Consider the following 72,089-nt stretch of genomic DNA (forward strand, 5'->3'; position numbering starts at 1 on the left):
TTTTATTTGTATTCGCCCCATATTTATTGTTTCTGGAGGGTTAGTGTTCATTTTTAAATTTGTTGTCCATCTTTGCATTATCTGACAGAGGTAGTTTGAGATGACAGGGTCAATCTTGTAGATATCAAATGCCTTTTGGTAGTCGATGTAAGCAACATGTAAGTTTCTTTTATTTTTTCTACAGTGTTCAGTTATTATTGAATCAATTAATATTTGTTCTCTGCATCCTTTTGAGCCTTTCCTGCATCCTTTCTGTTCTTCTGTAAGAATGTTATGTGTTTCTAAGTGACAATATATTTTAGTAGTTAGTATGGATGTCATAATTTTGTATATAGTTGGAAGGCATGTGATAGGTCTATATTGTGCTGGTTCTTGACTGGGTATTGCTGTTTTTGGTATCAAATATGTAGTTCCTTGTGTAAAGAATTCAGGAGTATTTGTTGGGTTGTGTAAGATATCAGTGGGAAGTATTGCTAGGATTTTATGTGTGGATATGAAATATTTGTAGTAGAAATTGTGAATGTTGTCTATCCCTGTACTTTTCCAATTTTGTGTTTTCCTTATAGCTTCTTTTACATCTTCTTCACTAATTGTTCTATTATACATGTTTGGTATTGAGTTAGATTTGTTTATTTCTTGTATTATCCATGGTGTACCATTTTTGTGGTTTAGACCATATTTGTTTCCAGAATTTATTGACTTCTGTGTGAGAAGGTAGTTCTGTATGTGTTCGTGGGGTTGTGTTATTTTGTTCTAATTTTCTGTAGAACTGTTTTTGATCTGTGTTGAATGTGTAGTTGTCAACTCTTCTTTGGTAGGATTCTGTGTATCTTCTTAGTCTGTTGCTTGTTACTTTAAGTTTTTGTGTTAGCAGGTCTAGTATTTCTTCAGCTGTTTTGTTCTCTTCGTTACTATTTTCTTTAATTATTATTTCTGCTTTTCTTGTTAGTTTCTTTGATGGCTTTACCTGTTTCGTGTATTGGGTTATTTTTCCAATTATTATTATTATTATGAGTTAAAAAAATGTATAGGATCTGGCTCATTTCCCAAAACCAATAGTGGATCTGGTGGCGGTACCAATGGCGTCAATTTCACTTGGCCACTTGGCGCAACATAATCATTTTTATATATAGAGATTAGCAGAACCCGCGAACTTTGTACCGCCTTTGGGAAAATTCGTTTTCTAGGATGGGAGACACGCTCAGCATTACCATAACTTTTTTTAACGACCATTTATTTTATGCTTGATCTTTTTTCCAACGATCTCGGCAAGAATAACGATTTTGTCATGCTTTGATCAAAATATGTACATGTGGCCTTGTAGTCCAGTTAAATTAGCTTTAACAGTAGTATAACCTAGATGTTGTAATTTCACTCAACGAAACCAAGCGTACCCTATGTAAAAAAAACCGCTGAATCCAAAAATCATAGTCCCCCTGGCCGGAAACGCCCGGAACATATTGGTACTAACAAAAAACGAAGAAAAAATGAGAAAATGTGTTTTTTTCGCATTTGACTTCGAATATCCCGTTAACTATTGCTCAGAGAGAAAGAATGAACAGAAATGAACTTGTTTAGAATAAAATTTTCTATAAGATACAGTTGGTCCGGAACCATTTTCAATTGTTGTTGTGAAAAACTCCGAAGCCAGCGGTGGATACGGAAGATGCCGCATCGGTGGCAGCTGTTTTATTTTGGAAAAAAGCTGACAGTAAGACGAAATCTAAACATTTTTCTCTCTATTAGCCCATCGGAATTGAAACGAATTAAAGCATGTGGAACCTCGAATGCAGTATGAATCAAGCTTGAAAGCATGTCCTGGATGTGTCAGTCAAAGTATCCTGCCCGTAACGCTACACTGTTGAAACAACGTTGCAGCAAGTTAATGAAGACGTGTGGTATGGTAATAAGCTTGAACTGAGAGAAGTCAAGATCAAGCGAAGATTTAATAACAATAGTGCTATTGTGCACTGTGCACTTCCCGCAAGCATCGAAAACTTTAAATGCGCAATTGAATCTCGAAACGAATTACCGGCTCCTGATGTTATGAAAATCAAGATCATGGAAGTTGCATCGCGCGCCGTCCAATGCGTTGTTGAGTTATCTTGGTATTTGTTCGTCAAATTGGAATCGTAAGAATATTAAGCAAAAAAAACCTACCATTAAGGATGACCGACTTTGTAGTTCAATGGTAGAGCGTTGAGCTATAAAGCCGGAGACCCAGAATCGAAAGAACTGCGAAAATATATAGATATTAAGAGTCTGAAATTCAATAAGTTGAAGAATCTAAATTTAAGTCTAAAATTGAGATGATTCAAAATGCGCTTATGAAGCTAAAGTTGCTATGGTACAAGCATTGAAATCACCAAAGGTCAACCAATATGAAGGGATGGCAAATGAAATAATGATGATTATAATGCGATATAAAAACGATACCTGCAAATTGGTCAACCGTCCTTAAGATCGTAAAATTATAAGAAGTGGTATTGTTTTGAGGAATATACCCCGCAAGGTAAATTATTGAGAAGAAAAGCGCGACTGATAGCAGAGTTTCAGCCAGCGGCTTGGCGTGGACTTCACTGAAGCTTTGGCACTGGTCGGTGGCCAGAATCGGAACGATTAGAACTGTAGCCGCTCAATTCGATATAGGTATGAGTCTATGAGAGTTGGACAGCTAGATATCACGTGTGTCGAGCCCAACGGAAAGCTAGAGGAGGACATTTTCATATTTTCATGAAAGCCCCGAAATATCTTTCACGAATTCTGGTAGTTGAACCGGAAGAGCGAAATAACGGAAAAAAGCGCGACAAATGCGTGAAAACTTCGAAAAGGGCGATAAAGTGTGTGGATTGAACGGTCACTGTGGGGACTGACGAAGTTGATAGTTACGCTTGATGATGCTTTGAGATCGTTTGGCACTACTACCAAGGGTGAGCTTTGTTCATATCGCATTGGATCAGGATCTGCATTAGTAGTTTGCGACGTGCTCGATTAATAACTATTTTACAACTTCCGGCGTACGGCCATTGCCATAGTGAGAACACTATGGTATTTCCTTCTGCGAAATTCTATACCTTCCTTAAAAAAAAATGCAAAGTTTACTCATTTAACATAATCCCTATCTTGAATAATAACAGTTACCCGTGCATGCCACTCGCTCTGAGACACTCTGTATAATATCAATTATTAGGGAACATAAAAATCATATTGAAAAGACGCCATACCAATCGATCTACCAAATACCTCTCACACTGAAATAAAATATACCAAAATTTGACAAATTTACGTGGGGTTCATTATTCTAACAAGCGTTAACGTATCAACTACGTAAGGTGGATGATAATCAGTCCATTTTGCTTGACGAATATATTCCGGAATAAAAGAAAACTTTTACCGCAATCATTAATCCATGCCAAGCTGACCTTTGTATCTAAAACGACATGTCGTTAAACAATGCTGCACCAGACAGTGGAAGAAAGAGGCGAAACAATTAAGTTAAAGCGATTTCCGAGACGGATCATAGTTTCGAAGCTTATAAAGCAAGCAACCCTTGTTAGAATTAGGATATTGTATTATAGCCTACCTACTTGATTTACAGTAAGTACCTACTCGTATTTGCCTTGGAATTATGTTTCTTTTCCAATTATCCCAGTTACATATTGCTATTTAGTTTATGAGCGCAAATACGAAATGAACGACTTTGTTTAATGACTTAATGAGTGTTCTTTTACCAGATTTGTAGAAGAATTATGATTTTTGTATAGTGAAAATATTGTTTGATTAGCAGCAACACGTTTTGTGGCGCTTCTGCACTGCAGCTAAGATTCAATGTAGAACCATTGAATATCCAACGTTCTTCCGTGCTGGATGAATTTTTTTGCACGTCAGGGGCGGATCTTTCATGGTGTTCAAATTCACCCGAAAATGTGGCTCAGTGCTAGAACGTTGGCCTACATAGCCGGAGGTCGGGTGTTCGAACCTGGGCTAAGGTAATAATTTTTTATCTCTGACAGAGATGGGATTTTCCTTAGATCAGTTTCGAGCATTCTCCCGGGTACTCCGAATTAGTTTTTCCTGCAGTTTTCCTAATTCATAAGGTAAACACCGGAGTGGTATAGAACAACTTAAGACCTATTGCAGAGGAACCTATAAAAATCGTTACGCTGGACACTCTATAATTGGGCCCATGCTTGTTGAGGGCCCAGAACAAGAGGGGCAATAAATAAATAAAAGTAAATAACATTCAACAAAAGGTCATATATTGGAGAACATTTCTCTAAGGACTTGATTTTGGAAGCTCTGGAACTGCTGTGACCGTTGACATTACAAAAAGTGAAACAAAAACACCAATAAACCACAATAATATATTACATTCGAACGCGTTTCAACACAAGGCTGTCATCATCAGTGCTACTTTGTATTAATTACAATATTCAAACACTTACTTAAACGAAGCGAGCCGTGGCCTATCAGCCTTAATTGTTCATTAGTAAGCGTTTGTTTTTACGAATCTTTAAAACTGTATAACTATCCAAGTCACTTTTACGCAGGCTTTTACTACATACTTGCTTAACCAAATCCAACAAACATTGATACTAACTGCTTTAATAATTACTTTGTTAACGTGACAGAAGAGAATTTCAAGAAAATGCCTCCAGCAGCCCATGATCCTCTCACTTTAATTAAACAAAAACATGTCCACGCTCGCTTCTCGTGGAAGGAAGTATCACCCACCCGGCAGATAAGAGACGCTATTCGAGCCATAAAAAATATTCCTACAAAGATATCTACGGAATATCCTCGAAAATTACTAAATATTGTATTGATCCGCTGGTGTTACCACTAACGAAACTGATTAACCATACAATACGCTCGGGATACTTTCCGCCGGAACTATTAACTACTGCAGTCAGCTGTACCACAAATGGTCCTAGCGTGCAAACATCTTCAGCCTATCGGCCGGCACAAGTATTACGCCAAATATTTAGGCGCGGCGCACATTGTGCACTCAATGTGCGTCGAGCCTTAATCTTGTACGCCACTCGCGCAGCTGCATAACTATGGCCCATTTGGGCATTCATTGTTAATTCAAACTTTAAAGAGCTCTATCAATAATTAATATAATTTGTACCTACCAGTAGTCTGTGATCATTTCAATTTTAAACAACTTACATATTTATATATTTATTAATAAAGTAGAATGTTAGGATGTTTTAAACGTGATTATTTAAACTGCTTGGTTTTCTATTAATGTGCAAATTGGTCATTTCTGGCAATAATTTAATTTCTACAGCATTATTATTTTTCCAAATTTGTGTTCCGATTACGGATCTCAACGCCCTTCGGGGTTTCTTTTGGGACGGTGTCCAGCACCGCCACAATTCAACCTACTCCCGAGAGACATTTAAACTGTACACCGAAAAACCTAAAAATTAAACTTAAAAAATACTTGACACGAAAAGCATATCGTATTTTGAAAGTGAACAATTTTGCATTTTTACCATTAATTCGTATTCAAAAGAATTTTTATTTCTATCATCGATCCGTTTACCGTTTAATGCTTTCATTTCGTTAATTATAAAGACGGTTTATTTTCCTTTGTTTCGTTTGACCGTAGCTAATAATTTGTGTTTCTGTTCCGCTTGGTAACAGTTTTAGTGTTTAAACTAAACTAAGAGTATGAGTAGGTAACCGATCGCCCGTCCCCTGGAATCGCCGCTTTCTCCGGCTGATTACCTTTATAGACTTCCGAAAGCGTTCCGAAATCGCCGACCTTGACCACAAGCAGGGTTTCCGAATCTTCTGGTGGCGCTCGAGTTACCGAATCTTCTGGTGGCGCTCGAGTTACCGTACTTTCCCGCCGACTGTCGCAGTGTCCACCGATTATTTTGTAAAATAAAATTTACATATGTAATGGGGGGTATTTTATATAACAATATGGAAAATCGCTAATTAAATGGGAGCTAATTGTTGGTCAGAACTCATTATTAAGATGCGACAAATCTACTGTAAACTCACCTTTCATTAGAAACGTCCTTCTGTAATCTACGCATAAGGGGTTGGCATGGCAGCATTCAGTCTGACTGGTCGTCTCCCGCGCTCAAGGGTCATGTAAACAAATATCGCGACTGCTTAACCGCAATCCTCGCCAATTAATTAAGTAACTCACCGGGGGGCGTTAGCCCCGAACTGGCACTAAGCGCTCCTGGATCTCCGAACACTCCGGCTGGCGATTGGGGTTGAATGCGTCGTTGAGGATGACTTCCTGAAGGGTTAAGATGGAGCTCATACCTATTTGGGAAAGGGTTACGCCGCGCGCACGTGTATTATTTAGGATACACATCCCGCCTTGGTCCTCTGATTAGGACCCTCGGCCAATAGACTAGTAACGTCGATCTATGTCACTCATTGCCCTACCTAGGAACGACATCCAGGTCGAGCTCACCCCCGAACTGTTTGTGTTAACATGGAGGCCTTTATGTTTCGTATTGGGTCGACAGCATCATCTACTCGAGCGAGTAGATCACTCAGCGGTAAAATCAACGGGAGCTACCCGCGGGACCGCGTCATATGCACATGCACATATTGCACTCTAAAAGCCGAGGAATATATCCGGATATCTGCCAGGGGTTTTACAACAACAAAGCACGACCAGCACGATGGCCTGCACAATACACTGACCCCCTACTCGTGGGAGATACTCACCACCTAAGCGTGAGAGACACTCACATTAAAGGGCTATTACACCAAACTCACTAATACGTCCGATGCTCTACTTAGCATCCCTTATACGATCGTGACCAGAGCGCGTACGCAACTTAACTGCCTTAACACGATCCCTTAAGACCCTTGCAGCCATATGTGCAGAATCGCGCTTACTTGACCAGTCAGCTTGCCACATCATTATCAAATAGGGGTTGCGTTGACATTTTACTTTTTCGTTATTAAGGACTACCCTAAATATGGTTCTTACACATATAATTCTATCTTTTTTTGTTTTAATACAATGACCATTTTTTTTATTTCAATTAATGCCATAGTGCCATGCATGGTGCAAAAGATGCATTAATGACCAATTATAATAGTTGGAGGTCACGTATTTCAAGCAGTGCATCTGTCATATCCAACTAGGTACATAGCAACAAGAAACAAGCAACAGGCAACACGCAAAAGCAACAAGCAACCGAAGTATGCAACGAGCAACAGGAAACAAGCAACAGATACAAGCAACAGATACAAGCAACAGCAACAAGCAACAGGAAAACAGGAAACAGCAACAAGCAACGGCAACAGGCAGAAAACAACAAGCAACAAGCAACCGGCAACCAGTAACAAGCAACAGCAACAGCAGCAACAGGCAACAAGCTACTTGTACGAAAGTTGAATATATGAAGGTAAATCAACTTCTCGTGTCATCAAATAGGAGTGTTCCCTTATTTTTTGCATTTAGTTTCATGAGAAATAAATATTTAGCAAACATTTCGGTTTAAATGATATTTTCAATTCAGATGTAGTAAGTACAAAAAACGTTTTTACTTCTTTTTGAGATTTATTGTTAGCATGAAAATACGTGTACTTATAACTTGTGAGTTGGTTCGTATTGTAAGTTTTACAAGCATAAAATCCTCTCTCGAACCCTCGTCTATCGTAAGTAATGGTACTTACTCAACTTACATGAAAGGACTGAAATTACATGCCTTAATACTATAGCGTTACATTGCTAAGATTCCCAGTAAACTTTTAAACTTAAACTGGACATTAACTTTGATAATTGCCTATTTGATTCTGACAAGTTTCGAAGTCTGACAAGTTTGTGGCTAAACTATACAATGACGTTCTCGCCTTGCACTTGGATTTGGACATTTTCTCTCAAAGCATGTACCCAACTTAATTCATTAAATATGCATAAGTGCGAGAATTTTACATTTATAAAATTTATTAGATCGCGTCTAGATCGTAACTTCAATATTTTTATTTCCCAGAGAAACTGAGAGCTATAAATTATAATGGATGGTTTGTAATAAAACCGAAATTTCAAAGATTCGTAAATTTTGCATCGTGCGATGTGAATATGGATGATTTTATGCTTTCATGGACATCGATTAATAAGACTGCTTCTTGGGGGCGGCCACTATTTTGACTGTAATTGTGTTCGTGAACTGAAGGGCCTATTTAAGGGGCATTTAAATCACAATTGAGTGTTTCGAGTGGTGCTCAAAGTATTTTTAAGTACGGAGAGCGGGTACTGAAATTAAAATAATGACTAGAATTTTATTATCTTAGTTCTTTCATACATTATAGCTCAAACAATTAACAGATATTTGCTCTTTTTGGCTGATGCGATGCGGTCCTTCAAACCTACGTTTTGTAAAATATTTTTTTCAAAGACTCCTAATTGAGATCAAATTTGTCATAGTACTGAAGTTAACAAGTTTTAATGCCTCGTGATTGATGCATATACTTTTAGCCTTGCAGATTAAAAGTACGTATCATGTGTGGGGAAATAATATACAACAAAACTTTAATTTTTTGGCCGCAAAATCCGGAATTTAGCTTCCGGTTTCATGGAAATCAAGCTCATTGGTCATGTTGCCAATAAATTCGCCTGTTTGGGGTCCCTATTTACGAAATACTTTAGAACGACTTTCCCGATTTAACTGAAACTAAATGAACCCCATGTCACATGCTCATCTAGACAAAGCTACCTAACCTGGCTAACAAAATAATACGAACACTTACTAGGTTGTGTTTTAAGAGTTGCTACAAAATATATGTTGCCTGTCAGAGTGAGGATCAAGTAAGGAATACAAATAAAACAAGCAAATGCTTTAAAAACGGAGATTTACTCAAAATTATTCGCATTGCAAGATTAAATTTAAATAATGGTAGTTCACCGAGTACAAATATGACAATATGCTGGAAAAAAGAACTGGCCAAGAAAAAAACCAGCCAGCAAATGAATATTAAACTTCATAGCAAAATTAGTCGTCTGTAATGACATAAATGCCTGTTATGATGGTTGTCAAGTAAATTAATATAATGTCGAATCACAGGCTGCACTGGGATTTCTAAAAAATTAACACACATCACATAAAAAAACAATCATTAAAGCATTACAATAAATTCACATAATAACTTTGGTTATTGGATGACCAGTCCAAATCCCAAACCGACTAGTCTTTAGTTGCTCTGGTCATGACATGTCAGTATTGTATGAAAACGCTAGAAGTTGGCCTCTCAAAAGAGCATTTTACACAGGAAGGGTACCCCAATGGATACAAAAAAACAAAGGGCACAACGGGAACACGCCGTACGCTTTTAGTAGATCCCTGCGCAAGTGCGGCCGGGACACACATCTCTAAGGAGGGCCAGTCCAACCCACTAGTTATAAAGTGCCGGGTTATAAAAGACCGAAATCCAGGCTCTCCACCATGAGTACTGACAGTAACCGATCAAAAGACACAGAAAACTCGCACGCATACATAATCACAAACAAAATTTATATAGCATTTATGTAGGCCTTGACAGTTGACATATTTGCACTGTCATAACAAAGATTGGTACAAACCCAATATTCCGAAACTACATGTCAAGAGTCGACTCAACGAATTGATTAGCAATATCGTATCGGCAAACTGGCTCTTTTCTAAAACACAAAAAAACAGTACATATTCGAAACAAGTCACCCTGCCAAATATTAATAATCACAAGTGCCCGGTTCAAATAAATAGAAGGAGCATAACGTTAAGTATCACATTAAAACAAAACAAAGGAACATGTGGCAAAACAATAGTATAAAGTAATTAATTCGCAGTGTCAAGTGCAATATGTAACAATCAAACACATAACGTACGTCAGTACGTCACTCGCCCCCATATGAAGCACCCTGTAAATAAACGGTAACATATTCATGCGAAAGAAAGATGTGCTGCAAAAAATTCAATTATACCTAATTAAAATGTAGTATCGATGTTTTCAAATGCATCACCATCCGCGCCTACTTATTATGCCGTTTAATTCTGCATACTCGTATTGAATATCATCCCTAAGGAAACATACTGTATCTAAATATAAATAAAAACACGTAAATCGGTCAGTAATTCATACTGCGGTTGGCAGGTAAAACCATCACTAGGAACAAAGGGATACAGTAAATTGAAAATCAACATATTTACGTAGAAAATAACATGGAATCTTGCATTTAATTCAAAGTACGGCCAGTATAATTATAAAAGGACAATTTGTATTTAGAATGGGAATTGGCAAATAATCTAACACGATCATACAATTACTAGATGGATACAATAAATGTAAAGATAAACACTACGTCACCTTTGTAATTGTCGAAGCTGTACGTGCACGAATTGTGAAATTCGAAACGTAAAAATTACTTCTGCCCTCAGCAAAAGCACAAATACCTCTGCCTAAATTTCTCCTTTTTAAGCAAATCCTAGACAAAAATTTTTAATATCGACCATGCTCCGAGTCGCCGGGTCGATAGGGATCATTAAGTTCCCTTGTATGGCGTTATATTTGACACTTTTATTGTAAATTATGGCCCACGGAAACGAAACAAAGTGCAATCTTGAATTCCTTCGTGGCCGCAGGAACGGCTTAGGGAATATTTAAATCGAATTTTAGCGGGCAAAGTCGGTTCCATTACAAGCCGCTATCAAATTCCTTAAATTCCAAAAGGATTACTTGAACAGCACAGACGCCTGAAATAAACTTTGAGTAAAGAACAACAAGATTAATCATAATGAAGCATTTATCTGAATCGTTCGGGTTCGAATAAACATGCGATTTACATGAATTCACACAAACAAAATTTATTTTAAACACACAAATTAAATTAATCCTAAATTATAACAATCAAAATGGGCTATATAGCAAGGGTACGTTTACACACCCCGCATAAGCGTACGATCATAAATTAAACAAATTAATAAAATTTATAAATCTAAAAAACTACTCGGAGCTTTCTGTTAAAATCCCAAAAATCCGGGGAAAAACTCTAATTGCGACAACAGAAAAGCTCACTTAACAAAGCGTATCGCACTAACTTTTTTTCTTTAACTTATCCTCTCTTCAGGTCACAGGAACGTAATATTACTCAATTTGAATTAAACTGGCTTGTCAAACACATGACAGATGAAACGATGGCTGTCCGAAAACAGTAGACGGCAATTTCAATCTTCTTAAAACCTCGGCTAACTTCATGATTATTACGTAATGAATTTTACTTCACGCACAATACGAAACTTAACGCACGACGCGCGTCTTCCAGTATTTCAACCAACAGCAGCTCAGCCTTGAAATTAGCGAAAAGAGTCCGTCTCTTATGCCGACATCAGTATTTAACGTGTCTTACCTACTTTTAACAATTCGAAAAACTTCATCCAATTAACGCAACGTAGCAACACGGCAACCATTCAAAATCCATTCATATGTGTTCTTTAAAGTTGCACGTATTACAGTTTTACGCCAAATTATCGAGGTATACGTTATCCAATAGTAAGCAGGATTTCAAAAGGGAGCGGGGCTTAAAAGAGGTAGGATGGGGATGCCCAAGGTGGCCCCTATACTACTTAACAATTTAATGGATCTGGCAAATTGTGCAAACAAGTTCAATATTACTTTTAATTGGAGCATTTACGAGTAAAACCATTATTTAGCGCAATCGTTTGCATTGAAGAAATATGAAACCTTATAAATCAAACTTACTGTTCAAAATATTACACACCAGAAAGTTTTTGAAAACACCAGGTACGAGTCAACCCATATCGCGATTATGGTTGTGGGTTGTCACCTGGACTATTTCTAAAAATGCTGTTTGTGCGCGTAAAGTAATTTTTTACCAAATTGCTCCTTTCTCTAATAGTAATTTGTAATTGAAAATTTAATTTTAATACGTAACTATTGACTATTGATAATCTCTCTGTATCTCTTGCTATTTCATATTCTGAAAATCTGTAAAAAACGCAGAATACACATTGAACTGCTTCTAATTTTACAGTAATAGTAGTAAACCTACTCTAATTTGATGAACTTACATTGCAGAAAGTTATAAAGCAGTTCAAAGATAGAAGATCACAATATTGTCCGAATAGGATAATGAGTAGCTCGGGTGTCACTCTTATCTCGTTATCTAAACAAGGCGAAAACCCCTAGGGCATCTGCCCTTAATATCCTACAAGCCTTTTAATTTACTCCTGGCAACACGCCTAAATTACTCCTGTGAATAAAGGTAGGAAAGCATGTCTCAGAAGGCACGAGTTATCCAAGCCTAATTACACATGTCCGATGAATACAAACGAGACGCTACCAATCGAGAGACAGAAATCATTCGCCGACAAGACGAAAGATGTTTAGATTGGATTTTGATTAATTTGAATATTTTACATTTGTAAAGATGTAATTTAAACTTCCGCAGTTTGTTTAAAGAGGATACGTTTAATGAAAAATAACCACGAAAAATCCACATCAGTTTTATTTGCATCCATTGCATGCATACATTTCGCTAACGAGCGCACGAGTTTAAAGTTGATTTTGGAGTACGAAAAGTTTTCAAACGTTCACGGTCGACTAAATTATAAATTTGTAGGATTATTACGTTAAATTTACATTATATGACCACCAATACTATGCACTTTTAATTTAATATATTATAAGCAATTATAACTTCGTACCTACCTAAAGCAAAACTTTGGAGTTTATTACTCGGGAAACTGTTCTGTTGCAAATTTCCTCTGAATTATATCGAAAGGAAATTCTGCTCAATTATAAATTCATATTCTTTCTCTGATCAAGACATGGACATGGAAATGCGCTAAAGTTACCTTTTTAATTGTTTTAATTTTTTGTGTATCGATGCCCCAAATTCCAAGGTGATTATTGTGATCTCGGATAGACAGATATTACGTCAGTTACCTGAATGGGAGTAAATATGCACATTTAGGGCTGAATCTAACGCTGTTTAGAAACTTAAGGATTTGTGAATATTTTCGAAGATAATCGGAAAAATTCTCTATTATTTGAAGAGATTTTTAAAAACAAATGATACTTTCTCTCGTACTTTCTCGTTGCAACTTTTTCTTCCTTAGCATGATTCCATTTCAAATGCAACGTTTCGGTTTTTTTTAGGACCATAAATCGCAATCAACGTTTTTTTAACGGAGAGTTTCCAACTTGAGGATCACTAGGGTATATTACAGAACCATCAAAGAAATGTTGTATTTTCAATATTTAATAATAAGTGTATTCGTATCAGCGGTTTTTGTTGTTGATTATAATAATTATAAAACATTGCCTTTTTTACATTTAGAAACATTCTTTTTTTAATGTTTCATAAATATCGGGCAATCCAAAATAACTGCAGACAATTTGAATTTGGCGCATTGGCAAACAGTTTTTCCTCAACAGTAATCGCCATCTATTGGTGACTATTTTTACGTGTTTTATTTTCTTGTCTCTGTACCGCGTTCCATGCGTTTTAAAGCTTATCTATCTTTATGTGCTTACTACCATTCAACGAAAAATATGCTACCTACCACGTTACGTAGCCCCAAAAAATCAATTCGCAAATGATCTAACCAAGCTGGGGGGTAAAACAATACACTCGTATTTACATTTTTAACATTAACATCTATTTGTTATTAACTGATAAGAACTTTACGGTGATCGTTTAATTAGCTTGCTTGATACTCTTTCATAATATAAAATAAAAAATTCAGGTCGGTATTTAAAAAAATAGTAATAAGACCAATACGTCGGATCTAATTATACCAGTTTATACGGGAGTAAAAGTTGCGATGAGCATCAAGAGTCATTGGTTCAAATACAGTGCCACAATAAATAATAAAGAAATCTACCTTCTCCGAAGGTATTCGAAATTGTTTCACTGTCAAAGCATCGTTAGATTAGGCCCAAAAATGCCTCCATTTAATCGACAACACCCTCGAATTTCAGACAGCCCGTACAGGGTGAGTCAACGATTGTGCGAAGTAACTTAACGCTTTGAAGATAAGATTTTTCGATGGAGTGCTCTTATATTATGATATGTTTGAATATTCTCCATATTTTAAAAATATTTTGAATTATACAGGGTCCGCTCACAAAGTAGGGCGCCAAAATGGTACCTACATTTTTTAATTTTACGTGTAATTATATGGTTAATATCCGAAAAACTAGTAGTTTTAATGACAATTCAACTCATGTATAAAAAATCACATAAGCCGCAGTGTAATTGTCACTTTGACAGCGGCAAAAGTTACCTGCAACTTTTCCAGCGACAAATGCACTAGTGGTTTTTTCACTTATTCATTTTCGAACCAATAATCGCATTATCCTTACCCATATGACTAGTTTGACGTCTGTCAATAATTGATTAGATTGGTGAATTTCTTGTTCGTTAAATTGTCCTGCCGAATTACACTCGAGGTTTGTATAAATTTGGGTTGTGGCAATTCAAATCTGTTTCCTTTTAGCAATTAGACTCGAAAAACTGTCAACCTAAAAATGCTCCACCTGCGGTGTCGCATTTTTATTAGTTGACAGTTTTTCTCGTCTAATTGCTAGGCAACAGATTTTCATTACCTAAACAACCCAAATTTACTCGGTAAAATACAAACCTCTTGTGCAATTATAAGTGACAATACGATTTGTAGGAAAAATTTACATTTACAAGCGTCAGTATATTGTCAAAACTATTACTTAAATTTTGATTCCAGGTTCTATATCTTTTATCCTGGGTAACACATACCATTGCACACAGAAATATATTAGTAAAGAACTCATAATAATGCGAAAGTCTGAAGTAGTGGAGTGTGTACAAAAGTGGCGTTACAAAATCCTACAGTACAGCATCCAAAGATTCATATCTCTGAAGCCTTGAAGCGGATGGTAGTCCTAATATGAATCATGAATCTATATAATGTGGGCACATGGTTACACACAAAAAACCATGATCCTATTCCACTGGTAAGGAATCGGGTCACTTACAATAATGTGAATTTTTAACGACAATCGTTAAATTTGATATCCTAACCAACTTTGTTTGAAATCAATTTTAAAAATTTAATTTCAAATATCTAACATTTAAATACGAAAACATTATAGTAACATAAAGACGCCATCGCAGCGCATTTAGCAACGAACGGAATGATTGAGAAAATCTTATCTATAGGTACCTATGTTATTTTCGTAAAACACGAAATGTTGTAGAAGAATTCGAATACTAAAACAACTAATCGCTGATTAATGGACTGATAGTCTCATTTATTTTGATAATTAGTACCCCTGAAATTTTGAACTATTGTGTGGGTCATACCACATATTTAGAGTGTTTAAATCTGTGGTCATACCAAGCAACCACGTGAAGTAAGTTTTTCAGCTCTAACGATTATACAACTCGAATCACATCCATCCACCGACCTGGAAAGAAGGTAGTTACCTACTACTACTAAATGCTCATTTTCCGATTTTTAAATAGTTTGAGATTGCATTATAAGTATAACCATTGAATAAAAACAGTGTTTTTATTCAATGGTATAACCAACCGATAGTGAACAAAATCGTTTCTCATTACAATCTAAATTGCAAATTTTATATTCTGGCAATACTAATAATTTAATTTAATAACCCCTAGTATTGGATTGTTAGAATCTCATCGTACAAAAAAGTGTTCGCCTTCATTTGCATAATATGTATGGAAATTATAATCCAAATTCCCATAACGCATTTAAAATTCATGGCTTTATGCCGTATACAATTTCCTATTTGCATGAGAAGAACATTTGATACTTTCCTTAATATGATACTATCTATGTGACGCGCGGAAGCACTGCATAGTATACGTTACTTTGTTTTTATGCAACATGTTTTGATCTAAATTTAGTAGAAGTTTCATTTTATTAACCCGTATAAAAGCCAGGCACTACAAATTTCGACGGCAAAGTTTAGACAGTATACAAAAGAATATGTAACTTTTTCAGATTGCATTATTTATTATTCGATGCAGGTGCAAGGGTCACTCTGCATATTGTGTCCCTCGTTTGCAATCCCTTCTGCAAAATAGATGTCTTGAAGTGGTTGATCTTTCAGGTCACGTGGACCTCAATTTGGTGTTGTTTGACTGACTATCGATAAAGGGTGAGCTTTTTCGTGACATTATTAAGTTTTCCTTGGAATTTTGATGAATTAGCCTGTGAATGTTAAACTGTCATTGATGACAGGGCATAAATTGCGCTGTACATGGTTATTTCGAATATTAATGTCTATTTAACCAGTCACAGTGTCACACGATATTGTCAATAATTACATTAAAACATAACACGTAAATATGTAAAATATATGAGAAGTTCTCCATTGCATGTTGATCTTAACTTTAGAGCATCATAATTCATGACATAAATAAACCACCTTTTGTTTATGCAATCCCATGATTATGACTTATGAGTGATATTACACAAAGACAAATATGTTGTGATCACTCTTCTGGTTTCGTCGACCGATATTTATCCCTTCTTATCTCTACACTAAACCTTTGAATCCTAATTTTATATTCAAAGACTAAACATAATTGAAGAGAAAAGTATAATTATATACACCTACTGCTATAGTTGTTAACCTACGGGGTCATTGGTCATTTTCAATAGACAAAGTTTCAACCGAATCGGTCCAAGCGTTTGTTAGTTATCGTGTTCACAGACAGACAGACATCATCGACTACTCTAAAAACCTTGCATCGCTTTGCTCTGCGCCTCAACATAATAGAATACTTTCTTTTCAAAACGAAACACGGATTGTAATTGGTATTTTACTAGGTAGGGGCCTATCCGCATATGCATTTCCTCTATGGTAGGGGGGAAGTCTAATAAAAAGTTTATTTTAGTCTTGGCATTTACCCCTGAAACTCCGCTACCCTTACTTAATTTGAAATAAGTAAACGATAACAGATGAGAGGCTACGTCCAAGTGGAACTGGCCGCCCCATCTATATGCTTTTTTAAGAGTGGCGCTCAAAAATCGAAATTACTTGTAAATGAAAGCTCTTAAATAGCTCCTAATTCCATTACAAAATTTATTTTGAAAAAAGTAATTCGAATTAGTGGGGGGGGGGGGGCAAAATCCAAGTAGACCCCATAAGAAATTTTAGATTCCTAGTGATTTAAGCGAGCTCTAAAATTTTAAGCTTGCGATATAAAAAGCTCCTAAATAACTCATAAATTGGATACCATTCTTAAATTGACGAGTAAATTGATTCACAATAGTGAGGGGGGGGGCTAGGTCCATCGGGGTTGTTGTTAATGCACAAGTCTCAGTAGGAGGTTCAAGTCGCAATCGAAAATGTCACGGAAATGTGTTGCTTCAGGTCTAATCGTAGTGTTGTCGCAGAAGAAAAAGAGAAATGAAAGGGTGATAAAAAAAATTTACAGATTTCGCAATCCATGCAACCATGGGAAACATTGGAAATGATAACCGTATAAGGTATAACGCCATATGTAAAACACAAATAAGCCTTATTCACCCGGAAGCGTAGGTATTACGGGGTGTCCCGTTACGACTGTAATATACTATTCATAGTTAAGTAGAAAAATGACTTGTTTTCTAAAATATACCCAACAAACATGCATGAAAAATACATGCATAGCAATCTTGTATCAATTTGGCATCATAGCATAGCTTATAAAATATGAGGAGTGTGGGAAGGGGAACTTCTCTTTAAGGAATTGAATGTAACTTCGGATTAGGGTAACAGATGTTAACATAATAGGTCTTGTTGGAAAGAGCTCTCTTTGTGGAATCAGATTTTACATGAATAGTCTTTTTAGTAAATGTGATGAGCGATAGAGGGCGCGATGCTCGGCGCGATGAGACATTAACATAAATTTTGCAGGTTTTTTTTGAAAATTTAAAATGGAACGATTTAATTATTATATGATATGTAATGCGGGGGTATTTTATATTGCAACAAGGGAAATCGCTAATTAAATTGAATCTAATTGTTGGTTAGAACTCATTATTAAGATGCGACAAATCTACTGTAAACTCACCTTTCATTAGAAACGTCCCTCTGTAATCTACGCATAAGGGGTTGGCTTGGCAGCATTCAGTCTGACTGGTCGTCTCCCGCGCTCAAGGGTCATGTAAACAAACATCGCGACTGCTTAACCGCGATCCTCGCCAATTAATTAAGTAACTCACCGGGAGGCGTTGGCCCCGAACTGGCACTAAGCTCTCCTGGATCTCCGAACACTCCGGTTGGCGATTGGGGTTGAATGCGTCGTTGAGGATGACTTCCTGAAGGGTTAAGATGGAGCTCATACCTATTTGGGAAAGTGTTACGCCGCGCGCACGTGTATTATTTAGGATACACATCCCGCCTCGGTCCTCTGATCAGGACCCTCGGCCAATAGATCAGTAACGTCGATCTATATCGCTCATTGCCCTACCTGGGAACGACATCCAGGTCAAGCTCACCCCCGAACTCTTTTTGTTAACAATGAGGCCTTTATGTTTCGTATTGGGTCGACACCATGATCTACTCGAGCGACTAGATCACTCAGCGGTATAATCGACGGGAGCTACCCGCGGGACCGCGTCATAGGCACTTGCACATAATGCACTTTTAAAAGCCTAGGCATATATCCGGATATCTGCGAGGGGTTTTACCTAAGCCCAACAACAAAGCACGACCAGCACGATGGCCTACACAATACACTCACCACCTACACGTGGGAGACACTCACATTAAAGGGCTATTACACCAAACTCACTAATAGTCCGATGCTCTACTTAGCATCCCTTATACGATCGTAACCAGAGCGCGTACGCAACTTAACTGCCTTAACACGATCCCTTAAGACCCTTGCACCCATATGTGCAGGATCGCGCATACTTGACCAGTCAGCTTGCCACATTTATCAAATAGGGGTTGCGTTGACATTTTACTTTTTCGTTATTAAGGATTACCCTAAAATATGGTTCTTACAGATATTATCAAATAAGATGAAAAAGTGAGAATATCGGTGAAAACCGCATTTTGAAATCTGTTTTCTAAGCAGAGATATTGCAAAAATACGAACATTCACAAATTTTAATTGCAATATTGATGCTCATTCAAGTTGGCTCTGAAACAAAAGAATCACAATACCACGTAAAAAACTGTCAAAATTTATCACAGTCTGTAGCATCCTTTCATTTTCGTGCGAATTATCACCACGATGGGTGCCCATGACCATTCGACCTAACTTGCTTAGACTTGTATTTGTTGGAAAGGACAAAAGACGTAGTCCTTTAAAAAAAGGCCAAATACAAGAGACGATATGGTGGCGAGAATTAGAAATATAATTCATAGCCAAAGCTGAAGTTAAAGCAAACTGTTCTCTCTACACAGCAGAGACTCGTCTTTGTATCGAAAATGATGGCAGCCATTGAGCATTTACGTTAATTAGAATTATTATTTCTTTTATTATTTACTTAATTCATATTTCTCTGATTTAAAGTTTGAATAAATTTTTGTTGTTCATAATTTCAAAGCTTAGATAGAATGTTAATTTTGAACTGCCATCGCCTCATTCACTTTGACCAGACTTTGACATAATTATCGGTTGCTATGTGTTCATTTGTTTCAAATCCAACTTGAATGAATATAAATATTGCAGTTAAAATTTGTGAATGATCGTATTTTCGCCATATCTCTGCTTAGAAAACAGATATTAAAATGCGGTTTTCACCGATATTCTCACTTTTTCATCTTATTTGATAATATCATATAATAATTATATGGTTCCATTTGAAATTTTCAAAAAAACCGGCAAAGTTTATGTTAATGTCACATCGCGCCTTCTACCACTTATCACATTTACTAAAAAGGACTCTCTATTCATGTAGAATGTGATTTCACGAAGAGAGGTCTTTCCAACAAGACCTAGTCTGTGAAAATCTGTTAACCTAATCCGAAGTTAGATACAATTCCTTAAAGAGATGTTCCCCTTCCCCCACCCTTCTTATTTTATGAGCTGTGAAAAATTGATATGATTGCGATGCATGTATTTTTTATGCATCTTTGTTGGGCATATTTTAGGAAAAAAGTCATTTTTCTACTTAACCATCAATCGTACGCCCTAGCGACAAAGCTAGAAACTTGAAAATAATTTCCAGCGATTTCTCTTGGCCCCTTTTGTTAACAAACACTCTCAAAGAAATTGATCGGAGGATCGGAGCTTTCATTAAAATTTCTTACTAAACGAAATTTAAATGAATTGTAGACGGAGCATCACTGGTAGTAACAGTCAGTCAGTGGCCCTATTATGCAGTATAATATACTATATTATGTCATTTCATTTTATTTAGTATCTGTTGCCAGTACGTTCGGTAAATATGTATATACAGTGTGTTCGAGATCGCGTGGGATTGCATGGGTAACTTTGTTCTTATTAAAGATAGAGAATTGGTTAAATGGACAATGTTTTGCAGTTTTAGATACTTATTTAAAATTTCCTTGTAAAAATTCAAAATGTCGAATAGGTTCGACGTAAATTCAAACAACCTAAAATTGGTCCTTACCTTGAAAGTTTTATATCATCGAGAGTATAACTACTAGCATTGAATAAGTAATCATAGGTACTTATTCATTGCTACTAGTTAATCAGTAACTTGGCGTACTTCGAACAACGACAGCACGTGAAGGGTAAAAATTGTACTCATGCAATGCTCGCGCGTATTACTGTCATGCAAAGCTCGAAGCGGAGCGCGTCCGTGAAGAGCGGCCTTATTATTTGTACAACTAGTTTTGAAAGTGATATATTTTTTCATGAATTTGCAGTTTGATTAATGAGGGCGACTGAGAACTGAGCCCAAAAGTTTCGTTACCCTGCAAGTTCGCGAGCAAGCTTGGCTCGGAGCATCCCTACACATTCATGCCTGGACTGAACCGAGTGAAAACTGACAAATAGCTGAGTGTCTAGGGGAACGTTAGTATTCCCGGCATGAGTTTATATTGCATAGGTAATTCCCTTTATAAGGTTTTGATCATGATACTACGCAGTTGTAGTATATCATGGGTGTTGATAGCTACTTATACAATGGTTACGTTTGCTAGGTATTAATTACCGTCACTCAGGAGATATTAAAGTATGAAATCATATAGAAAAGTGAATACAAATTAACACGAACACATTCTCACGGAGTTAGGTCAATTGTCTTATTGAGAATTGGTACAAGTCAATTGAGCCTTGCGACAAAGTTTTGACGAGCAATCCTGTTTACAACCACAAATGATATCTATAGCAGCCTCCGGAATTGATTCTAACGTTGTGAGAATGAGAATGAGCCATTTTCAACTTTCCCCAGGATATCAAGGACATATATGGTCTGGGCCGTCTGGGCAACATTTCAGATCTTAAGATCTACCTAATGAGAATTACTCCTCATATGCAGCAATAGCAATGATGGAAATGGATAAAATGCTAAAGAATGGAATTCAGAATTGTTAGAATAAAGCTTCGCAGCTCCCGAAACCTGGCAATCAGAGGCGGCTTATGGGCTTTCTATTTGGAGAGGTACTGAGTAAAACTTTGTCATTTATAAAGAACAACAGTTTATTTTTACATGATGCTTACGATTTTGTCACTTTTTAAAATAAAATTCCTCTGCACATCATGAACAACAACAAAGACGCTCTTCTTGAAGTACCGGTAATCAACCAAACTTCGCTTGCCAGTTTTTTTCTCTAAGTGATGAAGACGCAACGGGAATACATCTGTATATGTAGCAGACAGGACAATTTGCTGTGCATTACTGGATAATGCTTTTAGAATGATCCTTAGTATCCGCTTCATCGTAAAAACTTATAGGGAGGATATCTGTATCGTCGAGCGGTTACAGAAAACTTTTCTTTTATCACCGAAGCCTCCAGCAATCACCAGTGCGCCATCTAAGGTAATGCGACAAGAACTCAAATCAAATTTGTTTTGTTTTCCTCTAAAGTCTAAAGAAGGGAAATTCTTCCAAATTTGAGGTAATGGAACATCGCGGTTATCTATCACACGACGCACAAGAACCAAAATGCTTGCCAAAACATATACATAACTACACGATGTGAACGAATAAAAACAGTAGTTATAGCAGTATGAAGCACTTAATAAAAAAGGTTTCCACTTTTACGAAGTTTGACGTTAGAAAAACTATGAAATAATTGTTCAAACATTTGTTCACGATTATTATCCTGCCGTACCCTGTACGTACGTAGAAATAACGTTATAAATGGTTTTCAGATTAGATCGAAAAAATCGTTCGCAAAAGTGTATTTCCAGAAATTGGCCGCCATGTTGGATTCTGAGCTCCGGGTCCAGATTTTCAGATGGCAACATCGATATTCGTGTTTGGATTTGCATAATATTTTCCCATTGCCTTACTACTCTTATTCATATATAATATAATCAATCAGTAAAATTCCCTGAGAGTCCCACTGCATCGGCTCTTGTTTCGATTCAAAAAAACCTGCGTAGCTCAGATGAGTTTACGTTAGTAGCTCTAGCTCTGGCTACAAGGGTCCTGGGTTCGAATCCCAGGTAAGGCATGGCTGTTTGTGATTGTATAGTGGGTTGAGTGGGGAGAATAGCTAATAAGCTAACACTCCGCCCACTATAAAATAAAGGCAATAAAAAAAAAATCATAATGATGAACCCAGGTCTCGTCTCCATTGACAAGTCCATTGATAGTTCAATCTGATTCACCTCCATCGCGCCAAGAAACAAGAATTATTCACAGGTCCCTGCGCGGACACGTATTTGATGGAAGGGTTTCGCGAAATCCATTTTGCATGGTTTCTGAATCCCCTCGCGAAGCTGCTAATTGTCGCTTCTTTAGTCTTTTAATCTTGCATCCTCCAGTACCGAACCCTTGTTTTTTTCAACAACATCTCAAGTGATCATATTAGTTTATTTTTTGATTTGCACGATAATTACTAACCTAAATGTAATGCTATTTGGTATGGTTGGAAAGCATTTTTTCAGAGCTTTCCAACGACGTATCACACATGGAGGGTAACTATTTAAGATTTAAAAGTTGGGGTGACTGGGGCGCAGGGGGTTGGAGTGGGTGCATCGCCAACTATGTCATTGTGATTCCCCCTCCGAATTACCGAAACGGATTTTGATTTTTTTAAATATCTCGTTTATTTACTAAGACATGGGGGGTGGTAAGTTTTCAAATTGCCACCCTGTATGTATCATTTTAAATGGACCGCGTCAAAGCATTATTAGAGAATTTAGACCACTGAAAAAAATTTTATTTAATGTTAAACGTTAACAAATGCTAAAATGTCTTTGCCTTTCCGTTTTTTCATACATTCGCAACTCCCTGTATTTGATTATTTCGCCTTTAGCGTATTTCCCAAAAGGCAAATAAATGCTATTGTCCGTCTGTCCGTTTGTACCACTATTAGTCCTCCAGTTTAAGCTTATTCGTGGTGATTTCTTTCTTATACGGTACATTAACATCTAACGATCCCTCAAATACCGGGATCGAAATATTGCTGCGGGATTGCATTCCCTACCTCCAACGCATCGGCATTTTATATCAAAACCTACTTAATTTTTGGTTTGTGTTTAATAACTTCATTTATTATTAAACCATTTGTATTGTGTGCAATTCCACTATTACAATAAGTACCAAAATTTAAAAATGTTGAGTGAGATTGGTCCGTAACTATTTACGTTCCCTAAAATTTGATCTAAATCTTGTGTCCGTAGAGAAATTGTACGTACTTGTTTCAAAAGAATCTCTTCGCATATGGTACAATGAGTTTACTTTGATTTAGCAGTTTACATTGCAATAGGTGACTCTTACGGTCTACCATTTTTGATGTGTGGTCTAGTAGTTGCGAAACAGTTGCCAAATCCTGCCCTCTACCAGAGAGTAAGTAATAACTATTCTTGTTTCATTTATTCACACTATGCTTGTAAAAGGGAATATTTTGTGGGTGGTATATGACAGACACCAGTACATCCATTTCATTGTTTATTTATAGTTAAAGGACCATAGTCAAAGGTATACCCACATAAGTATGATAGGTTGCCGAGCCTGCTCCCATGCGAATTCCACTGGAAATTTATCTGTAGAATTTGAGACAAGCAAAATAGATTCTTCATCATTTATGGCAGATTTCTAATGTTACAGTTTATCGTACAGTCTCCATGTGTCATTTACTTAAGTTTTAACTTGCACATGAAAAACAAACTCTCAGTCAATAAACCCGTTTCCAGGCATATATCATTACAAAAAGTAGCTACTTACCTCAGGCCTCATAGCTCTACCATGTCTACAGCGTATTTTCCTTTATTTTAAAAAGACTTACCTGTGTAAGTTACAGATATTACCATTAATAAATCACAAGGTATTCTGGAATGTTAAATAAAATGAGTAGTATTATAATGATTATATTTATTATGCTCTTAAAAATCTTTATTTCCAGTATTACTTTTACATATAAAAAGCCGTCAAAAGCTCGATCATTTTATCATAGATACTATAATGATATTAATTTTGCACGCGTATTCAATATAAACATCTTCACTCACTCTATGCCTCGCAGAGCATTGCATTTTCAGCACGTACTTATAGTTAATTTTTTTATAATATATAAATCTTACAGCTAAACAATAAAGGAAAAACCATTATGGTTCATTATAAATAAATAACATTTTCCTAGTGTAATTTCGACTCATACAATTTATAAAGCTCGACATTCTGTTACAGTAGCTCGTGGTGACCTCACAATGCCCTTCAATGCTTGAATTTGTGTAATAAATTAACAGTAAGTATCATTAAATATGAGGTTATTTGCCGAATTTTTATCTACTTCTCCAGCAACATCCAAATAGGTACTCTAGTAGTAGTTACACAATAAATGATTTAACAACAGTTTTTAGTTTGCGATGCGTGCCGAATAAAGGAAACTTGACATTAATAATGAAACATTTGAATTTAAGCAACTATCCTAATTTGGTCAAATTTGTACATTCGGTAAATAAATCAAATGATATATTTTGCAGGTACTCACTCACATATAAATATTCTACTTACTTGTAATATTTTTCTATTAAATTTTTTTAAATACATATAATAATAAATATGTAGCCCTTAAATTCAAAGGTTTCCCAGTTGAAACGTAAACACCGGTAGTTTTAGGGAATCAAAGACTAGTTCTGAATAGAATTAATTTAAACTTTTAACAATACAATATAATCTAACTAAATTAAAAAATTAACTAAATTTTCCATTTGCTAATAAGTTTTTGTTTGCTATTAGTGCTACTAAACTTACTTTTTTTCCTAAACTATCCATACTTTTAAAGTAGAAATTATAAGGGAACTAGTCCAAATCCTCTAAGCAATGTAAAGTGTCCTTTATTGTGAATTCAACAACACACGCATATTTCAAGTAAAACATAACAAATGTTTATATAAAAGGAAATAAGCAAAAGTAGGTAAAACATTTTCAAAATTTGATATTGCTTGCTTAAACCTTTGATAAAAAGTGTAATAATAATAATAAAATAAGTGGAGCGAGCAAGTTGGGCCAGCATCTTTTGTACTCATTCAGTTATCACTAGTAATATTGTTTGTAAAACTAAAAGTTATTGCGCCACTTGTACTCTGAAAATGAAGCCAACTTGACTTTTTTGTATGCTCGTAGTGAAACAAAAATCGTTGAAGATAGCGCAATTTCGTTACCCGGGATTGTTTATATCAATGTAACAATGCGGCACCAACAACCATTTTCAAAGACAAATCTCGCTGGACCTACTCTAAAAAAATCGCCATTCGTGCCAGCTGCCCCATACTTGCACTCTACTACAGTGTACACTATAAACAGACATAAACTACCCTCTCAACTCTCAACACTTTCCAATATTATAATATATGTGTAATTGAAAACAGCAAGGGCGCCATTCCACGATTAGCTATTTTAAGACCAATGTCACCATTCGAACGGCACCCAACAAACTACAACACCAAACGTTGTTTACTCAGCTTTATTAGGTAAATTTGTACTTCGACAAGGGAGTAAACGAAGGACGGCGCTACGCGTTAATGATAACAATAACGTCGTCAGGTGAGCCCTTCGTAAACGCAAAAGCAGGGGACCCCACACATCCATGAGCCAACATAAAGACGATATACGAATTTCTTAGTCGACTAATACATACTAAAGTACTATTTTGCAGTATAAAACATAGTTATCGATCATTTTTTTGCAAATTTTATTCTATTCTAATCGTATCACTCGAAATTTTTATTACTATTATAAAATCACACTTGACATGGAACAAATTTTCATAAGCGCCCATGTTTACCATGAAAGACAATTTTGTGCAATTTTCTTGCATTAGGCCCTCGGCGAGTTGGTTTTTTTACCCTACGATAATGCAGGTTAGGTGTGAATCAAATTAATTCGTTTTATCCAAAATACACATAAGTGCAGATCCTCCTCCCCCCTCCACTCACACTCAGAATCATGGAATGTGAAGTACATAAAGCTAACTAATGAAATTACAGGAATGACACGCATTAAAACGGAACTTATCTTATGTTTTTATCTTCAGTAATATGAAAAATTTCGTTCCAGTTACCTAGTCATGTGACCGTAACATTCTCAGATTCTGAGTACATCAAGAATTTAAAATTTGGTGACAAGTATTAGAAAGTAAAAAAGAATGGACGCTTATGTACTTCAATGGCTAAGCCTCGAATCGGCGAAGAACTCTTATGCCAGTTCCACAACTATTATTAGACGTAACTTTAAAATGCCGATCGTATAAAAATATATACTCCAAAAATAGGGGTTTTCCAATAATGCACTTTGCACGAATATGGGCCAATAATGCGTAAATGTAGCCAATAGTTATCGCGTAAATCCTACACCTAAAAATGCTCATGGTGAGTGGAGAAACACTAACACAACTAGCGACATAAGCAGACACATAGTAAGATGACATAAATATGATCTCTACTTGGAACAAAAGCTATATAGAGGGATTACAACAGTGGTGCTTTACATTACGACCCTTACCCTGATTGCGCCAACGTGAAATATTGTGCAACGACAGCCTTATCAACATGTTGAACACAGCCAACGGTCGGATTTTTTTAAATCTTTGGATTAACTTCGTCTACGGATCCACACATACAAAAGGTGCAATGGTACTCACAATCGAGAAATTGGTGGCAATCGATGAGGACAAGGAACGTATAGGAACTGTCGTATTTACCCAAAATTGTCAAGGCTAAATAGGAACCGGTTGCCTGTCTGGACACATTGGCGAAGAAATTTCCGAACCGTGCTGTGTTAAAAAAAATAGAGGACGCTGCGCTCACCGCGACTTGCGGAGTAATTTTGGGTTATGACTTTTGTTTTTCAAATAAACGAGTCGAGCTCTGGCAGCCACCTATTGGTCCTCGCACCAGCTGGGGTGCCCGCGCCTCCTCAATGACTACCTACACTTAAATTCGTATTTTAGAATTATATCAAACGACTACAACTAGACTTAGGTATACAAGTAATCGACATAGATAATACCAATTTTAGAAAAATTTCGAATTCGATTATGTACAAGTTTTTGGAGTATAAAAACATATCAATCGACACGGAGATTGACGAAACGTTAGACCGCGTGAATTTTGCCCTCGTTAACAATAAACAAAACGGGAAGACCTACCGATTTCTTCACTAAGCGGTTTCATGCATTGCTAAACTACTGTTTTACAGCTACGTTAAAGATTAAAAGGATGCTGGGATACGCTCACGCACGTAAATCAAGTCGGTCGCTGTTATCCAAGTAACCAAATCGAATTCATATAAACAGCATCAGTTAGTACCTTTATTGCAACAGTATTGTTTAAATCTATTTTATAAAATTTGTAAAAGTAACGAACGGTTTGTACTCAAATCAATTTCAACTAGTATTTGAATTCATTCAATATCGCCAACTACTGCTTCTTCGCCGCGTTATCTGTTTCTGAATTTTTGAAAAAGTGCAAGTGTAGTGAAGTGGCAGTGTTTATCTTTGAGAGACCGACCGTCCCCAAATTCTATTCATCACTTATGACACATGCTCCACTTATAATCCATGGGACTCTAAATCACCTTGTTCGTGGCCCCGAATCATTTACGCCTATTACTATTATTATTGGGACACAGCAATATTACTTAATCTGTACTTAAGTAAGCGATTTGTATCAAAAAGGCAACTGCCATTAGACAGAAGCCGTTTACATTAATCCTACATATAAAATATCCCGATTGCTTTTTAACATTTGCAATTACTCACTGTTTTGCAGTTCTATTTATTCCACAAAACTTTAAAGGGCGATTCATCACTCGCTAGGTATTGTACTAAATCACAAACTTTTCTAACTAATAAAACATTTAAGTAAACACTAAACACTAACAAAAACATAATGGATTTATAGAACAGTTAACTAAAAAAACCTATTTTCCCGCGTTCCGTTACTCAAAATGTTACTTAAACAACAAATTCAAGTTAAGGGGATGAGCGGAAGCGGTAAAATACAAAAAACATAAACATTTTAAATGCGATATAAAATGCATAACAACGTAACAAATAAAAAGAACTAAGAAACGTCTATCGTGCGCGGGTGAGCTGCAAACGGCAAAACTCATCCAAACGCAGACCGGCCAATTCTCGCCACAGCAGGCCCAAGTCCAAGGACGAATCTCTTGAAGAAGGCGGTGTCGGAGAACGATGGCCGGTCTTGCGGCGGGCCGCGGGCTATGGCCACATTTGAAGGGATTGCGCCACCTGGTGGCGTGCGTAACAGTATATGAGAGGTTTTACGAAATGAGTGTCTAAAGTGCGACAATGAGGGCACGGTACCATGTGGCTGTAATCGCTGAAGAAATTTAGGCGTTGTGTTGGATGTAACACCGGTTTAAAGCATGCGTTACACTGTAACAAAATCACATGTTATGTTATTGCTGTTCTAGGTTAGTTTATAGATGAGAGTACCTAGTCTAGGTGAGGAGTAGTCAACTATTTTAAACCAAATCTTTTTATTTCACTCTCTCAACTTGTCATAATCACTTTTAAAACTTCTGGGACACCTTAAAAAGTGACAAATCTTCGACATTTTAATGTCATAAATACATCACAGGTTCCATTTAATCACAATACGATTCATTTATTCACAAATTTCGCTGAAATAATCAAAACACACTATCTCGTTCTCGACCACCCTTTGGATCATGTCGAGAGAGTGAAGTTTCTTAAAATACTTCATGGCACTCTATTGAAAACGCTATCAATGAAATTTTCTATCGGCCTATCGTGCCGAAAACTGAGTGAAGAACGTGATCACAAAGAAAAAAATGGAAGAAGATACACAGTGTGCTATTATTGAATTCTTTTGACAGAGCAAGGAAGAGTAGTAATACACATTATCGTACAGAATATTATAGCCAAGAATGATTGGTACGTCATAAATTTATGAAGCTGGCTATGCAAAATTTATCGCAATTTTTATACTGCCCTTTCACTTTTCAGAAAATTAAATGAGGATAGTAAAAGGTGCAGTCAACAGAATCGAAGTGTGGTATTGAATGGGGTAATATAGTAACAAGAGAAAAGCAATACATAATAAACTAACTCTTGCAATTCGATTTTTAAAGAGAAATACTGTAACACAACATGACATGAAGTTTTCCTATGTTACATCGAAATCGAAGATATAAGTCGAATATTAAGAGTTGTGTTGTTATGGCACAGAAAATACAAGCAACATATTTTTGATCTTATGTGAGAGAAACCAAAACCTTTCCAAGTTCTTTTAGACTTTCTTTTTAAATCTTGATCATTTGTGAAACTTATTTCATCGAAATTATGTTCTGGAAGAGTACACATCCCTGAAATCTTTAAATACAAATAATCAAAAAACACAGCAACTCTCTTCACGTTCTGACATCATTCGACAAATGCAAATTGGAAGATCAATTTCGTTCTCATTTAGGTACGTACCTACTCAAATTTCGAGTATTCATTTGAATCGAAAAAAAGATCATTTTGCGAATATTAGTTGACTACCCCTCAATATGGAAAAGTCTGAAGGTTAGTCCGAATGACACCGGTGTTGCTTTATATTATGTACTTAGTAATTTTTATACATCACGAATACTGACCTTAATTCTCTCTGTACAACATGGCATGGCAGCGAAGATATCATAAGAATACATAGTTCCCAACACTAATGACGAACCATCCCATAGTTGCCTACAGAATCGACATCGTATTCCACGACCAGGCGCACCCTCCAAACAAGCCATACAAACTGCTGTTAAAAATTGTGTTCGCCCTTCCACTTTAACCTCTATGCAGCTTTTCGCATGTTGGCGTGGACTTAAGAAGAAGGTGCCATCCACTAGAGGATATCTATCGAACACGAGCATTTGGTCTTCGCATAAAACACAGTGTACTTTGGAACGTCCCTGAGATGCTAACGTTGAAAGAATGAAGCAGCGAGTGTCATCGTTCCCGTGATTGCCCTCGTCTTCCGTCTGAAAAGAAAACGCTCATTTAGGTAAATGCCATATAGCACACTATGTACATAGTACGTACATTATTCGTACATTTTACGTACGTTCGTCCATGTACAAAACATGTACGTACTGCGTACGTACAGTAACGGACGAAAATTGAGAAGTTAGCAAGTACGTACATAGTACGAACAATGTACAAACATGTTTGCAGTTACACCTGAACGTGCGCATTACTGGTTTTAGTGCGCATGCACTACATGCAGCTGTGTGAATAGTGAATGATTTGTTAATGGCGTCTTTTATTTGGTTTGCATAAACATTTGTTATCTTGGTTAAAGTTAAAAGTGTTATTCAGTGTTGGTGTTGTGACTTGGGATAGTTTTATTGGTGCGTATATCTTAAAATCATTTGTGTATACAAGTGGTAAATTCTTCATTTTCTGTTTTAAATACACATACAAAAGGCAGATTATAACCTATAATTGTGCATGTGGAATCATCTGCGTTCCCCTCTTTTATTATAGTAGGTAGTTAACAATTTGCTTAAAATTGCAAGTGTAGAAAAATGCCTAAATATAAATTATCCCGTACACATTACAGACATGCTCAACAATTGTCGAATGATACAATTGAACTCATAAACCGAACTGTAATTGAAACTGTACCAACTTCGGTAGCGACAAGTAATGAAACAACCGAATCTGCACAATCTACACCTATAATTGGAGATGATACGGTTAGTGAGTATGAATCAGAATCAGATTCTATTGACGATTTAGATGTCGACGATGAGTTTCGTAGTACAACCCCCAGTAGAGATGAGAATCCAGTTAATTCCACCGAAGGTTTAAATCCGAGTAATTATTCTTCACAAACAACTTTTGCTTCGTTACTTGCAGACTGGGGTGTCACATATCATATTGAACATATTGCTTTAAATAGTTTGTTACGCTTGCTTCGTCAACATTTCGATAACAATCTACCTGCTGATGCACGAACGCTATTAAAAACTCCTAGAAGGACTGATTTACAAGAAATTTTTCCTGGTAAATTTTTCTATTTTGGTCTCGATTCTGCAGTCAATAAAATTCTTGACAAATATGAACTTAGCGATAATATAGATGTAATTAAAATTGGTGTCAATGTAGATGGACTTCCATTAAGCAAAAGTTCCGGTAGTCAGTTGTACCCCATCATATGTAATCTATGGGAGAATCCCTCCGTCGTCGAAATGATCGGTTTATATCATGGATACGAAAAGCCCTCTGATCCAAACATTTTCATGCAAGATTTTATAAATGATGCGGTTTTGTTTACGAATAACGGTTTTATGTATAAGAATCGTACTATTCCATTTAGGGTAAATGCTATCATCTGTGATGTTCCAGCAAAATCGTTTATAACGTTTACAAAAGGACATAGTGGGTATAATTCTTGCTCAAAATGTCACATAGAGGGAGAATACGTTAACAATCGTGTGTGTTTTTACAACTCTTCAAATGTTAGAAGCAGGTGTGATACTGATTTTCGACAGAAACTTGATGAAGAACATCACACAGGTACTTCGATATTAGAAATTTTGCCAAACTTTGACATGATACGTAACATCCCATTGGATTACATGCATCTTATCTGTTTAGGTGTGATGCGAAAACTATTACTTTTATGGGTTTTTGGGAAACCAAATTCAAAGTTAGCACATATTCAAGTATCACGCATATCAAACTATTTAGTTGAGTTGTCTAAAAATATCCCCTGTGAGTTCGTTCGCAAACCTCGCTCGTTGGATGATCTCAAACGGTTTAAAGCTACCGAGTTTCGACAAATTTTAATGTACACAGGGCCACTTGTATTCAAAACTACCTTGTCGAAGGATCGTTATGCCAATTTCTTAAGCCTTCATGTTGCTATGAGGATTTTTTCAAATGAAAGCCACTTGGCAGAACATGGAGATTACGCTCATGATTTACTAAAGTATTTCATAGATACCTTTGTGATTTTGTATGGGAAGGAAAATGTGTCACATAATGTGCATAATCTTTTGCATCTGCGGGAAGATTGCAAAAATTTTGGCGTGTTACAAAACTTTTCAGGATTTCCATTTGAAAATTACTTACAGTCATTGAAATTACTAATTCGCAAAGGTAGCGACCCTTTACCACAAATTATTAAAAGAATAATAGAAAAAGATTGTCGTCACACTGATGCAAAAAAATATCATCAAGTATCAACTACTACACCTAAACCAAATAAATTACACAATAATGGACCTTTACTAAATCATAATCGAACTCGTAACATTTTATATCAATATAAAGAATTGTGTTTTGAAAAGTTTACAGTCAAACTAACTGAAAGTGATAGCTGCTGTGGATTAACGGACGGAAACATAATATGCATAAAAAATATTGTAACAAATGCTGATAATGAATTGTATGTAATTGCACAAAAATTTAATTTAAAAACAAACTTATACTTTCAACCACTTCCATCATCTGCACTGAATATTTATATTGTAAATGATTTAGGTCCTTTAGAAGTATGGAGTGTTGATGAGATCACATGCAAATATGTTAAAATGAGATATAATGATAGGTTTGTTGTAGTACCTTTACTACATTGCTAGCAAAACATCTAGGTATAAAGTTCTCTATTGCGATCTATTTTGTTACAAGCTGTTGTATTAGTTTTTCTGTGTAACTTATTCAATGTTTTTAGAAACCTAGTAGCAAATGAGCAAAATTAGTACGCGAGCGAGTTTTAAACTTGTACAACGAGCATAGGTACAAGTTTTGCTCACTTGAAATCAAATTCTGCAATTAGTATGTGCAAGCTATATTATGTATGTGTATTTAATATACCTAGGTAAACAATTCAGATACCTTGATTTCTGAAATATATGCATGTCGTATATTAGAAATAGTGATTATCAATTAATAGTTGCTTTATCGGGGTAAGTGCATCTTGTATAAATTTCATGTTTACTAAAAATAGTAGTTCAGACATTGTCAAATGCATGTATATTATTAAGAATTATTTTGTGGCAGTGTGACTAATATGGATAAGGTTGTGGATAATCAGCAGAATAAAACATGGTCCGTTATAAAATTTCCGGACGAGAAATCAGTTTCTGCTGTTCCATCTTCGTGGATCGTAGGAAAAAAATGTTACTGGCCCCCTTATAGTGAGAAAGCACTTCGAGCAGCGATCGAAAATAATGAAAGCCCAAATTTCCAAGTTTGGCAATCATATACATTTGAGAGCTTTCGAAACAATGTGTTTGGTGAGTATAAATATTTTTCTCTCGATCTTTCTCTTATCTTATAATATTTGAAGATACTTTTAAAGAAGCAGACAAAAAGTCCCTAAAAGCCACGAAAACTTCTGACCTAGAATCTGGTTGTGAGACAAAGTCATACACTTTTTCCTCAAAAAAAAGAAAAATTTTTCGAAAAACTGTCAGCTTTTCTTCGGTGGAAGAGGAAGGTGAAGAAGAGGAAGGTGATGAAGAAGAGGAAAGCGTTTTGCCAGACCCACCTTCATTCAAAAAACAACGTGAGTTCTACTTTATAAAATATAATTTATTTTATTATCTGTTACAGGCAGAGAATTACAACCAAATGTGGAAATAAATACCTTCGACCAAAATGAACTTCTGAAAAGTAAGTGATAGGTATTTTGTTTAACACTTTTATTGAGATTTATTCCTGATAAACGTATACTATATTGGGGTTTCAATGTAGGACAAGAGGAGCGACGAAAAAGAGATATACTGCCCCAAAGAAGTGAGAATTTATCCACTCCACGTGTCAGCGAGGAGAACAATGAAGAGTCTGATTCAAAAACAATTATTAGTGAGTTCAATATTTATAAGGTGTATATCTATATTTGTACTTTGTATCTAATTTTCTAGAATACCTTCAAAGTATAATTAGAAAACAGAACATTTTACACTCCACGTTACTGGATATAACTAATCGTTTATCAAATATTGAAAATAAGAATACTGTGCTACAAATAGAAAATAGTGAGTCTATTTTTATCACATTGGAAAATCTGCCTGTTAATACGGAAGAAGACTTAGCAGTACTAGAAGATCATTTAGGAGAAGGCATGGAGCATGCTGTGAGTGTAATTTTTATTAAAGTTCGTAGGCATAATAATTATTTTATTTTTTGATGATGGTTTTACTAATTTGTACATTTTGACACCACTACTCTCGGGACAATTGTGTTTTAAATTTAAGTAATAATAGCATAATATTTGTTCACATTTGAAGTATGGCTTCATAGTACAACTGACTATCAATTTTTAGATATAATTAGTGACATAATTCAAAATCATTTAAGATGAATATAATTTATTAAGTGATAATGTTGTAGGTTAACGAGTTATCCAATTTGGGTGGTGCCACAATATATGATTTTATATTTCGGGCCACTGAAAAGTTAATAACAAATAATTTCTGTGGCATCCACTACAGTTACGAGGGGAAAAGAAAGAAAAAGGCATTTCGTAACCTTAAATTGCATGAACTATTGATAAGTAAGTATTAGTTTCATTACATTCTCAAAATAATTTATATTTATATTCTGCAGAATCATCGCTCGCATTATTCAAAAATGTTACCATTAAGGACGTTGAGATAAGTATCCAAAAATGGATCAGACGGTGCTCAGAAAGAGCGAAGGCTACCAAACATAAGTAAAATATACGAAAAGGTGCCATTTGTAAATATTGAGTGTTGGTTGACTTTGTTTCATTTAAGAGTTATTGTTTGTTTTTATTTTAATATGTTTTAGGTATAATATACATTCCATATTATTAACATGCTGCATTCTTTCTATACCTACTTTTGCACTAAGGATTGAAATAAAAATAACAATAGAATTATTTCAAGGATTTATGCAACTACACTGCCATTGCCATTGCTTAAGTTTTTATTTCATTAAAATTCAAGTATAAAGAAGTGAAGGTGTCTCAATCTAAATTAATGATGATAAAGTAGGTTCTCATGAATCCCATATCTGATGGGCCAATGACGAAAAATTTTCTATTGGTTGAATAAGGGCAGTACATGTGGTTTTTGTATTTCTCACCCATTAGGAAAGGGGCCCTATGACCGTACGGTACCGGACGTACCTTGTACAAGTATGCTGTACGTACATTGTACATATATGTCGTACGTACAGTGCACGTACATGTCCGTACGTACTTGTTTGGTACAATGTTGTGCCAAAGTAACGTACTATGTACGTACAATGTACGTCGGCGGTACATGGCTGTACGTATTATGTACGTACGTTTGTACAAAAATGTATGTTACATGGACGTACACAGTACGTACTTGTGCTATATGGGTTGGGTGTTGGTATAACAACAGTAAAACTAAGCAGCCTTTTGATCTATTTCAAACTATAATATCCGGAGAGGTTTAATTTCAGTACCCCACCGGACGCAATAACCTTGCTATGTAAATATAGTCCTAAGGGTAAAACGAAGCACACATTCAAGCTCCTCAGATTAACTACCCATGGATTATTCAACCTGTAACAACAATATTGTACATTTTTAAAGTAAATACTCGATCGTTACGTGACGCTGTGGCCTGTAGTGTAATCTCATTTAATCGTGTCTCTTTTGCAGGGGTCATTATACAGCTGATTCAATGACAGGCAGCGTAATACCGAATCTATGATCTGATCCTAAATCAATTAGTTCGTCTGGAAATTGGAATTAGTGCTGCTAAAACCACCCGTTGCAGTCAATTACAGATACAACACAACCGGTGCTACAACCGTGAGCCATGCTAATTTTTCATTGTTTTTTCATTCGCACAGTAATTAAAATTGATCACTACGGTTATTCGCAAACGAAATAAATTATTCGCTGTTATTTTTTAATTCTATTACCAATTAAAAGCTTCTTTTTCATTTTTTGTTTTGGCGAGATAATTTCGAATTAGTTTTAAATTCGATTGTATTTGAAAAACGCACCCCATAACTTCCGCGGCGTTTCACTATTTTTGAGCTACATGAACTCAAATTGCAGATTCAACTTAATAAAAGGTGAAGTGGTAGAGACGACGCGGCGGTGTGCGGCGTTTGAATTTGGTAAGGAAGTTTATACATGTTGTTAAAAGAAGCAATTCGGAATATTAAAACTATAAATCGCATCTTACGTTTGTGGCACGATACGAATTAAATGCCAACCCTAGAGTTTCTACTTGTATTGCTAATTAGGTTTACGACTACAAATCAGTAACGTAGCCTTTCTATTAAGTTTCGTTTTGGAAGTTTGTCCAAATTCGAAATTTAGTTAATCGTATCGATCTGAAAGAGGGTTAAAATATTCACATTGCCATGTGGTTTGCGTTTAACCTAACGTTCATCACCTAATGATTGTTCAACGACCGACTGTTTGAAACATTCAAAACGCCGAGATTGTCCTCTATCAAAATAAAAAGACGTTGAGAGTAATGGGGCACCGGTATCCGCTAGTAGAGACGTCTCTTGTGCATTTCCCCATTATGTACTTCCAACGAATCTTGATAGAAAATAATCTCGTAAACCCGATTACTTTGCAGCTCATGTGCACCGGGACTTACGATTCTATCGCTATTTTCAATTTGTTTATACTGAATCGTTGATAAGCGATATTTATATTTATTGATTTTTAATATCATAAAGTCAACTGAATATCCGGTGTGACTTTTTTAGTGGATAGTTTGTAAAATAAAATAATTTTTCCTTATGTTAAGGCAACAGTTGTAAATGTTCCGGAAATTGGAAGACGTAGCCATCGCGCTCACGTCTATCGTTTTTGACGAGAGATTAATTGGGAGATTAATACAGATTGCGAAATTTCTGGTTTGTTGCATGTCGGCGATCGAAAGCGCGCACCATATTTTGACGGTTTGGTAGATATTTGTAATTGAACGCAAAAGTTGCGTAAAAAGACCATAGGAAAATTTGACCGTCCTCTCTGTACACCCTCGGTATTGGTGTGACCTTTTCCTTTTATGTAATAAAACGAGGAAACTTGTAAATATTATAATATTATTCAGTTAATAACGATACGCATGGATATGGAAAGAACATTAAAATTTATTCCTGGCATGGCAGAATGAAAAGATTTGGATGAAAAACAAAAACTGACCAACGTAATCAAATATAAACAGCGAAGGTTAGTTGCCAAGTACGTTTTACAAAAATAGATTGCGGCTTTATTATTAAATTTAATGGTTAAGATAAAATGTAATCGGTTATAACAAAACTACGCCGCACTCTAACTACGTGCTACCCATAAAAATGTCTAAAAATGATATCTATTGTAAACATTGCAAAACGAACAAAACACTCCTCGTCCTCGGTTATTAACAATTAGCAATGACACACACTATTTTGGCGGCAGCGCCGATAAATAAACTTCAACTTGTGCGCAATTTTTTTCTGGCGGGCGTAAACAACAAATTTTTTGAATTCATTACAGAAGATGTAATAACAATGGTATTATAATGCTAATGTAGGAAAAATCCACATTCTTTGCCAAGTAGAATATTTAATGTAAAAATTGGGAAAGGTGAAATATTAACATGTAACAGGGCAGTAAGTTAATTACATAAGTTATTAGATAACAGAATCTGCAACTGGGGATTTGCACAACATTAAAGGTCACCGAGATCGTTACCGACGAAGAGCAGTCAATTTTTAAGTAATCTATAAATAGGGCATTAATCATAGTTTGTTTCTTAGCAGAATTTAAACGTGTTTTATTTAAACTGGCAATCAAGTCACTTAAATTTATGAACCATTATGTGTCACTGGCCACAAACAACTTTTTAATTGGCAGTGCTCTTGCTCTTGTTGCAGACAATTTTCTGGATAATTCAATTTTTTATTATTAAAAGGCTTCCCACAAAAGTCATTTTAAAACAAATATTACCAAATCGTATAGTGTATACGATACCCAAAAACCTAATGTTCTATACGCAGTGACTCAATGCCATATTCATGAGGGATGGTGTCCAGCAATGGGAGGTACCTGAAGAGAGGAGTTGTCACTATCATCCCAAGGAACTGTTTATGTCTGACGCGTATACGTTAGAAATGGCGATTACCTAATAGCAGCCCGACGAGCATTTCGTCGTCGTCCCAAGGGCAGCCGGAATGGAGCTATCACTGCTCGCCCTACTATTCTTAAATGGGTTCGGGAATGAAGAGGACGGGGGTTGTATATGGAGAATAGAAATCCTCCAAGACCTCCATCCACAAAGGGCACGAACAGGGAAAATATTGAGAAGGTGCGCGAGGCATTGACAAACGTCTGTAGAAGCTTTCTTGAAAGATTGAAAGTTTGCATCAGAGAATACGGGACCTACCATTCATAATTTTTACTATACTCGTACAACATGAATGGAATATCTTCCCCAACAGAATATTCATTAAATAAATTTGTTTTTTTGAAAATTGACATTGTTATGCTTTTGTCACCCTGTATTATTATCGACGAGAACAAAATTTTACACCATACAGATTTTGGAACTAAGCTCACTCTAACGAAATAGTCAAAAAAATGTATTTTGGTCCGTTCTACCACTTTCTTATATATTTATATGTTACATAAAGATTATAAAGAGAGCCATAAATTCTATAACGGTCGAATATCTCTGGTATCTAAAAGCGATTAACGTAGGATCCGAGATTTACACGGCGCTTATGGAATCTCAGATCCCGACGACAAGTTTCTAGTGGGCGTGCCAGTACGTTGGATAGAGAAGGGAAATGCTTATAGTAAGAGGTAAAAGTGACTACGATCTGTCTTATGGAGGTTGCGTCTGTACCTGATTCCTTCGCTCAAAGCTAGTAGTGTGGTGTAACGGGAGTCAGTTAATGGGGTTTATTTTTTTCGAATTTTCGTAGGGTTGCGAGTTGAGTTTCGTTAGGGTAGCTCAATTTAGGTATTAGTATGTTTCCTTTAGTTTAGAGGACTGTGGCGATCTATATTTTGTAAGTCGTGGGTTTCCGGATGCGTCGTGACCGGTTAATGACCTTGTAATGGAACCGAATTTGCCCGCTAAAATTCGATTTTAAATATTCGCGGTTACTATTATCTAAAAGGAAATAAAGTAGCGATCCGAATGTATTTTTTTTAAGAAGCTGTGTCGAAAGAATTCTAAAGATTACTCTTTGTTTCGTCTTCGTAGAACAAGAGTTTTTTTTCTCCTCGGCCCTACATTTAAATGGGACATAATTGACAATAAACGTTCAAAACCCAACGCTATACGAGGGAAGCAAATTATCCATATAGATCCGGCGACGCAAAAGGCGTCAATATAGATATTTAGATACAGCATGTTTTCTTGGGATGATACTCAATAAGAGGGTGTAATAAATATTATAGCAATTCATGAATTCGGCTGTATTTTGAAATATTGACAGATAAATTCATATTTCCCTTAGACCATATAGTACATGGACTGCTAATTGTAACTAAAATATGGTCAAGGACATCGCCTGGGTATGTGAGTTTCAGGGTAAACGAGTCTGTCCGAAGTTGTCCGATGAGACACGATTTGAGACTGTCAACCTATAAATTAACAAACGTCAATTAATTAATCGCCTAGATATCCCCAAAAAAAAGCAAACTTATTCTTATTTGTGGACGTATAGCAAATAATGAAGAGCACTTAAAGCTTCCCGTACTACGCGGTTACTATAAAGCTGCTCTTTAAGCGATCCTAGTGGTGTTTACACGACTTTAGTTTACCCTGAGATTCACATACCCACGACTACAGTGCCCTCTATCCGTGATCATCCATTTTGTATTGAAAGCATTGGCCGAATAGCAGTCCATGTACTATATGGTCTAAGATATTTCCTCTCTTTGCAATTGTTTATTTACAGGGTGTTTCACCTGGGGGCGAGTGACGTTGATTGATACATAATACTCTTGACATTGAGAATTAATTACTTTATACTAATATTTTGTCACGACATGTTCCTTGTTTTGTTGTAATGTGATACTTAACGTTTGAACCGGGTGATTATGATTATTAATGTTTGGCAGAGTGACTTGTTTCGAATATGTACTGTGCTATATTTGATACCGATATTTAATCTCGAATTGACCTAGACCTAGTAGATGAAGGTAGCAAAAGTCCACACCTGACATACACAGAAATATATGTTTATGTGTACTGTTTTTGGTCGTAGCAAAGTGCCATCTTGCCCATATTGCTAATGAAATTCTTTTATTATTATTATTATCGGTGTTTCTTGTGAGAACTCAGGTCTAGCCTGGTTAACTAATCGCACGGATTAAAATCAAGTAACGATTAGTGTCTGTGTCTGGTGAAGTTATGTAGGGTCATTAAAAAAAAAAAAAAAAATCACACACGTACATTGGACATCTAGGGATAATGTAATTCGTACTTACCAACATACCTATTGATGGGCACAATAGCCAACGCTATCAGGAAAGAGGAAATTATTATTATTATTATTATTATTATCCCTCTCTTGTTTGTTTTAGTCGACCCTTGACATGTAGTGACCGAATTTTGGTTTTGTGTCAATCTTTGTTGTGCTAAGGCAAATAAGTCAACTGTCGAAGTCTACATAAATGATTTATATTTTGTTTATGATTATGTATGCGTGCAAGTTTGCCGATGGTTGCTGTGTTAATATTGAGAACTTGTATTTCGGCTTTTATAATAACCCAGCACTTTATAACTAGTGGGTTGGACTGATCCTAGATATGTGTGAATGAAAGAGTTGGGGTTCCGCTTAGTCGTACATGAGGTTGCAGGAGAATCCCGGCCTCAATTGCGCAGAGATCTGCTAAAAGCGTAAGGCTGACATGTCATGACCAGAACAACTAAAGACTACTCGATGTGGGAATTGGACTGGTCACCGAATATCCAAACTTATGTGCATTTATTAATAATGATTCATGTCATTACAAACAACTAATTTTTAATGTTAATATTAATTTGTTGGCGGGTTTTTTTTTGGTCAGGTCTTTTTTCCCAGCGTAATTTTATATTTGTACTCGGTGAACTTCTAAATTTTATCTTATCTTGCAATGCGATTTATTTGATTAAATTTACTTTTTTTTAAGCATGTCCTTGTTTTATTTGTATTCCTTCCTTGATCCTTACTCCGACAAGCAACACATATCTTGTAGCGACTTTTAAAAACACAACGTAGTAAGTGGTCCTAGTATTTTGTTATTCACGTTAGGTAGCCTTGTCTACACGATCATGTGCGATGCGATTCAGTTAGTTTGGGAGAAAGTTTTGAATTTGAATCTTGAGTTGTGCAATCTCTCGGGGCTGGCGTGGGTACATCACAACTATGAAAAAGTTATCAGCGCCAGTCTGACGGGCGATAACATAATTATAATGTCTTTTGCGTGACCAAAACAATTAAATCAGACTTGATAGTGATATGAAGCTTCGTGAGAATACAGTGTGTACTTTTTTACGGACCATATAAAAAAACTAAGTTGATGATTCTCCGAAACGATATGTTGTATTAAAAATCTCTCAACGGTGTCTTGTAGAGCTCAAAAAGTGGCCACGAGATGGTGCTTTTTTTTTTAATTTTTCTGTATCTGCTCAAATAAGATCCGGAAATTTCGGTTTTTCGGGCATATCTTCTAATAACTGTTTAATTGCACAACTTTTACCTAATTTGCCCATCGTCGTATCTTCTATGATTTCGGACATCCCCATAATAGACATTCTTATCTTGGACACGGTGTATAATAATACTTTACATACGACCAAACATCTGCCCGCCTCTCTGCCTTGTCAAGACTCGATATGGAAGATGCTTTGTCAATCAAACCTTTTTCGGCTGAATAGATTCTTCATATAATCATATTTACCGTCTATCCATCCCTTTAACTAAAAAATAGAGAAGGAATTCTGTTGGATGGCAGATGACGACTAATTAACGTTTGATTTAAACTAAAACCATAGTTTTTTCTATCTTAATCCTCAAACTTTAGTTCGAACTGGTAGGATGAATATAATTAATTACAGTAAACGTATTACAAATAAGTCTTTTTTCTAATTAAGCTTTTTATCCCAAAGTAGACTTTTAAAAAATGAATTATTCGAATTTCACAGGCCACCTCCGAGCGCATAACGAAGTACTAAACCGTTTAACGCGATTGCAAATGCAGAGAGCGGGACGAGATTAACGATGCCTTTAATATTTGATTAGAGACAAAGCGCTGCTGCTACTGACTTCACGCTGATGCGCTTCTTACCCGAAATACTACTGTTATCGGATTAGAACGGATTGTACAAAAATTCATTGTCAGATGCCTACTGCTGGTACCACTTTCAGGAAGCGAAGGATCATAAAGGGCTGAGAGCAAAAAGGAGATTAAATCGTGAAGAGATTCGCTGGTCTAGAAAATTTGATAAAAATATATTTATGCGTAGCTTCAATGTTATACACCCGCTAGATTTAAATTTATTATTGTTTTATGCGATTTCTACTAGTAGTTCTTTTAAAAACTGAATAACCAAATGTAGTGATTTTCCTTTAATCTATGAAGAACTCTAAAACTTCTCCAATCATAAAAATCCTTAAAATTCCTAAAACAAACCGAGAGGATTCTACAACTTTTAAACTGCGTCCAATGAGAAATGTTTCAATATTGTCTTTGAAACCGTCGATGAGAAACCAGTCATTGTTTTCTGTGAAGAGCCGGGGGCTTAAGCAAACAAGGCACTCGTCTCGTTTTTTGCGAACTAATAAAAACCAGAAAAGTTTAATATCCTAAAATGAAAATATCGCTTGCATGGACATACAATGAATTACGAGAGCGTTTTGACAAGCCACTGAGCCCGATTAAAATAAAGCGAACAACCCCCGTTGGCCGATGATTTTTCGAGTAGAGATTGAATTCAATTCGTCGCAATTAGTTTTCAACCGAAAGACATTTGTTAAATTTAAGCTTTTCTCTGTTTGTATCGAACATCTTTAAAAGCTATCCTGATTTATTCGCAGTTCACAGTCGAGAAATAGTTATTTATCACAGACGTTTAGGCAAAAAGCTTGGGGTTGACCTGTGCAAAGCCGGACTTAGAATACATCAATCTCGGGATTAAAATCTGCCCTAAACTAACACCGTATTCGTACAAATGTTTCTATTCAATAACCTAATCCGCTAATGCATATATATGCATTCTTAAAAAACGTACCAAATTTCTTACCTTTGTGTGAGAACTGCTTTTATTATAATGACACTCGGTGTAAAAGGCATTCAGATCAGAATTTATACGTCTGTGGTGTATCTACAAATTATATGGCAACGGAAACGTTTCCTAGCTAACAATCGCAATAATTTTGTTCTAAGATAAACGTAGACTTCCGAATAATTTCTGAAGCAGTCAAATTCGCGCACATGGTTTCCTCACAAACTGCTTTGAAGTGTTTGCGAATCTGAAGTATTTTACGAGCGTCTAGCCGTTTTATCAGGCAATATATCGCGCGAATCGCATTTTCGCCAGTACGATTATGTCAACTATTTTCGAAATAAGACATTGTTAACAAATTTTTGCTTTATTAAATCTCCAAGGTCACTACTTCAATGTATTTGTATAGCATTCGACACTGCATATAATAAAAAATGTTTACAAAACATTTTCGCAGTCCTGAGGGGGTTTTTTTAAAAGCCCTTCAGGTTCATAAAATTAAAATCGCTGTATGAAAACAAGCGTGAAGGAACATAAAGCGACAATCGTATAACTTCGTCTAGATGCATAAAGTTGAAATAGTAACTTTTATAGTACTGTTTAACATTTCCGCGGTAGTTTACTTTGAAATTACTTCGGCTACTAGTGCGAATATATTGAAATTCGTCGCTTTAACCCTACATCGTAAACCATATGATACATAAACTATACGGGTGAGGTGTGTCGTTATAAAGCACTTTACATTCTTGCAGGCGACCTTCTGTTAGCTTCTTCGCAGGCGAGCATCGCCGTATCCGAATCGTTTATACGTTTAATTTAAAAATCTTTTATTTTCACCATAAAAATGCTTTCATAAACCTTAACACTTATCAGTGAAAATATTGTTTCTAGTTTAGAATCGAACACGGGGTGGAAAATGCATAAAATTTTACGGCGCAAGTACTCACTGCTGTAAAATGGCTATTGCAAATACGGCTACATATCTTTTATTATAATCTTACATTCTCGTATGAAATTCATACGATTCTAATAAGCGGCAACATACATTTGAACGATTCAATGTTCTGCAATGTACCGCTGTTTTCGCTGCAATAAAATCGATACAAACGCATATCGATTGACGCTTATACCAAAAGAATAAATTGAGTCATCACACAAAACCGTAATACGCCATGTAGGTTACTACGTAAAACTGTCGTCATTGAAAAATTCACATATAAGTAATCCAACTTAATTGTTATTTGTTGGCGATTTTTTAAAACAGAGATTACATAGTGTAGCGAATATTCCATAGCGACATCGGGGTGCAATCAGGTCGCCACTAAGGCGATTGGGAACGAAGGCGGATGTGGTCTTTCCGGGAAATATGATGTGTTTTTCGAGAATGTTCTCGTACACTATATAGCGTAGATATGTGCCAGATGATCTTTAAATGTCCGGAGCCCGGAAGGGCCTCCTCTCCATTAATCATCTACCAAGAAGCTAAACAACAATAAATATATCATGCTACCACTTTTTTGAACCAATATAACTTAGTATTTACTAAGTTATATTGGTTCAAAAAATGTATACTTGTTTAGATTATTTTTGATTTGGAATTCTCAAATAATGGATAATAATAGTGTGTAGGAAATAATTTTGTAGACGTACTGCTCCATGATGAAATTATCGTAGGTAATACAATACAATATTTTATAATTGTAAAATGTTGGCTACTAGGTTATCGATTTCGGAACAACTGTTCCATCATCAGACCGTGCTGTAAATAAATTTCTGAGAATGTATTTCAACTGGTGAAGCTATCTGGATAGATTCTTATTAATTTTTGAAGGAAGTAAGTACACCAACAAGGATAGGATATGGAAGGGACAAAAAAACATTTTTTTCCAAATTAATCAATATTCCTAATCGTTTTTCTTAAGACCATTTGACGATTGCATATAATTAACAGGTAGATATACATGTCAATTATATGTACAAATTCACGTGAACGGCGAAGAGCTTGTATTATTTTTATGTAGACTGAAACACCAAATCTTTTGAGGGTGTTATGTTGGACGTACTACCTATTTTTAAGTTTTGAAATAATTACACTTATTTATGGTAGAAGAATCTGTGTTCTCTGCACGCTCGTGTCGTCAATTTGAACTTTAAAGCAATAAAATATGATGGGTTTTAGATTTTGAGGGCGTTGTTTAATAATCGACTTTTTGACAAAGTAAAGTAACACTCGAGTTTGTTTTTATTGCTATATCTTCACTAGCATGCGCACGTTAATCGCCAAGATTTTTCTTGGCTCAGGTGCCAGAGCTACAAGCTACCAAATACAAAAAGAACGAACTAAGTCTCTAGGTAAAGCCTCCGACGGAAGGACGAAGAACAATTAAACGCGCCCAACTTCAATAGAAAATGCTGTAGGCATGTGTCTTTAGGCCATATATGGGCAACCAACGGCCCGCGGGCCTAATCCGACCCACCGATTAGTTTTATCTGGCTCGCTAACAAATTCATAGTTAATACTTCATACGGTCCGCCAAGTTACATTAAAAATTCGAAAGAATTAATTAATACGATTATTATGATTATTCTATATCTAGTGACTTTAATGATTATGTTACACGTGCAGCGTCTAGTGGGCGCGATCCAAAGCTTCCAAGACGCTTGAAAGCCTCTTTGAAGATGCATTTCTTGTTTCAGAGATATCGCCAGGTATTTTCCAGAATTTTCGTCGCGATATATACCGGGTGGGCCAATAAAACGACACGTGTTTTGGGATTAATAAACATTTTAAGCCATATATTGCATATTAAGAGCGTAAATGAAAACTTGGATACAAGCTGAATATGGCGAATATTATGGGGATCTGGTAAATGTTGTATGCAAAATCGTGTCGATTTTCAGGATAGTTCTTGTTTTTTAAAAAATGATTTAAAAACGAGAGCAAAAAATAGGTCAAGACCAAAAAGAAATAGATAATTATTAATTTCTTTAAACATACTTTTTATTTGGATTTTCAAGGTCGGTCCGTAGCGCATATGAAAAATTGTATTTTGGCCCCTTGGAAAAAAAAGGTTCCCATGTCTGCTTTAGGCGATTTCGACAGAAAAGTACCTCTTGGGGACACTTTGACCTCCCGTCCGCCGTGCATATTCGTAATTAGTAGACGCGTTGTTGGGAATACTCTGCAGCATTTTTGTACAACTTTTCTATTCAAAAAAAGTCCAACTCCGATGAAGTGGGATATGCATTTTTGTGAAAAAAAACACAAAACAAACTTTTATGGAAAGAAGCGAACCCGAGGCGCCTGGTTGCAAGCCACGTACCCTTACCACTAGATTATTATGGCATACATTTAATCGTGATTACACTTAAGTTTGCATTTCAGAATAGTTGTGGGGCAGGGGCAAATTTTTTTTTTTTTTTGGCTTGGACCAGTGGTCATTCAACCAGCTACGTTATGTGTATTTTTTTTGTTTTAGTTTTTTTTTTTAATTTACAATGATATTTCCATCTGCTAAGAATTCTAAACATGAAAAAGCGTTTTTGTTATTATATGCAAGAATAGACATAACATTGTACGGACCCGATATTTTTCTTGCTACCAACTGTTGACCCAACTGTTTTTGCTGCTTTTCAAATTTTTTGCACTCAAAGAAGATGCACTATTTGGTAGAACGTTTATCCTAAAAAGGTGTTCAGGGTAAGCTGCATGTCCAAATTTCATTCTGGCGATCGTGGTTTGAAATCTTCTCGGTAGGTGTAAATGTGTGTACCAGTGTTCTTTGGACAAATTTCGCATGCCAAGAAATTTAATGAACTGGAAATGCATTGGCATTCGTATTCTACTGTGCGTAGGTGGTGCTTCGGGGAAGTTATTTTTTGTTTTTAGGGCAACAGTATTTGTTTTGATCTTTTAATTCAGTTACAAAGTGTTTTTTGCTACATACCTATGCACGTGTGGACTGAAATCTCGAGTAAAATATTCTATTGTGAAGGAAATCAAACATCGCTGTGAAGGAATTGAAAAAACCAAAAATGAACAAATTCAGAGGGTGCCGGACAAAAAATCAAAGAAGAAGCGCTGTGAGAAATAGCAAAGACTACAACGTGTGTTAATTAAACATTTATGGCCGTAATAAGACGCGCCGTTAGGTCCCTATTCGTGAAATATTACATTAATTAATATTAAACATTGAAAATACCTTACGGTGTTTACAATTTCTCGCAACTTAAACGAAATTGAAATCTTGAAAATTAAAATATGGCTACATTTACATCTAACGAGCGTTCAATTGTTTTTTCAGAACTTAATAGCGGACACGCCGATATTTTATCGGTATCGGCCAAAAATGCCGTGCCAGTCAATTCCTATTTGAAAGCCCCTCGGATATCAAATTTTGCCGAAATCTACATTTTTTACATCAATGTTTATAGTGCAGCGGAGAGCCGCGAAATCGTTCAAAAAATTTCTTCGGAGTAGAAAGAATTGGGACCCACACCATTTTGTTCAGAAATGTTTGAACCTTCAGAATCTCGCTTTACGACATTTTCCCGTGGTCCTGACAAAAGTTATAGGCCGCTAAAGTTGAACTTTACTCATTTTCGCGCGCGCGACTAGACCACCGAAAGTATTTATAGCAGAATCTAAAACATTCATATTTACCTACCTTGTTATGCACAGTTTTTAGAAAAATGACCGTCAACTTCCAAAATTCGTGTAGCAGATGAAAAGTGCGCACTTTGAACTCTCATAACTTTTTATTTCACGATATCGATTTCCAATATGTATAGCTCATTCGATGCTCCAAAGCATTGTTGATTATTTTATTTTCTATAACATTACCGTGAATTTTTCATAATAAAAAAGTTACGGTCATTTAAGTAAAACCCTACCGACCTCGCGAGTGAGACGGAGAGGGAAGGATAGTCAGTAGCGTTCGCGCAACAAGGAGCGATGCGTAAGAGGTTCTACCTCGGGTTCTACTTTACTAAGAAATTTCTCTCCGAATACCAAAACTAGCTATTTAGACCGTTTACAAATGCATTCCGCCGAGTTGCATTGTAAAATCTCAAACAATTCATTAACTCCATGTATCTCAGTTCTTTGGTGAATTATATAGGTACAAATAGGTACCTTTCCCTGTAAATTTTGGGGGTTACTCCACATTAGGTATCTCTTGTGCTGTGCTGTATATTGCAAGATCAGCAGTGACAACGGTATGATTTTGTCCCAAAGATTTAGGCTTGTTTTTTGATTTCACTAGACGATGGTTAGGATGGTATTGTAGCTCGCTGGTGGAGAATTCAAAAACGGCACACATATATTGAATGGTAGATACCGGAACTTACTTAGGATTATCAGCATGTACTTAGGCTGTTAAAGTCAGTTATCTGGTCGTTATCTAGTGATAGGTAAACGAGGAATTTGGATTTCTTCTGCCGATGTATCTCGCTTTTGAAAAAGGACTGTGCGTTGAATTTTTTTCGTCTGTTTCCACAGAAGATGGCCTACTTATTCTTATTCTGTGACTGTTTCCTCATTGATGTCGAAGTTATTAATACTCACTGTGATAAAATTATCATTTTTTATTTGACAAATTTTTGTGAAACGTAGGTAGACACGCTTAGCAGAACATGTAATATTGACGTTTACTGTACTTGTTATGCCACTGTCGGAGAACATTTTCTGACCCGAAAGACCAATTTGCAAATGAGTGTAACTTGTGTTTGAAAAATGACCTTAAGAAAAACTGTTCAACAATTTTGTTCCGTATGTACCTACACAACAAACTCCGTGGAATTTTGTCAATTTTCGTTGTCCGGCCAAGAATTGCATTTTTTTCGAATTTTCGTGATTTTTATATTCAAAAACCACCAGATACCAAATTTCATCGCAATCAACATTTTTTCGCACCCCTATCGAGGGTTGTGCCCTTTTGTGGTAGGAATTTTGAAAAATTATTTGCAAAACTGGAAAGGGCATACAGCAAAACCTATTCAAAGACTTACCGCACCAGTCTCTGTAACTGTTGCTGAGAAAAAAATTAAAGGAGAAATTTACCACTTTTTGAGGGTGGCTCCTAAACGAATACATGAAGTTAATGAATTGTTTGAGATTTTACATTGCAACCCGGCGGGATGCATTTGTAAACGGCCTAAATAGCTAGTTTTGGTATTCGGAGAGAAATTTCTTAGTAAAGTAGAACCTCTTACGCATCGCTCCTTGTTGCGCGAACGTTGCTGACTATCCTTCCCTCTCCGTCTCACTCGCGACTCCCGACTCGGCGAGGTCGGTAGGGTTTTACTTAAATGACCGTAACTTTTTTATTATGAAAAATTCACGGTAATGTTACAGAAAATAAAATAATCACAATGCTTTGGAGCATCGAATGAGCTATAAATATTGGAAATCGATATCGTGAAATAAAAAGTTATGAGAGTTCAAAGTGCGCACTTTTCATTTGCTACACGAATTTTGGAAGTTGACGGTTATTTTTCTAAAAACTGTGCATAACAAGGTAGATAAATATGAATGCTTTAGATTCTGCTATAAATGTACTTTCATTTTACAAAAGGAATTATTGATGTATATCGCTTAGTTGCTGAGAAAATAAATACTTTCGGTGGCCTAGTCGCGCGCGCGAAAATGAGTAAAGTTCAACTTTAGCAGCCTATAACTTTTGTCAGGACCACGGGAAAATGTCGTAAAGCGAGATTCTGAAGGTTCAAACATTTCTGAACAAAATGGTGTGGGTCCCAATTCTTTCTACTCCGAAAAAAAAAACTACCTCAAATAAGCGAGTTAGCGCCGGCTCTCCGCTGCACTATTAAGAGCGTGCAGTCTTGTTAGCCAGTTTGGAAACCGGAAAGATAAAAGTTAAAAAAAATCAAATGTTAGAACTTTTGAGAAGGCAGCTCTCAAACTAAACATCAAGTTGTTTGGAAAAATGTTTTAAAACATATTCTTGATGATGTGTTTACAATTAATTCGGGGTCCACCATCCACTTTACAGACTTTTGCAGGTTTCCTTCAGCATACCGTGACCTATCAAATTTCAACCCTACAGAACGTTATACCCTCTGCCCTGCAGTATCCACCCAACCAATGCAGGAACGTAGTATCCGTTAGTATTGCAACACGTAACCGTTGCTCGGTTCAAGTTCTTTTAAAATTAAAGTTGCCGCTCTATATAGATATAAAAATAATGCCTTGTAAAGCAAATGTCCGAAAAAGAAACTATACAGGAGACAGGACTCAGAAGGATGTTATGAATGACACAAAATTTTTAGACGATTTCGTCATCTCACCACTTACGCCCATCCTACAATTTCTATTTCGAGAAAAACTGTACAAGATTCAAGAGAAAGTTTTTCTGATACCATGGACTAATTGGGTTTTTTTAGTCTATGCTGATACGGAGAAACTGTGGAATCTAAATTGAATTCCTTAAATTCGATTCGTCAAATTTCTTTCAAATTTTTGAAATTATTGAGAAGGTATAAATAACATCAATTTAATTATTTCCAATTTTTAAAAAAACCCATAAAGCTCATTGTCTCTCGGTTTATGATCCTTTACCGGCATATCTGATAAAAATCTAATCAGAAGATGGAAGAAGAAATTGAAAACATTGAATGGACAATTTTAATTTAAAATATCAAAAAAATTAATTTAAACAAAGGAATTTTTATAACAAAACTAACCGACAAAGAATTCTTATGCAAAAATCAAATCTATGAATAAGGGTCAGCTATGCGTATCTGTAGTCCTGCCAAGTAAATTAATTCCTGTCAGCTTAACCTTCTCAACGTTAAAAGCCAATTCGTGAACAACAGAAATTAAAACTTGAAGTGGTTTAACTCCGCCAATCACAATGAAGAAAAAATTTCCAAAATAATGGAATTTGATAATGAAATAGGTCATGTAAATACAACGACAAGTTCTTAAACACAAAATTCCACATGGCCCAATTTTACATCTTTAATTAAACATATTTGAAACCACGCGTTCAAGTCGTTGGACGTGAAAATTCTTGCATAAAATTTAAATAAAGAAATGGCGGCATCCCGAACAAGATCACGGCCACGATGATAATTTTAAAACGAGTTTATCTAATTGAATAAGACAGTATTTTGCAGATTAACGAAATGTGTTGTGAAGTGGAAGTTTAGTTCAGTTTTCAAATTACACTCCCGTCCTACTTCAAAATGTACCAACGATTCAATTATAAACACGTACTTTTGTTTTGTGTGGGTAACACTATTGAGCATTTTACGGACTAGGTACACAACGGCGACACTGTTGTGTAACTAATATAAATTACCTAATTATTAAATAAGATTTAATAATAATGATAATCTAAAAAGAGTGCTTTATTTGTAGAAACGTGAACAGCCATGAACCCACTACCACATATGATTAACAACTGTAGTTGAACGACGGCACTGAATGCAAGGACATTTAATTTTAAACTTAGTAAATGAATGGTACAAGTACAACGAAACTTGAAAGACTCATTTAGGAACACAACGGTATCCTTTTAACCAAAAAGGAAATAATCAAAAATTCCGCAACCAATTCAATTAATTTATCCAAGATTTAGGAAAGAAATTTTTGTCTAATTACTAAAAGTATGGAACTAATAACAGGACGGCTCGAAAATTAAGTACCGATTACTAACTATTAACTCCATAAATTTAGATTACCTAAAAGAGTGCAATCGTGAGCCGATTTGGGTTATGCTCATTCAACCTTTCAAATTTTTGGCGAGTATTCACTTTCCGGAGCGACGGGCTCTGGAGTTCCTATTTTTAAATTTTTATTTTATTTACATGTCGGTGGCATTAAAATTAGTTAATAGTTGCGTAACATTCAACATTTACCTATAGCTGCAATTAATTATAAATTTAAGTTCATAGTTAACTTGAACATGGCCGATCAAACCAAACTTCTCGCGTAGAGGTTTGGTGGTAGACGAATCAAACCTAAAATTGGCATATTCCCACAAACTAATACAATTGAGAAATATTTAATTGGCCCACAGATTTATAGGTATAGGTATTATATAACTCGTCAGTCATATTCCAAGTGGCTGTCGAGCAGATGCCGACAGGAACACTAAACTCGGCGGCAAATACGGCATAATTTTTTTGCAGCGTGGTCAAACATGGTTTTAAAGGCATGATAGTTTTTCCAACAAATATCCTTTAATACAGAACAGAAACCTCAACCTTCCACACCAATTAGTAGACATTATTTTCCACACAAACAAGCCATATACATTCTCAAATCGAATTATTAGTTTTCACAACAATGTTGCAACTCTTATACATTTTTAATCACATATTTATATAATTTAGTGATAAGAAATTGATAATTGAAGTTCGTTGACATTAAAAATGTTTTTGTAAGAACAACCAAACTAAAAATATGAGCGGGGAACAATATAGGGATAGATCGAATGTCAAGCCACAAAACATTAAACAGGAAGGCTACAAAAAGTTGCTGCCAAGATGAAAAACAAAATGACAACGCGTCAGAACGTATTTCGTTTTGAAATCAATATCGTTACTGACTGATTTATATTGCAGACAATGTGTCTTAATATTGTAGAAAGTACTTAGCTCTATGAATGAACCATAAAATCAGTTAACAATAATAAATGTACATAGTAAATCCGTAACCTTTGTATTAATCCTTTTCTAATTGTTTGTTGCAATATCAGTCGCCTTGACACCACAATGGGTTATTTTAAGACAATAACTATTCCTTTTAGATAATTTATGTATTTGTATATTATCGTTTTCTTATTAATTTACGATTAATCTTTACGCAAACATACGATGCAAATGAACCGCTTCTTCCAAATTTCACCACCACCTGGTTTCACAAATGATAATTTAATGTTAAATAAATTAAGATATTAGAATGTTAGATTATCATTGATTATTACAGGGTAAAACGAAATCCTAGAGTCAGTCTCTTCGTGTTCTTTTCGGTTTGAGCATACGTTCAGCGTGAACTGGGTTTATATGATAAAAAATTGCAGAATTAACCGCCTATTAAATAGCAGCCTGTCTTAGTATACGAAAAACAAAGGATAATAACATCAACGTCCTATTGTTTACAATCTGTTGCACTGATAAAATTTGGTTAACCACTAGGATAAATAAAATAAATAATATGGTTTCATTTCCAAATAGACACGGAGAGAAAAAAGGACGGCACACCAAAAAGACCCGGTTTGATTTGGTTTACTAAATTAATGAATTCATGATTTCATATTTATTAACCCTGCAGCTGCAGCAGTTGAGAGGTGGACGTTCACTAAGGGTAACTTTCGAAAATCTACACGTTAGGATCTAGGATAGTATTTAGGCTTATAAATTTTGTAAATTTAAGTCAACATTTTAACGAAGTTATTTTTATAACAATTATGCGTATTTGGACTCATAAGTAAGGTTGCGGAATGGAAATATATGCTCCAGTTGGCGGTTGCTTACAAGCACGAATGAGAAAAGAATCCAATTCGATTTCTTTAGTTATTTTCACACACTGAGTGGATAATGCTTATATACACATGGTGGTGCAAAAACAACGCATGTATTTCAGTAGCGTAGTGTAACCTGGGTTCCCAATAAAGTGAAGGAAAGTGGTGTTATTTTATGGGTCATAGCGACCAGAGCGTCCAGTTTCGCCAACAATGGCGCAGTGGTCCATAGATGGCTTCGTATTTTTGCTGTTGAGCAGTTTTCCACAATCAGCTAAGGCCCGCCGGGTTCACCAGATCTATTGGGTTATGTCTCTTTTGTATGGGGATATTTGAAACCCAAAGTTTACTATCGCAATTCTCATTCATTTAACGATCTCAACGTTGCAATAAGTGAGTAAGTTGCTGCTGTTCCGCATCAGATAAAAGCAATCCAAAATTGTGAAGAGCGATATTTAATGTGTATGCTCGAAGAAGCGGCTCTTTATCTTATCTTTATCTAATTTTCAAGGCTTAAATTCTGAAATTGAGTTAGGTACTTAGGAAAAAGTGTTGCTGTAAATAAATTTGTTAGCTTGAAATTCATGCGGTCTTTTTGCGCTACCCGGTATATGTTGTTCGATTTGGGTTAGTGTGTCTGTGGGTCTCTTTCTCTGTATGCTATAAACCTTCGTTTCTACAACACCATTTCAACTTTGTTGTTGGAAGGCGCGCTTTTGGCCACTTCATTCGTCCGTCGGTCCGAGCGCGTTAACTACTCCTGCAGTTTTAAAGATATTTAGTTCGTTCTTTTTGCATTCGGTAGCTTATAGTTCTGGCACCTCAACCAAGAACAATCTTGACGATTTATGTGCGCATGCGTAAACTGAGCAATGTGAACGTTCTTATGTACTTAAAGTGTGCACAATACCATCTTTCTTATTTATGGAGATATTTCTTTGAAATTTTAACCACAGATGCTTCTATATAGTAAAGACAGGCATATCGCATAAACTGCGCAATGTCAACTTTCTTATTTATAGACTAAATTAAAGACGCAAGGTTAAACCTAAAGCGATTGATTTATTCGCGATTACCTTTGCTCTCAGCACCTATACATATTGTGATGGAACCGAATTTGCCCGCTAAAATTCGATTTAAATATTCCCGAAACCGACCCTGGCGCGACGAAAAAAAGTCAAGATTGCGCTTTGTTTCGTTTCCGAGGAACACGTGTTTTGTTTTCTTCTCTATATAATTTACAATAAAAGTGTCAAATATTACGCTATGCGAGGGGACTTAATGATCCCTATCGACCCGGTCTCGGAGCACCGTCGATATTAACAATTTTCGTCTAGGATTTGTTTAAAAAGAAGACATTGCGGCAGAGGTATTTGTGCTTTTGTTGAGGGCAGAGGGCAGAAGTAATTTTCCCGTTGTGAATAGTGGGTGCAGCTTCGACAATTACAAAGGTGATGTACTGGTTTTTGTGTCTCTACGTCAATTGCATCCATCTAATAAATAATAATGATATGATCGTGTTCGATTATTTGCCAATTTAATGTTACTCTCGTACAGCATGATTATTGCCATTTATAACGCATTCTAGATACAAATTGCAATTTTAATTATACTGGTCATACTTTGAATTAAATGCATAGAGATTCTACATAAATATGTTGTTGTCCAATTTACAGTACTCCTTTGTTCCAAGCGCTGGCAACATGAATTACTAACCGATTTACGAGTTTTTATTTATATTTAGATACAGTATGTTCCCTTAGGCCTTAGGGCGATAGTCAATACAAGTATGCAGAACTACCTTTTAATTTATAATTGAATTTATTGCAGCACATTTCGCTTTTGTTTGCATGAATATGTTACTGTTTATTTACAGGGTGCTTCATCTGGGGGCGAGTGACGTACGTTAGGTGGTTTATTGTTACATATTGCACTTGGCATTGTGAATTAATTACTTGATACTAATGTTTGCCACGACATGTTCCTTTGTTTTGTAGTACCTAATGTAATAAGTAACGTTATGTTACCTACTATCTATTTGAACCGGGTGATTATGATTAGTAATATTTGGCGGAGTGACTTGTTTCGAATATGTACTGTGTTATATTTGATATTGATATTTGATACCGATATTTAATATTTCGATTTGACGTAGCAGAGGCTGGCTAAAGTTCAGAACTGACATACGCAGAGATATACATTTTAAGTGCTGTTTTTTTTTGTGTTTTTGAAAAGAGCCATCTTGCCGATATTACTAATCAATCCGATTAGTCGATCCCTGACATGTAGTGACCAAATGGTAGAGAGCCTGCAGTTTGGTCATTTATAACCCGGCACTTTATAACTAGTGGGTTGGACTGGCAGAGATGTGTGAATGAAGCCCGGCCTCACTTGCGAAGGGATCCGCTAAAAGCGTGCGGCGTGTTCTCGTTGTGACCTTTTGTTTGTGTTATCAATTATCCTTCCTATGTGAAAGGCTCTTCTGAGAGGCCAACTCCTAGCGGTTTCATACAATGTTGACATGTCATGACCAGAGCAACTAAAGACTACTCGGTGTGGGATTTGGACTGGCCATCCAATATTCAAACCTATTATAGGAATTTATTGTAATGTTTTTAATGATTGTTTTTTGTTATGTGTGTGAAATATTGATTCTTTAGGAATTCCAGTGGAGCCTGGAATTCGACATTGTATTGATGTACTTGACAACATGCATTTATGCCATTACAGACAACTAATTTTGCTATAAAGTTCAATATTAATTTGTTGGCTGGGTTTTTTCTTGGTCAGTTCTTTTTTCCCAGCCTATTGTTATATTTGTACTCGGTGAACTACCATTTTCTAGATTTAATCTTGCAATGGGAATTATTTGGATTAAATCTCCGTTTTTTTAAAGCATGTACTTGTTTTATTTGTATTCCTTACTTGATCCTTACTCCGATGAGCAACACATATCTTGTAGCGACTCTTAAAAACACAACGTAGTAAGTGGTCCTATTATTTTGTTATTCAGGTTAGGTAGCCTTGTCTAGACGATCACGTGCCATGGGGTTCAGTTAGTTTGGGAGGGAAAGTTTTGAATTTAAATCTTGAGTTGCGCAGTCTCTCGGGGCTGGCCTGGGTACATTACAATATATACCGATCTTTTAGTGAAATCCGCCATTTCATGAAACGTCTAGTCATTTAGTAAATCCATAGATTAAATTGTTTTTTTAATATATGGTAAAACTGTGCCAGAATGTACTTTCTAGGGGTAAGCGATCGGGTTCTCTTCCCCTTCGATAGCGATAAATGGCATCCCTTATCAATCTAGAAAGGAAAGGGAAACTACCCCACACGTCAAATCGTCGACGTTTCACTAAATTAATAGGCCTTTCCTGAAATGAAGGATTTCACTAAAAGACTACGATATATAATCCGCCAAAACGAACTCCGCCGAAACATCCACTAGCCGAAACGCCTGAAAAATCCGTGCCCGCCTTTGAGAAATCTCGTTTTCTTTGTCATGCAGTCGGTTTCTGTCGCCTCACCTCGCACATCCGCCGAACTTCACATCGATTTATTAGGATCCTCAGATCCTTTATAGTTTTGTATTGTCGTCCGTCCGTCCGTCCGTGCTCTAACTCTTTTTAAAAGTGGCCGATTGGGTTGAAATTTGGCGTACGGGTACTATGGACATTAAGGACGGACGCTATTGATTTTCAGGAAGCTGGTTCAACAGGAACAAAAGTTATAGGACTTTGAGTGAATCGGGAACAGAAAACACTGCGGGCTCAATATAACAGAAATCAACATCTTTCATTCCCTAGGTCATGTATCGAGTTCGGACTCGCTAGATTATTGCCTATGACTCTTAGATGTGGAACAATTCAATATAACTTCTCTGTTGTCAAGGTCAAAAGTTTTAGAGCAAAATGTATCCAAAATTATTCTTTACATACGAATTTGGAGTTGTAAAAACGTTCAAACGCATTATCTTGATGCTGAAAGAGTACATCACGTGCACATTTGATAACCGCATGTGTGTGATTCAAAGATGTTAAATTATTTTTCTGATCTCACATGGATTTTGATCAAAATATGTCAAAATCATTATTTATGCACCAAGATCGTTGGGAAAAAGACTAGAGGCTTTATCTCAATGCCCAAGATATGAATTTGATGCATTTTTGGCGACCACGTGGATTTTGATCATGTCAAAATCGTTGTTCTTGCACTGATATCGTTGGAGACAAGATTAAGAGCATTATTCAATGACCAAGACATGTATTTGATGTATTTTTGGAAACTATAAAATGTATATTAAAATAAATTGTCGTTAAAAGTGATTGCAATACTGAGGATCTTTCGATATTTCGTTGTATCGGTTTATTGATATAGAAATCTTCGCGAGCATACGTCCAACTATTTCCCAAAAGTTTCATCGCAATCGGATAAACATAAGTCATGCATATACGTATTCCTTTTATTTATATGTATAGATAATTATAACAAAATTCATTAGTCATTATTCAGTTTTTCAGTACGACATTGTATGTTCGCGTTGCAAAAATGGGGAATGTCTTCGGTCTCTTAGAATTTCACCAAAATAGTACCTCAGATTGGTTTGACTATCTTTAGAATTCTCCCGATTTTCAGGCACTCTTCTCGCATACATTGGAATTTCCATTCACTCTCGTCGTTTGGACACGAGACAATTCCTGCGATTTAAACCGTCGATCCTAAAATAACATTAGAGAAGAAAGTTTTCAAATATCATCCGTTATGTTTTAAAATCTCTCAGTTGGTTTTCAACATAAAGTTGGCGAAATTAAAGGAAAGAATAATCGGAAATTTTTTTAATCCTTGGAGGACATTTGCTCAAAACTTTGGGTGGAATAGGAAGAGATCAACCAAAAATAAATAGACAAGAAACTTGAAATGCTGGTACAGAAGTTGTTTAAAATATATTAAAAGCCTCCGTCATCACTTCGTTATGTTCTACTTTAAAGAAGCAAAGGTCCGTCAGTCAGTCAGATTGATAACTAGCAATTTTTATAAAGTAGACACCACCAAAGAAGCAAAGGTCCGTCAGTCAGTCAGATTGATAACTAGCAATTTTTATAAAGTAGACACCACCACCATCCTTCATTTATTAAAAACAGCACTGGCGGTTCGATTTTTCAGAATTTTTGAATTTTTCACCACACTTATAATTTATGTATTTTTTCAATTTTTCATATCCTCCTGTTTTTTAAATTTGAATTTTTACGTAATCATTTTATGATTTATTCCCCAAATTTTTGCAATTATTTGATGATCGCTTATTAAAAAATATGCGATTTTCTTCTAGGGTTCCATGCTAATCTTCTTTATTATTTTGTCTGCCATTTAAATTACTACCTAGATTAACGTTTTAGCTTGTTGTATGTACCTGATCTACCAGGTTCTCAATTTTCTAAATTGGCATTCGTGCATAGGCGACACAAAATTCAAATAAGTATGTAAGTGATTTAAAAAAATGTAAATTATTTTCTGTTGTATCCATTCATTCCTTATGAATTACAACACGTGAATTAAAATTTGCGATATATACATCTAAGAACTACTTATTTCATTGTAAGAAGAGGGAATCTTTTGAAGTTCGACCATATTCAGGTTAAGAACTTCTGTCAGAGATGTTTGAACTTATTTCCATAATGTAAGGTTATTTTAAATGCAAAGACAACATCCTTGCATAAATAATTGAGAAATTTCTGAAGTGTAACAAAAAGATGCGAAGGTTAACGAGAAACGGCAACGGCTGAATAGTAAATAGGTACACACATAGTTAGCATATACGCACCCCAAGACACATCAACTACATTTGCAAAATTTTATTCAAGATACCTTCATTTATTTCAAATCACATCAAAGTGAATCAGCCGTTTTGTGTATATTAAATGTAATAAAACGATCACAATAATTGAGTATCGTAATACAATACAGATTGTTTTTAAAACGTAAAGGAAAGGAAGGTAGGGACTGAAATTCTGCGATGCCTGGGTGAATCCAAACAAAATAGTGGTGAAATGAATTTCATTAGCTGTAATTACATCAGCTTTGAGAACAATAAACGCACTTCTATACGAAATGACGCTCATGCAATTGTAGGAGTGTTTTACAGGTTTTTCATGCCAGCGCATGTTAGTAGTGGTCGCTAAAGAACCATAACATTTTACGGATAGCAAAATTAAAACAATCCATAATCATCATCGTTTTATCGTGATATCTAAGCAGGTATCTAAGGGATGATGGAAATACAAAGTGTGTGCAAATAACTTTATCCACAATACGAATTTGATTTTTTAAGCCAAAATGACGTGTTACCAAATGAATGCAGTTGTTATAATATTTACGGTTTACGTGCCCATTTCATGCTGCATTACAACTTCGACATACATTAAGCGGATTAGGGACATCGACCTCAGTGTGGTATTACGCCAACTCCATTTGCCATTTTTAGATTATTTCCGAGCAATTATAAAAACTAAATAAATATTTATGCATACATATTTCAATATAGTACGTAAAGCGAAGTAAATTACCACTACATTGTAGTTTACGATTATACGTCTACAACCGACCATGTGATAATGGCAGGGTTGTACCTAATATACGAGAGTGGAGAGATGCCGCATATGCGATGAATCGATGATGAATGATAAATTATGACACATTGAATAAATTACACATAGTAATACAATTGGTGTTAGCCTTGTAATAGTTTTAAAATTGTTCGACGTGCTGAGGCCATCAATCGCGAGGAAGTTTGGGAGACCATAACGTAAGTAAGTGATAACCAAAAACATGAGCATTCATATTTCACTTGTAGAATACAAACACATAATGCAGTCATATCGCCATTAATAATGTATTGCTGTCTGCTTTCCACCGTCTGCGTCCTACTTCGCGAGAAAAGGAAACTATATAACAATACGAATGTAAGCGACAAAGATGCGCCCGCACTTATATAAGATTGGTTGCGATCAATGAACTACAACTACTCCATCCATTTACATTGTAGTTTGTTGTTTCCATTTTTGGGTCTAAGGTGCGGTTGCAATTTATTTCTCGTCGATCTCGTTTTTAGGCGGTCCGGACCAAAAATTTTGCCAACAAAGAATTTCCCTTCTGCAACTGAACTTTTCGCGAACAAAAACGTACGGGAGCACAAAAACATCTAGATCTAGACCGATAAAAACTAAACCTTTTAATCACGGACAATATATATTGAGAATTTTTTAGCGCACGAGTTTTATACAAATAGTAAATCACTGTCTTTATCTATTATATTTTAAACGAGTAATAGGTTTCAGATGGAGATTATCGATAATAAACCACAAGTTACTTCCCAACATTACTGATGACTTCGTGATTATTCCATTAAGCTTTTTAATGAGGTTTATTATTTTCTTACAACAGAATTGATTTGAATGGAACATAATTTTATATTTTCTATGGATTTACTTTTTCAGGCATATTATTTGTGCACCCAGACAGCAAACGCCCATTAAGATAAAGGTCACCGCTATTCCGAAAACCTACCCTTAGGGTACCGTTCTGGTTCGAATCCGGTGTTCTGGCGTGGATTGAGTTGTGCGTTTGTAGAATCTTGGTTTAAACAACGTCCATTTAAAAATATATACAGGGTTTTCTAAATATGAAGTACATACGGAAGGGACTAAAGCTCGAAACCCACTAGCACCATCCAACGCCACGCCACGCTACATGACGCGAGACGATGTAAACTGGATCTAAGATGTCCAGACTTGCCCTACGCGCGAAAGAGCGGGTTGACCCGGCCCAGTTCCCGAAACAGTCCACAAAGTTGTGTGTGTGTGTCAAATTTGCTGCTGTACGTAGATCGCATACATGCAGTAACTTATTAATTAAAAAAGTACGCTGGTACGAATTTGATTGACGAAACATGAATTCGGTTGGAATTAGGCAAACTCAAATGAGACATTTGCAGGGTCAAACTTGGTTTCCACCATCCTGGATCCTGAACAAAATTCCAAAGAGGAAGAAAATTATACAATGTAAAAACATTGTGTTCTTAACTATGATTCCGATCTCGTAGCGTAGCGCAGTGGCGGATTTAGGATTTGGTCTAGGGAGGGGCGCATACAATTCACAAAAAGTGAATAATTAAAAAAACAATTATTATACGTTTAAAAATAGAACATTTTTGGCATAATACATAATATATTGAACAAATAACTAAATCTTTATAAACTAAGAAAAGAACAAACCACAAAAAGGCTAAATGGTAAAGTTGCGAGTTTTCTTTTTGTCGGTGCAAATCGATTTTTTTCTACTTTCCACGAAATTTGTCCAATATAGGTATTCTTATACGTGTACAGCTGCACTTCACCCAAAAGTTGTGCTAACGACGGGTTATCCGTACTCTTTTATCAATTAAAATGTTATCATCTGCAGCTGCCAGAAGAGCATTAGGTATTAATATATTTATGTTTAATTTAATAATTTTTTTTCACTAAAACGATTTTTTAAGTCAGTTATTAAATGATTAATAATTGGAATATATAAGTCTTTTCCAATAGTCACTGGGTAACCGCCCGCGTAACTACCACTCTCTAAGAGTGTCTAGGAGGGGGCGCCCCCCCTTTAAATCCGCGCCTGGCGTAGCGTGGCAGATATGTGTACACAGAATATACACATTTCCTGGTGTCGTGTAACGTGGCGTGGCGTAGAGTGTTGCTATTGGTTTTCGAGCTTTAATTATTTCACTTACTTTACGACTAGAAATTCACATAAACAGTTCGCAAATGCTTCGTTAACGTTAAATACAGTGTGTTATAATTTCACTATTACATATGTAAACACAAAATACCTACAATTTCAAATGCGAACTGTCAAAAATAATAAAAACAAGAGATTATCCAAATAAAATCGGGGCTAACTGGACCGCTTTAAAAATTTTACTTTCATTTAGCAGACTACCGACAATTGGTTTTTGCTTTTTTTCTCAATAACGGTCGCAGATACAAAAAAAGACACCAAAAAGTTTTTAAACAAACCAAAAAGTTAATTTCTTATTTTACAATCTACCAACGGCGCACCGAAAAAAAGTTCAGGGGTAGCAAATGGAACATGACCCCTTAAAAAACATCACCCTGTAGATTCGCACTATCATGACAAATCATGTAAGCATTTCAGCGTAAGTAATATTCCAAATTTGAATTAAATATTCAAAAACTGAATTTAGGATATAAAGTATAAAGGTATAAGAAAAATAAAAAAAATTTCAAAAAATTAGCCCCATCCGTATGTACATCATATTTAGGAACACCCTGTAGAGAATAAAAAAATAAAAATTTTGATAATTTAGCTTGCACTTGCTTGCCATTACACAACGAATACAACTTTCATAATGACAATAATATGAACAAATAAATGTGAGTACTTATACTAAATATTTTTTTTGTGTTTTGACCACTTTAGAGTTAACAATCTTATGTACTGTTTTTGAAAATACAAAAATTGCATTTTTTTTAATCGATACCCCCTTTGTCTCTTTGGACCAATAGACAAAAATAAAAACAGTTTGTAATTAAATCTCTATATCTAAAATGAACCATTTTTTTCAGAAAGCAGAAAGAATTTGAAACTTGTTTTTTAAATTATAATTATAGACCACGGTTGTCTTGGAACGTTGCAACAAACAACCACCTAGGAATTTGGGCATTGATTTTTTTCGCTGCCAAGAGGAATAATGTACTTGTTCATTTGATCAGATATAAATTGATGTAGTATAGAAGCTCAATTTAAACTATCCCGGACCATGAGGACCTTCTTTCAGTGGATAACAAGAGTGGACATTTGAAAGTAACAGATTTGCGTTTTGCGTTTTTTTCCAAAAACTATTTCCTTACGAGTTATTCAGCCTGTTTCGTTTCCGTTGTGCCACCCTGTATATTATGTGCAGCACATGAGCCGCAGATATTACAATTAAGCCTGAATTTGTGCATTCTTCGTACAACAATCAAACGAGAACAAGATCAAGACGTCGTCGTACAACCATAAATAATAATGAACGTGATTGTTAAGAAGCAGCACGTCATTTTACATCAAACATATTTATAGATAGATACAACACCATAAATTTCGTCGTTATGATTGCCTTCGTGAAAACTGTCGTTTAACCAGCCGAAATCTACGCTGTCGCTGCTACAAAAGGCAATCAACACCATCGTCAACCACATTCGTTTGTTTATTTGCGCCTCCTTCTCAGAATTCGAAACAACAACAAGTAAGTCCTTTCAGTCATATTCCTTTCGTAATTATCTTAATTTCTAATATATGTGCGTATCGATCGCCAACCAAGATTTATAATCAATTTATTTTATTTGTATTTTTTAGACAATAAACACGTTAATCATTTGTGTCGATATTCTTTCAACCCTCTTACACAAAGGCAAAGTAAGTTATAAATTACATTTCATACAGTCTGTTAAATATCGAATCTTTGTACCGAATATAAAAGAAGACGAATTAACAAAGAAACATAATTATAAATATATCAATATTTGGTAGAAAAAAAATACATATTTATATAAAGTGTAGTTTTAGCCAATAAATAATTTATATGATAATGAAGAAAACACTCCCATTTCCGGCTAATCGACTGAACCGATTGGAATTGAATACGCGCACGCGCATATGTGCGGGTGGTGTCTGTGAGAAAAAAATTTAAGAAGAAATCCAAATGTTGAGAGATGTTTAGGTGCCTTGTAACAACCCTATTTTTATGAAATCTGTTTCACCCTGTAATTTTGCAGCCTGCATGCATACATTCTAAACCTTCTTACATGTTTGCTACTTTTGTCGTTTGAGTGGCGGTAAATGAAAATAATGACATGAAATTTCAATTTGAGAAAATCACAAGATTTGATAAAAACGTATCACGTACCAGATATACAGTCTATTAAATATCGAATATACTATACTTTCGATGTAATTGGTTGTTGTCAAGTCCAATATAATTTGAGAGTTGATTGCAATATTTTAATGGTGATAATCGCATTAAATAACGAATCTTTAGAAATGAACATTTTACTGAGTAGGAAGATTTATAAACAATATCAACATTAACTGTGTAGGCATTTCTTGTACTACTATCTGTAGATATTCGTGACTGGATATACATTAGGTTCCTGAATGTGCAATCCATTAATGTCGATGAAAATAAATGAAACATCAAAATCTGAGCCACAAAAGAGAAAATAAATTTCCAAAGAAAATGCGGGGTTGAATGAAACAAAACGGTGGCGTGCCGCAATGGATCCAATGAGCGTAAAGACGGGATTCCACCAAACTGGACTAGCTCGGCGGCATCTCCGGTCTTGCCGCCGGCACAACATGCCGCGGACTTAAATTCGACTCCACCAAACTGGGCAGATGTGTCGGCTTGCAGAGAGTTGTTGACTTCTTGTTCTTCATCCGAGACCGTATGAAAAACAAAATACAAACTCAAATTGCAGAAAAAAGCAATCAAAACACAAATATACCACGTAAACAACGTACCGTTTGACACAAATAAGCAAAACTTACTGAAAACACACGTTTGCAATGGTTCAGACAGCGCCTGCCCGCGTGGCCGGCCGAAATCCCTTTGATATTTACCGACATTTACCCGCTAGCAAAATTATGCCGGCGGCCGATGCAAGCGGCCTCGAAAGAATGTTTATTTCTAATTTTTCTTCGGCAAAAGCCGCCCGGTTGTGCCGGCGATACGTTGCCGCCGGCCTAACCCAGTTTGGTGGAGTCCGGCCTTTACACATTTCCACATTTATATACCTTCATCGGTTTACTACAAACGTGAAACCAACAAAAGGCGACTTGTTAGTAAACAACTTCCTAATCTAATTATAGTGAAATCTAATACCGGTTATTTATAGACTGCTGGGATTTTCATCACTGAACAGTTACAATTGATCGAGTGCTTGTACATAACCAGAATTTTATTCTGTTCTACATTACTTAGTTCCACTAACAATTGCATTAATATAAGTAATATAAACGAAAACGCATTAAAGAGACGTCAGTTTTAGAAATATAAAACTTCAAATGAAAAATATCAACGTTCACGTCATGTGGTTATTGTAATGAAAAACTTCAGTAATGTTATTGAAGTTTGTAGACTAGAAAAAGAAAAATAAGATGTCCCAGTGATATGCTCAAGTTTTTACACTTACTTGATGAATTAACGTCATTACTGTAAAATTATGATATACTTCTGATTTCACGTGGTATGGCACTGTAATTTCAATTAAATTAATCTTTGCAAAAGGTTAAAATATTATTCAAAGTAATGAACTAAATTAACTTTTAGAACACTTTAATGTCCTTGACTAATTCTTAATATGGTGATGATCACCTAATTATATAGCTTTTTTAACTTTTTATACTGGAGTAATTGCCACGATTTAAATTAATCTCCGAAAAACGATGGCAAATGAAGTTAGTGTTAAAAAATGATAATTATTTCTTATAATGCCCTTCATTAACAGCAGCTGTGAACTATAATTTTAATTATAATTGCTGCCGAACCTGCAAATTGTATACCTAAAAAATGTTGACTTATCTATAAAATGGGAGAATTTAGAAAATTCGCAGCTATTATTTAGTCGAAAACAGTCTCTTAAATTTTAAATGTTGATTTGTAGAAAGCATTTTAAAACATTTCCCGAGGGAAGAACGAATCTTTGCATTTGAGAACTGACATGGACTAAAAAACATAATTTTTCTATTTCGATTTTTAAATGTTCTTATTAACGCACTGTTTTCCGCTCAAAACAGTGCGTTAATGAGACGTATTAACGCACCGTTTTTAAGTTGGTATTAAAGAAGAAAACCTAAATTCACTACCCTATTTGACATTCGATTTTATTTATTTACAAATTAGGGTTATGTTTTGATATACAGAAAGACAAGATTCCCTTTCTATTTGATTAAAAGCGAGACATGTAAGGCTGATAAAGTGTTAATCAAATTACAAGAAGAACAATATGAAAATAGTATATTAAGAAACAAGTTTCATAAGTGGCGCGTTTAACGCACGAGTTCAAGTTTAGAAAACGAGCCGCTCGCGCCGAGTTTTCTAATGAACGAGTGCGATGGGGCGTCTTATGAAACAAGTTTCTTATACTATTTTTTCTATTGAGAAGATATTTTCGAGAAATTTTTATCAAAATGATGTTATAGTAACTTTTTGTAACTAGGGAATTTTGATATAGAAGTTGTATTAGTGCAGGTTGTATTAAGTTGGCAGTACGACGTCCCAAATATTTCACTTATTTAAATACACTCTCATCAATTTTGTTTTAATTAATAAACTTCAGAAATTAGTACATTAACTGTGGAACAATTCATAACGGCAAAATACAGTCCTTCGTCATTTTATATAAGTTATGTGAAATTCAGTTGTGTCACTGTCGATTAACGACATAACAGATTTCGCCCTATGACACTGCTTCTACTTATATTGGTGACTGACATAAAAAGAAAAACAAAGGTTTCTTTTCGCGATTTGCCATTAACGGTCACTAACGGATCGGTCCTTAGTGGGTTGTTGTTACGTGATAGGTGTCACTCATTAGGACGGGTTCGGCTTCGGATTGTCACTTCCTCTTAGGAGCATAACGATACTACACAAATCAGGCTCACGATATTAATAACACAGAACAAGTGCTAAAAGCAATAAGCTGCTTCTTTAAAATATTGTTTAATGTGTTCCGAAGGTATCCTCGTTGTCATCCTTTTCCCATTCGAAATCTCCTTTATAACCTGTAGGTCTTTTTTGGAAGATAGGTACACTATTCGTACTAGTAATCATTGGTCACAGATTGCACGTAGATGTTGAACGTGCTACAAAAAGAGCGACATTAATCATTAATGTAAAAATTTACCTCAAAGCCCCACATTGTTGATATCTCGGTTCTTACGCTACATACCGTAATATTTAATTCCTTTTTGAGTTTTGGGAGAAAGTAATAAGTGGTTTTTTCACATTTCTGCGTAAAACTAGTACAAGCTTTTTATAGTCCACAATATAGAACCTATAATGAAAACATATTCCGTAGTGGAGTTTTTTTTGTGGCAAATTGTCCTCCACAATTTATCTTGCATCAATTTGTTCCTGTATGTATGCAGGGTCTGCCATCTACCCCTCAAATTATAACTCCATTACAACAAACGATGTCGAAAAAAATGAAGAAGCATAATTGCGCACAATTACCGTCGCCATGTTCACTTAACGTTTGTTTTTAAATGAAATGCCCCATATTTTATTGAAGACTTAGAGTTTTTTTTTAATGTAACATATTATACCCTTATAACTTGAACCATTTCGATGTTACAACCATTTTTTTTTTTCAAAATTTTACCGTTTTGCATTGGTATGCGACAGTTATGCAACCCACCTTACACAAATTTGACAGCAGTGTAAACAAAAAAAAGACAGTAATTATTTTAGATAAGTATTTTGCCTAGCAGATTCGACTTATTAACTGTGAAACTTTAAGGTGGTTTTAGAGCGTCTTTTCTGAATGTTACTCATTTGCTGTAAATTCAATACGAACATGCGTGAAATTTAAAATTCTCTAGCTAAATTACTAATAGATGTAATTATACGCTAAAATATTTAATTTCATTTCTTCTGAAGCGCATTATGTGTTCGTGCACGAAATGTGACAAATCACAGTAAAAAATATTTTGTCATATGGCCATTAGCCACAACTTATAGAAATTGTTAATTATTTGAATGGCATATTGTAGAAATATTGTTGTTAAGTAAGCATTACATGACTACGTGTAGTGTCATTTATGAATTTTGGTGCTTTGACATTTTTGGTCACATCTCACGTAACATTTATAGCACGATTCTCTTTCAAGTGTATGTAAGTTAACCAATAAACATTGTAAAAACGTAAATGAGATAAGAACAAATTACCGAAAAGTTATTGGTAATGTGTGTTTATAGAAATGTGTGTTGACAAAAAGTTATTGCAACTTGCCACTTCAAGTTGCCATTTTGCCATTAAGAAGTGCTACTTTTACATCAACTGCGATTGAAATGTTCTATCACACATTGTCGATTGTACAATGAAAAACTGCCACACTTTCTGCTAGAGTTGACAACATTCGTATTATATATCACTATTGTGCATTATACTTTTATTAATATAACTCTCTAACTTGTTAAATTGCCACTGGGATAATGGTGACATAGCATTCGCTGTAGAAAAATGAAACAATCTTCAGTTCTTTATATAAATGGTTCGTATTCGTATATACAACATTCAATCGCACAGATTTGACTTAAAAAGTGTAGTGTAGTGTATTACATGTGCAAATAAAAAAATGGTAAGTTGTATATTGATTTATAGAATGTGTAATGTATTAAATAAAATAAGTTATCTTTGTAATAACAATGTTAAATGTTAATGTAAGTACTAAGCGTCGTAATGTAACGGAGCTTCACGTAAGTAAATGGAATTGGCAATATACTGCTGAATAAATTTCAATATTATTTGTAACATACAGAATGATCACATCACGTTCACGGTTTTCAACTATTAAGTTAACTGAATTGAGTAGGTACCTTAGTCCAATACTGCATACTATCAATCGAGACTAGAGTATAAAATATTATTCAACTTTACATTTTCTTTTTAAATATTTTTCAATCCATGTGTAAACAAAAATGATATTCATGGGTATGTGTTTGGGTAACAATCATTGATATTGACATAGTGGACTATGATATTCTGTCGAATTGATCTAGGAGACTATGCTCCAAAAATTTGCATAGGTATACGGTTGTTCAGATTAAATTTTCAATTGTGCGAAATTTCTATGACATTTCTCGTGAACTGTTAGTTAGTGGTAAGAAGCTTAAAAATGAAAATTACTCGTAAAAATTGTACTTATATATGCTTATATACCTAGACAAATTTTAAAAATGTTTCTTCGTTGGTACTTCATATAGATTTAATTACAAGCCAACCTTCTATATCAAGTACTAGCCTGTCCAATATTATCCACATATATTTTTTTGTTCTATGTTTATTATTTACTGCTAAATCAATGTTTTTCCACCAAAGTTATACTATTTGGTAATATTACGTTTTTAGACTTCTCCACACCCCTCTACATCAGGCGTTCAGGATACAACTACTAATATTCCTACTCAATATTTTGTACGTATGAAATACAAAAATCGCATGGTGACTCTATCTTCTAACTCATATGACACCATAGCTCTTGAAGGTTAGTACCTATGATTATTTTTTAGTCCGCGCGTGTTATTTCTGACATTTCTGAATTTTACATTTATAACATGTTTAGATGTGCATTTTAGAAAACATTCTTTGTAGAATTAAAACTTGGAATACTTTTAAAATTTTTTTAGTTTGTATGCGCTATAATTTCACTTTTTTAAAATATTTTTTATGATTACGTCTTACAAAACAAATCCGTCACTTTACAATAATTGTAGTAGTAGTAAGCACTAATGTAGCACGAACGAGTATACTTTCTTAGGATTAAGATAATTTTTTGTAAGTCATTTGGTTTATTTTAAATAGCCTTAGATATTCTTCAAATTTATTGTACGTACATGTGTTTTTTTGTTAAGCATTTTTTTAAATAGCTAAAATAGATAATAAAAATGATGTGTTTATTTGGACTTTGTTATTTTATGGTAATTTCTTCAGTGGATAACAAATTCACCAAATTGTATTGTTTATCGAATATATGCAATATATAATTTGATGTGGATTTAATTGGAACATAATTATTTTAAAAAGATACACTTTTTCATTAGATATAATAGTAGGTATAACAAAGGGGTCAAAATTTCAATTTGGTTAAACAAAGACTAATTCGTTTTGCAAATAATCACAATTAACCGAAAATTAATTAAATTGTCATAACTATTCAAATACATGTAATTGAAAATTCATTAGCAAATAATGTGCAAAACGTGCAATTTGACAATGTTTATAGTGGCAAGCAACAAATACCAAAATGCCATCATAACAAATCAATTTAGTGAATTGACACTATTATTCTGTCACAATAACATATTGGTTTAGTCATCCTTACTGTTCCTTGGTGGAAAAATTCTACTTCGTATTAGGCATAATATGAATTTTATAATGTCTATGTAACAACAACGTGATAGGGCACTTCCATCCTTTGTTCGGTAATGCAACAATTCAATACTGTTACAGTGAATTTTCATACGCAGTAATATAGCAATAACTAGAGCGTTATTCAAATAAAATAATGTGGTAAATTACTACTATATATGGGTACAGTTCCACCTTCGTTTTGTAATACTTACCTTTAATGGTTGGCGTATTGCCACTCCAATTTATATATTTCACCATTTCATAAAGCTTCTAATAACACAAATAAGTAGAGTGCATTCAATATTTTTTTGCAATTGCTGTCATAAGCTTATGTTAAAATAACTTTTTATTTGCAGTGATATTACAAAGAGTATTTGTAAAATTAACATTTCATTTATTTCAACTTTACCTAAAGTAAACCACTTAAATTAGTGCCAAATTTGCAAAGAAATAATGGAGACCTGTGGGAACAACTTTTTTTTTCTAATTTGCCACTTAATTTCTTACTGTGTAGATTACAAAGTACAGACGAACTCAAAACCGTTCCCATATAATTTATTAAGTATAAAAGGAAGACACTACATCTTTCGAGTCAAAGTCATCTTCAGGTGTTCTACATGATGGAGACAATAATTGACGAGAGCATA

The 72,089-nt window shown here is 35.4% G+C and overlaps 2 protein-coding genes across 3 annotated transcripts; one reads left to right on the top strand and one right to left on the bottom strand.

Annotated features, from left to right (window-relative positions):
• Positions 1-24,431: 24,431 nt before the first annotated feature.
• LOC116163991 (headcase protein-like) lies at positions 24,432-44,465 on the bottom strand. The gene is made up of 4 exons (XM_031478118.1): positions 44,454-44,465; positions 43,791-43,871; positions 30,201-30,575; positions 24,432-28,974 (listed from the first exon to the last, which is right to left on the bottom strand). Exons 1-4 carry the CDS (start codon positions 44,463-44,465, stop codon positions 28,798-28,800), a joined length of 645 nt encoding a protein of 214 aa, XP_031333978.1. The 3' UTR covers positions 24,432-28,797.
• LOC116162867 lies at positions 30,614-35,384 on the top strand. Of its 2 annotated transcripts, XM_031476611.1 has the most exons (8): positions 30,624-30,944; positions 33,604-33,839; positions 33,893-34,111; positions 34,159-34,218; positions 34,300-34,410; positions 34,470-34,681; positions 34,939-35,101; positions 35,155-35,384. In XM_031476611.1, the coding sequence occupies exons 2-8, from the start codon at positions 33,614-33,616 to the stop codon at positions 35,262-35,264; spliced, it is 1,101 nt and encodes a 366-aa protein (XP_031332471.1). In that variant the 5' UTR covers positions 30,624-30,944; positions 33,604-33,613; the 3' UTR covers positions 35,265-35,384. The 2 variants fall into 2 exon arrangements, 1 of the variants encoding a protein (XP_031332471.1); XR_004143628.1 differs by having other exon boundaries at positions 30,614-33,839.
• Positions 44,466-72,089: the final 27,624 nt, after the last annotated feature.

This window comes from Photinus pyralis, unplaced genomic scaffold (genome assembly GCF_008802855.1).
Source record: "Photinus pyralis isolate 1611_PpyrPB1 unplaced genomic scaffold, Ppyr1.3 Ppyr1.4_LG2, whole genome shotgun sequence".
NCBI classification, from domain to species: Eukaryota; Metazoa; Arthropoda; class Insecta; order Coleoptera; family Lampyridae; genus Photinus; species Photinus pyralis.

What these genes read in the sequence shown, in the direction of transcription:
- LOC116162867 (XM_031476611.1), top strand. Translation starts at nt 33,614, where the DNA reads ATGGATAAGGTTGTGGATAATCAGCAGAATAAAACATGGTCCGTTATA. An exon ending in ACCTTCATTCAAAAAACAAC is followed by an intron (nt 34,112 to 34,158) that starts GTGAGTTCTACT and finishes TATCTGTTACAG; the next exon opens with GCAGAGAATTACAACCAAAT. An exon ending in TGATTCAAAAACAATTATTA is followed by an intron (nt 34,411 to 34,469) that starts GTGAGTTCAATA and finishes CTAATTTTCTAG; the next exon opens with AATACCTTCAAAGTATAATT.
- LOC116163991 (XM_031478118.1), bottom strand. An exon ending in AAAGCAGTTCTCACACAAAG is followed by an intron (nt 30,576 to 43,790) that starts GTAAGAAATTTG and finishes TTTTCTTTTCAG; the next exon opens with ACGGAAGACGAGGGCAATCA. An exon ending in GTTGTACAGAGAGAATTAAG is followed by an intron (nt 28,975 to 30,200) that starts GTCAGTATTCGT and finishes ATTTTGTTACAG; the next exon opens with TGTAACGCATGCTTTAAACC.